Source organism: Rhinichthys klamathensis, unplaced genomic scaffold (genome assembly GCF_029890125.1).
Source record: "Rhinichthys klamathensis goyatoka isolate OS25496 unplaced genomic scaffold, OSU_Roscu_1.1 h1tg000005l_1, whole genome shotgun sequence".
Classification (NCBI taxonomy): Eukaryota; Metazoa; Chordata; class Actinopteri; order Cypriniformes; family Leuciscidae; genus Rhinichthys; species Rhinichthys klamathensis.
Genome location: NW_026606558.1, coordinates 1015960 through 1088048, shown reverse-complemented (window position 1 = coordinate 1088048; position 72089 = coordinate 1015960). Strand labels below are relative to the sequence as shown.

General features: G+C 38.7%; 1 protein-coding gene across 1 annotated transcript; it reads right to left on the bottom strand.

Annotated features, from left to right (window-relative positions):
* Positions 1-24831: 24831 nt before the first annotated feature.
* On the bottom strand, positions 24832-54760 carry smad6b (SMAD family member 6b). Its single transcript, XM_056254334.1, has 4 exons — positions 53215-54760; positions 50198-50254; positions 48868-48945; positions 24832-25774 (listed from the first exon to the last, which is right to left on the bottom strand). Exons 1-4 carry the CDS (start codon positions 53996-53998, stop codon positions 25233-25235), a joined length of 1461 nt encoding a protein of 486 aa, XP_056110309.1. The 5' UTR covers positions 53999-54760; the 3' UTR covers positions 24832-25232.
* Between the last annotated feature and the right edge of the window lie 17329 nt (positions 54761-72089).

Here is a 72089-nt window from a genome sequence, read left to right as displayed (position 1 = left end):
TAATTTCCACCATAAAAATACCAGTAACAGGCTACAACATGGGGAAAGCAGACAGCTTCATGTTTCACTTGAGTAGCCTAAATGTCTTTATAACTAGAGAATACCTAAGACTGGGGTTATTGTCACTAAAAAACAAAAAAATAAAGAAAAAAACAGTGTTGTTTTATAAATATTTCTGTCAGATTAAATGAGAGAGATAGTGGGGACATGTTGACGCTGCTCAGTCATTCACTAGTCCCACTGCTCAATGATCCAAAACACAATACATCTAACATTTCAAATATGCTAAATGCAAAGCTGTTTATGTCATTGTGTATTAGTATGTGTGTGTGTTTGTGTGTGTGTATGTCTATGTTATGGCCCGCAGGCTGGTTTAGCTGACCTCAGTGAAAGCGAGCCTCATGACAGAAGGTCTGGCATTGTCTCTATGCCCAGGCTGCTGTGGAGCCAGCCGGTCTGCCGGCCGCCAGCTTTGCTTGCTTATAACTGCTGAGAACATCCGATCCCCTTGGGGAGGCCAGAGAGAGAGAGAGAGAGAGAGAGAGAGAGAGAGAGAGAGAGAGAGAGAGAGAGAGAGAGAGAGAGGGAGGAGGACTCTATAGCACTCTACATTCTTTCTTCAGCCATTATCTCTTCTGTTTAGAAAAGCAACATACATTATCCACAGTGACAGCCATTTATGTGTTTATGTGTGTAATTATTTAAATAGAAGTGGAGAGAAAATCTCTATTATTATTAAAAAAAATTTTTTTACCCTTTGTCATTACTTACACACAAGGCACACAAGACTATATATATATATATATATATATATATATATATATATATATACACACACACACCGGTATCTATATAGTCAAACCAAAAATTATTCAGACACTGCACACCGTATATAATTTTTGATATTTTTTTTATAGTAGGCGTAGGACACTATAGTTAATTTATGTAAGTTAGGATAGCAAGGTGTCTGAATAAATTTTGGTTTGACTGGATATATATATGTATATATATGATAACAGATCCTAATTAACCCGCTCCAGATGGGATTCGAACCATGGTCTCCGGCGTGGGAGGCGGGCGCTCTAACAAGGAGGCTAAAGACTGAAGCATCTAAGAGTGTCTTTTGAGATCAGGGGAGTGAGGTTTACATGCGCAGCTGGCCTTTGGCAGTTACACTCACCGGCCCTAAACCTCACTTCCACCCGGGTCACGGCACCAAATGTAACCGGTTCTGCTAAACCCGCTGCAAACGGGATTCGAACCTTGATCTCCGGCGTGGGAGGCGGGGGTTCTTACAAGGAGGCTGAAGACCGCCGCTTCTAGCACTAGTCGCTATAGAGTGCCTCTTGAGATCAGGGGAGTGAGGTTTACTCACACAGCTCTAACTGGCCTATGACAGTTACTAAAAGCTGCCGGTAAGACTCGGGTAGCTGTTATTTGACAGTAACTTTGACAGTTATAGGGGGCCCCCTTGTGGCCTGATAGGGAAGGAAGAATGTATTGTAATTCAGTTGTAGTTAGATGTGACATCATGAAAAAGGGAACAGTTAATTCGCATAGTTTATTGTTAAAATGTTTTGCATGTAGTTAACATTCTAATTTAATATGTTCAAATTTGTTGAAGAGAGTATCCCAACCAACCCATCATAGCAATATCAGCTCAACCAATGGCGTGAGTTTGAGGAGGAGCAATCTTGTATGTCTGACCAATGGAAGACATCATGCCTTTTCAGGACACCTGAATTTTTTTTTGTGCAATTTCTCTTTCAGACAGTAGTGCCACGGAAATTACACATTACATTATATTGTCAGTGTAAATCTCATCTTTAGTTGGAGGGCTCTCTACAAGAGCCTCGTTCAGTTACGCTAAATCATCTATCACAGGACAGCCGAGTAGCCCCACACTCTGACAGAAACCAATGAGCTCTAATCGTGACCAGACGCCCCTGTTAGAGCATGAAGCACTCCACACAGTTTTGCTACTCAGTGTGCAGTTGTCAGCAACTGAGGCGCTTCCAGGACAGTAAAGAGCACATCTTTCATCCAGCCCCATGCCTCATAAAAAAAACCTTCTTAAACAGACCAACATGAATAAAAGTATTAACAAAAAAGTTAAAGGGCATACAAAAAAATCCCATCCAAAATGTAAAAGTTTGTATTTGTAATTACATAACCTTTGGAAGAAGGTACCTTTTTTTTCAGCTGTATGTTCTAGAAATAGTAAGTGGACTCATTCCTGGAGTTAAGGTTGCTATACCGGGCAATGGAAAGTAAACATACGGAGAGATGAGAGACCTCTACGATTTCTATGGGAAAGGCCAACCGAAGTAGTGGCACTTCTCTGAGCGCATGGAAAAGGCTTCGGCCAAGTGGAAAAGAGGGACACGTGTCCTTCAGTGCGAGACCTGAGGGGGGAGAATTTGGAAAGCGAGATGAGAAGGAAGTGGGAAGTGCAAGGGGAAAGAGAGACAACGTGACCTAACATGAACTCAGGCAAATGTGGATGATAAACAAGGCACCACAGCTTATTTCTGTGTCTATTTGTTTAGCATTTCTTTGTTTAGAGCACTGTATATGGAAAAAGAAGTGCAGAGCTGCAGAAATGTTGTGCTGTTGAGTAAATGAGCAGTAGATGTTAATTTAAGAAGGCGTATGGGAGACAAGAGCCCCTTGTGAAGTAGTTTGACTTTTAAAGGTGAGGGTTTTTCCATATCTATTTAATGTCTTCCCATATTTGTAACCAGCCAGATCAGGAGAGAATATCAAATGAAATCTGTCATATGCTCGGCAGACCAGCAGGGTCTGTTCAGGGTAAGTCCTTATTGTAAGAACATGATTCCACTGCCAGACATGGCCCCAAACAGAGCCGCACATCTGGGGTATCAGCTGGCCAGCAGCCCCCTAAAACTCCTGCCTGCTTCCCCTTCATGCTCAGTCAGTTGTAATGCCTTTGGATCTATATCTCACAACAGAGGTCAGTGCAGGGCTCAGTGACTGATGGCTACTATCCATATCAAAGCGAGTTTAAAGCTCTTCCTTGCCAACAACACAAGGCACTCAATCAAACCAAACTTACACTTGGGCTGGTTTATACTGTAGCTTTATTTCTATGAACCTATAATGTTACACAGATTTTTTTTTTAAGTCAACATGAAATCAAAATTGAGTCTATTTACTGTCTAACTGCATGCTTCTGGTCCTATTCTGAACGATCCATCAATGAACAGTGTACAAAATAGTTTGTCTTTATCATTTTTAAGCAAAATGTGGTAAATTGTTCTAACAATAAAACACTCAGGCATTAACTAACATTAAATAGGCATTAAAATAGTATGTTAATGCATTAACTAACATTAAATAGTGTAACATTATTGTAAAGTGTTACCAATATCCTGTTTCACTCTGAAATACATTACGGATGTTAAATGGGATGTGAATGGCAATTCGCGTTAACTGTAAATTTCAGTATTACAGTAGTGGCCAAAAGTGATGTCCAGAGGAAAATTGACATCTTTCTCAAACATTTGTTAAAGATTTTGTAAGCATATTGCGTAGAGTCAATTGATTTATTTGTAATAAATTGTGCGGATATAATTTTTGGCCGCAGGCTGTCATAAAACTTTTTCCTGTGAGCTTTTTATGCATTTTTTATTACAGTAAAATAAAACCTGTAGCTATAGTTTGCCTATTTTGCCAAATCATTTTGTCATATAAATATCTTAAAGGTGCCATATTATTCCTCTTTTCACAAGATGTAATATAAATCTATGATGTCCCCAGAATGTGTCTATAAAATCTCAGCTCAAAATACCATAGATCATTGCTTGTCAAATTTGCCCCTTTTTGGGTGTGAGCAAAAACGCACCGTTTTGTGTGTGTCCCTTTAAATGCGAATGAGCTGCTTCTTCCCGTGATTCCAGGAAGCTTCCGGTTTTGTGATTATTTTAATTTCTTTCTCTAAAGCACTTTGAATTGCTATAGTGTATGAAATGTGCTATAAATAAACTAGCCTTGCCTAAGGGGCGGTAATATTATAATAAGATCCCCTTCCTACGTCAGAAGGGGAGCAAAATCTGATGGGCTTATTTTTTAACATGCCTACAAGGCTTACCTAAAGTTACTGGGTTGTCAGTTTTCATGTTTTCTGGGTTGGTAGATGCACCGGGGACCCGATTATAGCACTTAAAAACGGAAAAGGTCAGTTTTTGTTCTTCCATCCTATTTAAAATATTTTAAAAAGTTATAAAATATTTTCCTGATATTTCAATGGTTTAATCAAACGTATAGGGACATTAAAAACAAATATCACCACCGGACATCACTTTTGGCCAGTACTGTATTTGCAAACACCAGGTATTCCATCACATACCAGTTTTGAAGGCATTATAGATGATCTGTTGTAATCATCTGACCTCATTGGTCGCACTATTTGGCACTATCCAATCAGAATTGCAATATGGGTTCAGTGAGCATGTGCACTAACATTTGCATTTGGAGCCTGTGTCCCAAATGGAACCAAGCCCTCGCGATCTTCCTCTAAGTCCACATTTTCGTGACGTGATGCTGCTTTGACCTGTGGGTAGAAGTTTGGTATAAGCTTGCGGGCTCGGCAAAAGCGCGCATCAAGAGCGCATATCGGCCACAAAGCACCCTTCTGTAAATGTAAACCATTCGCATGTCGTTTGGCTCTGCCCTGTTATTACACAGTTTTGGGAGGATGTTCACTTGGTTATTGTTGGAATCCTGGGTTATGATATACCTAAGTCATGTTCAGTGCTGTATTTTGGTAATATGAAAGGAAACATTGTGTCAAGAGAAGACCGATACCTGTTTAAAATTTTGTTAGCAACGTAAAAAGGCCATTACGAAAAGATGGTACAAGCCGGACCCCCCAACACGAGAGGAATGGCTGAAACTAGTGTCTGAAATAAGTGTAATGGAATGGTTGACTCATAAGATAAGAATTCAAGAGGATCAATGCGCAAATAATTGGGAAAAATGGACTGTATTTACATCTCAACGACAGGAGGAGGTCTGAAGTTGATGTATCTCATTCACCAAATTGCAATGTTAAGGCAATCCAGATTGTTCATTGTTTTTTGTTTTTTTGTGGTTGGTAGGTTTGTGTGTTTGTTTGTTTTATTATTTATAATTTTTGTATATATGTGATGAAACTATAAAAAAAACAAAAAAAAAGCACCCTTCTGAAACCTAAAATGCCAAATGAGACACCCTATGGTCTAGTGGACTTAACGTCCATGCACAAGCGGCGGCCATTGTTCACAAGACCGCAAGTGCACATGAAGTGTGCCATTTGGGACAGGCCAGGGCTTTAGATGTTCGAGATTTGCACTGTGAAGCACTTCAAAGCAGACTTGCTGTTGTCATTGTATCATCACTGTCTTCCATCAATGTTTTTGTCAGAGCTGATGAAAATATTTCATCTGCAACATTGAAAATGAGAAGCACCTTGAGCGATGGATTCAGCATACATTCTCTATGGTATCAGGGAGTTTATGAGGATATCTGTCAACACTACAGTCATATTCCTTAGGCTACATTCAGGGTGATGAAACATGTCCTCTTTGTGAGCAACTCAACAAGTTGTTGGTCTCTTAAACATTAGTGTTATAGATATATTGAATTCATGTAAGTCTTTTAAAGGTATCTGTTAAATGTTCACAATGCAAACAATTAAATGATGAATAACCAACTAACATGCATTAAGCAGGGCTTCAGGCAGAAATTTGGCAAGGACCAATAATGAAAATGAAAAAAAGAAGAAACTTCTCTTACAGTCCATTAAACATTATTATTAATCAATCTTATATGTACAACAATAATATTAAATAATAATATTAATAATATTAATATAAAAAACGGTATACCAGTTATAATTTATTACAACAAAATTCTGTTATGTAGGCCTACTGTATGAACAACTAATCACGGACATAATGTTGTCACGATCACGTTTAGTTTCATTTCCATGGACTTTTAGTTTGTTTCTCTTCAGTTACCGGTTTCCTTTGTTCTAGTTTCCCGCTAGTCATTAGTTGTCATAGACACTCATTCAATCATCACAACTGTTCATTATTTTGTCTTCATCACTGTGTATTTAAGTTCCTCTTTGTGCTCTATTCACTTGTCCGGTGTTGTTACATTGCCTGCTCTTTATCTGTGGATTATTTTTTGCATCTTTATCATCATCTTATGGACTAAGCGTGACAAATGTATACATCACAGTTCGTTTCCATGTTTATTTCTTGACTTGAATTTCTAAAACTTGACTATTTCAAATAAGACATACCCGAGATTAAAGCAGCACTAAGTAGGAATTCCGTTTTTGTCAAACAGCGACCCCTAGAGTCGCTGTGGAGTACTTGTACTGTCGTGAATAGCACTCACGCAGAGATGGCTCGCACTCACGGCCGGATCCCCTCCCCCTGTACACCGGTACCTGTTCAGTAGGATGAACGCTGTAACGAGTGGAAATAAGGTATGGCCCCTTTAAGAGCTGCGTGCGCCCAACACCACATGTATACGGCGGCGGGTTATTTCTGTTTGATGCTCATTTTATCTGAATTTTATCAGATCTGTTTTTTGCCGTAAAGCAATTCGTTACCTCGCGAGACCTGATATCACACGATACTTCCTAACACGCGGCTCGCCGGCCCAAAGTTGCAAGGGTGGTTTTGCGGCTCACAGGCACCAGGGGGGTGCGAGACGACCACCATTCAACATGAAATCAGTAATATAAACATTACAATGACTCCAAAGCTGTTCGGTTAAGGTAAAAAAAGTTACTTAGTTCACCTTTAACCTAGAAACCGAGAAAAAAAACGAGTTGGTTATGGAACAATTCACTGACTGAGCGAGTTTGATTCAACTAGTTGTGAATCTTTTTGAAAAACTTCATCACGATTCAAATTCACAGTATTCATAAAAGTAAGCAAAAAGTACATTAATGACACACTACTTCCAGTGAGATTGTACACATCCATGGATAATGTACTGTCCCATGATGCTATAGGAGAGGAGTTGTAAATGGTATAGTGTGATATTAGAGACACAACTAGGTCACATGACAATAACAAGATGCTGAATGTATGTCCGGATTACATTCATACACATTTATACTCTATAGAAAGTTTCTTAATGGCCGTGAAGTACATACCTTTCAATTACCTACTCAGAGAGTATGCGATTTCAGATACAGCCATTGTTCTTCCAATCGGACATCATTTCTCGTGTTGTTTCGTTGGCACATATAATGAGATGATATCTGGTGAAACAACATTTGGAAGCACACAAAGGTTTCTCGATTACATTTAAAAGCTTTTTATAGCATTTGTGTCCATTTTAGTTGCAGTCTTGGTTTTGTGTAACAATTATATACTATAATTTGAGACTTTTGTAAGGCTTTAGATGGAAATGAAGATGCTGGGAAAGGAAGCTCCAGAATTTTTTTTTATTGGACTTTTAATGGACATTTGACTTCAGAGACAAGACCAAAAGGGAAACACAAACTCTCATTGCTCTTTTTCTTAGAACCATGGTGAAATACAGCTGACGTGACATGAGATTGTACATTTTAATTACAGACAATAAATAATACAATGGAGGAGCAGCTACTCTGAACATGTTTTTGGGAGGAAGGTAAACCTCTTATTCTGTTCTCACCACACAGGTGCTGCACACCCCGAGGAGCTTTGAAGAAATAAGGATGTTGCTTTCGCTCCTTTTGTGTCTGTAGCACACAAAAACTTCCTAACACCGAGTTTTGTTTAGCGGTTGTGCAAAGTACAAAACAACACAAACCACATCCTAGGGCAACGCCTGGCAGTTGAGCAGCTTTTTCCTTTTCAGCAACACAGGTCTCACTTAATCAGTCGTGCTAAAGTATGCTTTTCATCTCTAATATACCAGGGCACATTTTAACCACTGTGAAAACCCTCCTCTCTTCATCCAAATGCCTTTGGGAGAGTACAGCTATTTTCATGCTGTTAGAAGTCATGATCTTGTAAATAACAAAGTGCTGGGGTGGTTTAAGAAAAAGGAGACCTTTGTTACCCAGCTCTTGTCTGCCCCGACAAAGTGAAATTAAGTTATTCAGTTTCAAACCTGTGTGCCTGAACCAGACAGAGAGAGAAAAATCTCTTTTGTGCTCCACAGAAGAACCTCTCTCCATCCTGGTCTCTTTTTTTTTTCCTCGCATCTCCCTTTCACGCAGAACAAGGGTTGACAAGCTCTTGTCGTCCCTGGCTGGTTCTAGAAAGATCCAACAAAAGCCCCCTTGTTCCTGACTTACTCCTGTCAGACAGTGCACTTTGATATTAAAAACTCTGGAGCGAGGGAGGGAGAGTGGGGAGTGACGGAGGGAGTGAAAAGATGAAAAGGATGAAAACAAACTCCTACTGTCTCCTAAGCGGGTGTCTGTAGGTGTAACCCCATAATGGACTCACAAATATTTGTCCAGTCAAAACAAAACAAAAATGGCTCTTTGACATTTTATAAAGTGGGCTTAGTCAGCTGCGACCTATATGTCTCCTCGTAGCAAACCCCTTCTGAAACCTGCAACACTGATGCCATTGACACATACAGTACAGTATACCCACCGGGACTTCATCGGGTGTCGCACCCTGCCATCTACACGGTCGGCACTAAAATTCCTCATACACCGCAGCAAAATGTAACATTGCAACTGTGTAAATGAGGTGGCACAATATTCTGAAAGAAGCTAAGGCTAAATATAATAGTCTTAAAAAGTGTGCCACCCAAATGTGCTTAAAGGGATAGTTCGTCCAAAAATGAAAATCCTGTTTACCCATGTCGTTTTAAATTTTTAAGACAATTTTTTATTTTTAAAGTGTTGGGGTTAGAATTCCAACATTCTTCAAAATATATATTTTTAAAAGAAAGTCATACAGGTTTAGGATCAATTAAAGGAGAACTCCGGTCAATTTTAACATTGAGCTCATTTTTTTGTACATTTGGAGTCCTGTCAGTACAGACAAAACCGACAAAAATTGGTGTTGCCTACACCGTGTTATCCTCTTTTTAAAATTCGCACCCTGTTGACTTCAATGGGGCAAGTTCTAAACCTGCTTTTAGCCTCTTAACAACCTTAATGTGACATTACAAGTGCACAGCCATGTGAGTGGTGTTATTAAGAGTGACCACGGTCAATCTGACTGCAGTAGATGTGCAAGATATTAATAAAAATGATGTTAATTCAGCCAGCTCACATACCTGTATTTACTTCCTGTTTTCGTTCGAAGTCCACAGCAGTCGATTGTCGAGTTCGCGCGCGCGATCATTGGTAACTAATATAACTAATGATCGCGCACGCGAACTCGACAATCGACTACTGTGGACTTCGAACGAAAACAGGAAGTAAATACAGGTATGTGAGCTGGCTGAATTAACATCATTTTTATTAATATCTTGCACATCTACTGCAGTCAGATTGACCGTGGTCACTCTTAATAACACCACTCACATGGCTGTGCACTTGTAATGTCACATTAAGGTTGTTAAGAGGCTAAAAGCAGGTTTAGAACTTGCCCCATTGAAGTCAACAGGGTGCGAATTTTAAAAAGAGGATAACACGGTGTAGGCAACACCGATTTTTGTCGTTTTTGTCTGTACTGACAGGACTCCAAATGTACAAAAAAAATGAGCTCAATGTTAAAATTGACCGGAGTTCTCCTTTAATTAATGAGAGGATTTAAATTTTTGGTTATAGTATTTCCTCAAAGGGGGGGAAATTATGTCATCATTTACTCATCCTCAAGTTGTTCCAAACCTGTATGAATTTCTTTCTTCTGCTGAACACAAAAGAAGATATTTTGAAGAATGTGGGTAACCAAACAGTTGATGGACCCCATTGACTTCCATAGTATTTCTCCCCCATCCTATAGAAGTCATTGGGGACCATCAACTGTTCACACAGGACTTGTTCTTGTGTTCAAAAGCAGCTAGAACAGGTATCATGAGACACACTTTAAAGAGGCTGTTTATATACACATTTTGTACTTTGTGTTTTTATATAGTATAGGGCATCAAACATCTATTTTGTTTAGTATCTGAAGGCAATGTTTTAAAAATGCCAAGTGAAGTCACATCTCAAGACACCTGTGCTCTGTTCCATTCATTTTAGCATTTTATGCATGCAAAAACAAAAGACATCCTAGCATGTTGACATATACCAATGGTTCTCAACCTTTTTGACTCAATGGCCCTCCATTGTCCAACACAAATATAGGAACGATTTTCACTTCAAATTAAATGCAATCAATTTACTTCTCCAAACCAACTACTGGTTTGACATTTGACACGACATGGGCTTCACATCAGGACAGTCACGTTATAGATGCTGGACTACCTGTTGCACAGTTGACTGGTTGTGTGAACAGCAGAGAAGCGTGTTAGGAAGACAGGCTGCACACTTTCCAAACAGCAGCAGCAAGCCTGAGCATGCAGGACTCTCAGGAAGAATGCAGAGGCCCGCTTGTCTCTCTCTCTCTTCTCAGGCGCCTGCTATTATACTGACGCTGGAGTAGCCTCTGGGCAGTTATTACTGCATTTATATTAATAATCTTGCTTCATTTTGTTCGTACAAGCAGAAGAAAACACAGACACAAGGGGAATGCCGACAGCGACGAAATGTATGCAAACACAAGGAAAAAAATTAATTCATAGGCAAAAAGAAAAATGCACAACACTCTTCAGACAGATTTGCTAATATTATGTAGACCCTACAAACTTTCCTATGGTAATGTTTATTTTAAAACCATATTAAATCTTTTATTTTTTTGCTAATGCCAAGTTAGCCTTCGCATAGTTACCATGGTAAATCATAAATCAGAGATAAAATAACATTTAACAAATGTGGGGTCAGTAAGATAAAAAAATAAAATAAAAAAAGTCAACAAGGTCACATTAAGTTGATAAAAAAGTGAAAGTAAAGATAATGTAACAAAACTGTTTCTGCTTCAAATAAATGATTTTCACAAAAATATTTAGCAGCACAACTGTTTTCAACATTGATAATAATAAGAAATGTTTCTTTAGCAGAAAGATTGCTGAAGGATCATGTGACACTGAAGACTGGAGTAATGATGCTGATAATTCAGCTTTGCCATCACATTATTTTTTTTTATTATTATTTTTTTAAATACCTTAAAATAGAAAACTATAATGTTATCAGATAACAAATGTTATTTTTACCATCATACCGCTCTGGCAAGTGCAATGTTGTGTGGGTTTCGGCACAATGTGTCTGTACATGCCACATATTGAGCCCTAGGTTAAACCTGCTATCTCTTACCTGCAGGGTCATTCCTAATAGGGATTCTTGGCCTTGTTAATGACTGTTTGAACATCGTGAGCGCCGTCATCCCTGACAGACTGCCGCCACTCATACCTGCAGCCACAGGCGAGGGGAAGAACGCTTACATAAATCTCCCCGCAGGAATCCGTGAGAACCAGGCCAGGAACAGCCCATGTTCCTGTGACACAATGACACTGGGGTTCTTTTTGTGTCATTGGAAGGTTGTACCCGCGAGTTTAATGGTATACATTCTACAGACATCAGTCTGTGAAAATGTGTGTTAGGTTTAAAAACTAAACCGCCATGGAAAGGGCCAGATGGAAACACTTCGCTGCTCCTTCGCACTTTAAGCAGGTCTGCAAAGCTCACCAATGACATGTAATATATTCCTCCAATAACCTGCCTTAACAACCTCAAGGTCTCCATCAGGCCAAGACCTGATTACAAACTCCCGCCATTTGAAATACATGTAATGCAATTATCATACGGCCAATTTTCAAAATGAAGCTAACAGAAAAGCTTCTGTCAGTAAATGCAGCACACATGAAAAACCTTCGTTCTTTTCCCCCCATCTTACCTTTCCCTCTCATTCACTTGTCCCCCTTTCCGTCCCCCAAACCTCAGGTCTTTACTCCCAGGCGCTGACAGAAGTTAGCATTCATAGTCAATCAGTTCAGGCCTTAACAGGGCAGAGCTGACAGACAGGTCCAGATTAAGGCCTTAAACAGCCTCCAGTAGGATGGCACAAGACAAGCAAAGCAGTCAGGAGCTCCGGCAGTCTCAAAAGCTCAAAACGCAGTCAAACAAAAGAGAGAGGAATGCGAGCGGGGGCTTCGGTTACACAGCGGCTCAGGAATAAGACAGGTTATTAACACAGGGAGCTGCCAGGGCCTTTTAAAGCCTTCAGCAGAATTTTTTGTTCAAGTTTGGGGGCCCTGGGTTCCTCCGATGAAGATACGGCTGAGTAGAGGTACACAAAGAGAAGGATAAGCCTATATCCTCACCTTCTGCTCTTTACTTTGTGAAATGATGTATCTGAACAGGCGATAATCATGTCAGAGAGTGAAAAAGTGAAGCGTGCCCTTTGCATTAAACTGTAATGCTGAACTTATGTCGATTCAAATGAAGCAATAGCAAGCAAGTGTATTGCTGTTGTAAATATCAGACAAGGCAATCATTTTTTACTTACATTTTAAACACCATTACTAGTTATTTCCTCTATTTTTGCTCTGCCGACGAAAACCATTCCAAACGAAGCAAATAATAAACCGTCACGTATCTTCAAGCAACACACAGTAGTGTTGTTTTGTTCCTGAAATCTGTTTTTAGTTTAAGTGATTTAATGAATCATAATACCCAAAGGTTTCTTGTCACCTGTACCTATGGTGAAATGATGTAACTTGCAGAAAGAGTCACTAATCATCATACATAGAAATGCTTACCTACTGTTGGAAATATGCAAGTTTATTTTCGTATAACCAAAGTGCCCAAAGTTAATATATTTTAATACATGTTTATTAATCAGGCCAAACTGCATTTGACATCTTAATGAAACATAGTTATATGTAAACAATATGATTTAAGCACTAATTCCAGCAGAAACTATCAAAGTGATTTAAACGAGTCAATGATTCAATGACTCGCTCATAAACACAGGCTGCATTTGAAATCGCATACTTCACTACTATATAGTAGGCGAAAAACTGTATGTAACAAGAGTAGTATGTCCGAATTTACAGTATTCGTAATAGGGTAGGCAAAAAGTATCCCGGTGACCTACTTCTAAAGTGGGCATGCGATGGACACTTTACCATCCCATGAGGCCACGGGAGAGGATTTGTAGGCTACCTATAGTATGCGGTTTCAGATGCAGCCAGTTACTTGTTTCATTCCTGAATGAATTGGCTGATTGAATGATTCATTAACTCGCACATAAATAAAGTCACTTGTCACTATAGTGCCTACTGGTGATAGCAATGTAACCTCTAGAAACTGAAAAAAAAAAAAAAAAAAAAAAACAATGAAAAATCCCCACCACTAATTCAGACTGTCAGTCTTTCTATTACACGCAAACAAACACCAGCAGAATGATTTAAAATGCCAAGTCCCAGTGCTGTTGTACTAAATATTAGCCAATCAAATTTGAGCACTGGAACTAACTGTTGAATAATAATGATTATATTATATGTTAAGCTCAGAAATAAGTGTAGGTCTATGTTATTTCCTCTTTGGACTTGGTGTTGAATTCATTTTTAGAATGTAACATGTCAAGTACAGCAAGCTTCATCTTATATAAAAAAAGGAATGTAAATATCTAAAATCTCCAGCAAATCAGCTGGTTTGGATGTTTAATAAACATCATCTGTTGCATCTAGATCCCTCTTGTTTCTCTGCCTAGAAGTCAGAAAATAGTAAAATAAACAGCATTGTTGCCTTAATCAAAGCCACAGTGTGGAAGGGCCTTGTCCTGCTCGCTCTCTCTCTCTCTCTCTTTCAATTACACACATACACACAGCAGTCCAGTAGGCACCAGCAGCACTTAAAGCCACTCCCGTGGTTTCTCTTACTGGATTCCTCAGAGTTTTAAGGGCACAAGCTTTTCCACAAATTAGACTAAAAGAACAGCGCTCTTTCTTTCCCTTCTTTTCTTCTTTCTCTCTTTCCGTTTCCTTCCTTCATGTAGTCTCTCAAATGCGATTGTTTATGACTTTCATAGCAGATACATGTGGTAGTGAGCCTGTTACTTGCAGTAATGAAATCAGTTCGAGACTGTACACGTCTTCAGATGTTTACCACAAAATGTGTGATTCTAACACAATTGTGTTATCTATAAACAATTATCCATTATATGATCGACTGTTTATTTAAAAAAAGAAAAAAAAAAGAAAAAAACAGTGATTGAAGACTTTCTATAAAAATGCAACAGATGGGTGTGGCTACTGTGACTCAGATATCAGAATGATTGAAGAGGGCGTCCAACATCTGGAAAGTCCATGTGTGGGGGTTGGTCCCTGGGGCTCTCTGGACATTTACAGCCCAATTACAGTGGCTGCCTCTGGGCTCCTCTCTCTCATTACCCCTCTCCACAGCACTGCTCTGGAGCCTAGCCCTCATACCAGCTTCATTCTCTCCCACAGAAATGTCAAAGTCTTCTGCACAAAATAAACCCTCCACAGACTAATGCAGAGTAATTCGCCCTTTTACAATACTGTAATTATATGCTGGATATCATATCTGAAATGAGTGTGCGTCTGGGGATTTATGAAAAGGAATACTGTGTGTGTGCGTCAGAGTATTGCAATGCAGTTGTTTATGAAAAGTATGTGTACGGTTACGTGCACAAATGAACAAACACACACATACACACAGTCACAAATGCACACAGGTATTTTGGTGTGGAGACAGGCAGTAGTGTGTGCCCCTGGAATGTGTAACCTGACCTCTAAGCTGAAGCTGAATCTATTCACTCATCTTTTTTCTTCTGAGAAGGACCCAAAACCCCCCTTTTCCCCTCTACACACACACACACACACACATGCACGCTCCTCCTGAGGTGAAGCTACAAACAGCCGAGTTGAAAACCACAATAAGAATATTATTTAAAGTCGGGAGGCACTTTCCTCGCGGGCAATTCTGCATGAGATACAGCCCTAGATAAAGACATGAATGAGAGCTACAACGCTGCTCTGTCTAATTCCCCTGCAAGAAGCACTTCAGATGTTTGGCAGCAGAAAACCAGGCTCTGTGATTGATTAGCTGGAGTAGAGAAAGAGGGAGGTATTCACAGAACATCTCTGATCTCTTCTGCTCCGCTGAAGTGTTCTTGAAGTTCTCCAGATTCTCCCAGAACTGAGACTGGAATCTTCAGGATATGCTATGAACGTCATGATCTTGTGCACGCACAAACTCACTAGTACAGAATTCTCACACCAAATTATTTGCAGACTTTTATGAGTATAACACAGCATTACTAAGCTCCCATAACTGTTCAATTACCCTGTTGAACAACTGCACCTAATTTGCACAAAGATTGCATTGCAAAGCAGCAGCAGAGAACAAACCATTCTGCATATAACTTGCAAAAACAGGCGACGTGGACACCTATTCTCCCAAGAGGAGGAAACCCGACACAGGCTTGCCCAGGAGCCCGGGTCCGCAGAACCACCGTCACACTGGGCCAAACCTCAGCCTGGAATCTTGGAAAGGCAAGACAGTGTGACTGCATTTCCTGAGTCCACCCTATTTAAACTCACAATATGGAACATATTAGGAGGGAGAAGAGAGGGAGAGAGAGAGAGAGAGAGAGAGAGAGAGAGAGAGAGAGAGAGAGAGAGAGAGAGAGAGAGAGAGAGAGAGAGAGAGAGAGAGAGAGAGAGAGAGAGAGAGAGAGAGAGAGAGAGAGAGAGAGAGAGAGAGAGAGAGAAAGAAAGAGAGAGGTGGTTAGCATTGTACATTTTCTATTTAATAGGCCCCCTTGGGAAAAAACTGTCTCTCTTACTGCTGATGGGACAGGCTGGTAGACCAGTATAAAAGAAAAGCGGCTTGTTCACCCCAAATTAAAGCAGCATTACATCGTTTAAAATCAAGGAATGCTATGCCTTGTAAAAACACACGGGACATGAGGGAATGTTGTGGCAAACGTGCATAGCAGAAGAGGGCATCAAAAATGACTTGAGCGATTTACATTCATTTTTGTTTCATTGTTTCTACCCACAATCCACATTGACAAATTTAGAACCAGTCGTAAACACCCAAACCTACTGAGTTTCCAAGTTTGCTGATGCAAAGTTGCCTTAAAGGCCTCATTATAATAATCCTGAAACCCCAGAAAGAATCTGCAAACTTTTTTTAATCTGCACTGATTTTGATGGAAAATCTAATTGTGCAGAACAGATCTTTAAATGTGGTCAAATATGTTAAATATAGCTGAGATTGCTACAGTCTAAAATGAATATTATGAATGATTGGTGTTCAGATTCTGCAGAAATCTGTGGGCAGATTCTGTGTGGGTGTACACTGATCTGGAATGCTCTACAACTGATAATAGTGTGTCATACAAATAACACTGCATAAGATAAACACATAGTCTAATACATTATGCGTTGTTATAGCACACACACATTTTGGGTAATGTAGTATGCTTATAATTATTTTCACCTATTTTTATGAACACATTTCTAAATTAATTATATTATTTTATAATCAACATTTGTCAGTCCTCTGCTAATCACTCTTGAAGAGTTTTATACTTGTACGGTTCAGAATTCAGCATTCCTTTTTTTCACTAAACCCATCTCAGTGTATTCTGGGATTACTATGTGGCATAAAGGAGGTATAAGGCATGATAATTAAGTTGACTATCTTTTAGAACAGCTTTTACACCAAGAGTGAAGCCTTACAATTCTGCATTCTGTCTCTTGATTAATCGCCCAATCAAATATAATAGCTACCATAAAATAAAATTTACTGGAATCAAGAACTGAACACAACACTGGGCCATTCCCATTCACTATTAGCCAATTAAGTGTATGCGTATATAGGCTAGCCTATATGCGCAGAAAACCTTCTTAAACAAAACATTCGGCAGATTCACAACAATTGCGTATGCACATAAATTTGTTCTTACCTTAGAAAATGTTGTTGAATCCGGATTACTCAAATTAGCGCCCAAATCAATGGCTTTGTGTACACAGGAGTAGTGCCGGGATGACGTCTGAACCTGGAAGACAATATGCCAGTGGTTCTTGGAGATTTTCTAGAAATCCTGTGGCAAACATGTTGACGATACTGACTTTTTTCCTACAACGTAAACTGCACACACTCACACCGCCAATGTCTTATCAAGTTACGTAGTATTATAAACATATAGGCTACGTTTTAAAAAATAAACAACTGCTTCAAAATTCGCGTTTTCGGTATCGGTAAATTTACGTTGAAAAAACGTCAATTTATGTTGCCTTCTTGTCCTTCTATTGGTCACACGTTTTCACGTAGGCTAATATGAATTCGCAAGTTCAGCAAACTTTAACTTTGGAACGCAGCAAAAAGTGCAAAACTTATTCAGTTAAATTAGCGTTTATGGTCTCCAGCATTTAGGCATACATAGCCTAAATATGATGAAGTGGAACGAAAAGTGCAACCGCCTAATAAAGCAAAGCGTGCTATTCTCAGAACCAGTTAAAACACAATAAACTGTTTTATAAAGACACAATCGTGTTTCGTACCTTGCGTTTGTCAGTTTTATTTTATTAACTATTTCCCAGCCAGCATTAAAAAAAAGTTGCCAGCCAGGCTAGATTCTTTTTTTTTTTCACTAAACTTTCATGGCCCCCAGAATATTGTGTTGTATGAATATGAACATGCAATATATCAAAAGAAAGAACAGAGCCTCTGGTTTAAAATCATCAAGACTACAACATGCATAAGCAATGCTTTTATCACTTGTTTCTGCTCCTTTTTTGCCTGTGTTTTGATCAGGAGATTCTGTACTCTTTCAGAAGATGTGATATAGCCTACCGTATAACAGTGAAAACATGGAAATCTGGAAAATTTAGTCAATGGCGGGAGAAGCATTGTCTCAATGACGGAAAATTCCATCAATGGCGTGGAAAGAGTTCATTGTTAAGGTCCATTCACACCAAGCTAACTAACTAAAGTAGGCCTATATAATCATACTACTTCTATGAGGATATGAAGTCCACACCACAACGATAACAACGCAGAGGAACAAAATTGTTATTGTTCTTACTGTGAAAGGACCTTTAGTCGAGAATGATTATTAGGTACTTTTTTTCATTGTATTGTATGCAACAACAACAACAAAAAACCTGAATGAGTGATCGACCCATGGTCTGTGGCGCACCAGCCACTATCCATATGAAAAAAACACCTTTCCATTCTTTAAAACAAAAGTTCTGACAAAGTAATTTAAGTCTGATTCCATTTTAATGGAGCCTTGTCCCCTGGTAGGGGTTAACTAAAAAAAGGAATGCCTTTCTCATTCTTCAGAAAAAGGGGGGTCCTGGCCAGGTTTCAGGAGTAGGGACACGGCCCACTGTCATGGCTACATGCTGCTGAATGGGAAGATTGTAGTGGAATCAGGCGCAGCATCTCAGTGTTAAGAGAGAGAGAAAACATACTAATGTGCTCCATTTTCAAATAAGACCTGAAGACAATGAGTCAGTCTTTAAAATGCAAAAAACCAAACGCAAACCCGAGTAGTTTACAAAGCCGGCCCATTGTATCAGTGCTTGCGCTAACAAGGAAGCCCTTTAAAGGAAAAATTCTCAATGAAATTGTGCAGTGACTATAAATTATCAAAGGTCTTTAACATGGGTAAACAGCCAAACTGAAACCGCAAAACTAAACAAGGTCTATTGTGTGTGTGTTTTTTGCCTAAAGAGAGATGAAGGCTGTGAAGATGTACCGGATGATTTATATGATCAGAAACTTGCCCAAGGCTGTGTGTGTGTTTGAGTGAGTGTGTGTTTGAGTGAGTGAGTGCATGCAGTGGAATGAGAGTGCATTTGTATTTATTGCATGTTAGACTCAAAAACTCTATGTATGTATGTGTGTGTGTGTGTGTGTAGGGTGTGCTATGGCATTCTTCTAAGCTCTGTGGAAACTCACTAAAATAAATCCTGTGTGTACGTCAGTGAGGCCCCTCTTAACCCTGCAATTATGGATGGGAGGGAGGGAGCAGTGCAGGAACGTTGCTGCAGCAGTGCTCTCAAAACTACCTCAAACTTTCGGCACAGGCATTTCACCTCTTGGATGAAACTCTGCAAGCTCAATTTGAACTCAAACTGAGCTGATATTGTCATAATATTACCCAATGTACTTGCAAACAACACTTATTGCCCAACATCTTTCTTGCAAGTCACAGAATGCAGATAAGCAAGACTCAGAGAGAACAATATGACAGGAAGATGGCATTTTTATCAAGCTCCATTATCTGGGGTGTGAATGATGCGCCTCAGCCACACCAAGGCATGTTAATCCAATCTTACGTTTCATAATAGGAGGGAACATCTCCGGCATTGTCTTCTCTAATACCCTTAGTGTGGTCTCATCTCCTGCTCTGTACATCCCCGAACCATCAAGCGTGAAAGCGTGTGCGTGCATGTCCGTCTAACTGCTGTCAGGTGAAGTTCTGTAATTAGAGCGCCCTGAGCCAAGGTGAGAAGACTTCCGCAGGTCTCGCTCATGAGAGAGAGCGAGCAGGAAGTCTTCCAGGCGCTCCATGTAATCTTCTTCTATCGCCTGCCTTCAAATGTGCTATTACTCCAGTGTGTTTGTGCCGGCGCCAGATGTGCTGGGCTGGAGCAGGTCATCAACTGTAGCAGCAGCTACTGTGTGCAGTAACTGTGCTAACTGCTCCTTCACTCCCTGTCTGTCAGAGCTAAACATGGAGTTTAAGCGGTGCAGTGCAGTCTTGTTGAACGATTGTCGCAGAAGACGTAAATGCATGAGGCTATTCTATTAAGTTGATGTTTTATTGTGGCTGTGTAAAGAGTGAGTGATTCACAGGATGTGACAGCATGCTATAAAACAGCATCTGAACACATTCCAGTGCTTTATCATCAAACACACTGATAACAGCCTTGGGAATTACCTGGGAGTGGTGTAAGAGTGATTTTACAAGCATAAACCTGACCCCTTGATATCAGTTCACATCTGGAATTCTCTCAACACATCAAGGATTAGAAGTATTATGATCTTGTAAAAATCAAGGGGTAAAGTGACATTTAGTATGAAGAAAGGAAAAAGACTGTAATAAGAGCTTAAACAGATAGGGTTGTTCACCCAAAAATGAAAAATTCCCCATCATTTACTCACTCATCTGAATGACTTCTCTTTTTTCTTCTGTTGAACATAAAATATTTTTTTTGTGAATGTCTTTTTCAATGGTAACCAAAATGGTTCGAAAGTAAGTCCTACAGGTTTTGAATGACATGAGGGTGATTGAATGATGACAGAATGTTTATTTTTCGGTCATGTTAATATTAGTTTTCTGAAACCTGCCCACATTATGTCAGAGTTTTAGAAGATATTTCACGTCTGCAATCAAAAGTCTAGAAAATGTATTTCTAATATATTTGAGACCAAATTATCAAAGCAATGCTGTCTATCGTTTTAGCTCTGTGCTCTCACTGTAAAAAATTATGATCAATAAGTTATGACAACGTTTTTACATTGCTTTAACTCATCAAAATAAGTTAAGCAAGTTATACAAGATTCCACTCATTTTTTAAAGTTGAGAATTTAAGTAAAACATCCAAGTTGATTGTACTTAAAATTTTAAGGCAGCAACTGTTTTTTTTTTTTTTTTTACAGTGAGTGGTGAGTCATAACGCAAGTCTAAGCCATTGTTTAGTTTATAGAAAGACAAACGGGTGGGTTCTGTGGGAACCTTTTAAATAATACTTTAGAAGTATACAATTATAAGTATGTCAGCAGTGCAACTGACTAATGCATGCATCTGTAAGGCAACCATCTGCACCTGGTGAAGAGATGCTAAAATTCAGGATAAGGAGAAAAACGTGAACGGGATTTCACCAAGTACAAAATGTCCCTGGATCAACTAAATAAAGTAGGCCTATATAATCATACTATATAATCATACTACAATTCAGGAGGAGAAAAAGGTCGCCGTGATTTTGCCAAGTAAGACATGTTCCTGGATCAACAGCTTTGTCGATCCTGGAACAACATTCCAATCAACCAATTAGATTTGACGGACAAGTTTATGTCAAGTTTAGGCTTGCAACCAGAGTCAGGTCATGTGCTTCTATTAGTGTTATTCACCTATCATTTCTCTCTGATTTAGGTAGAAGTTATGTGTAGGGTTAGGGGTAGGGATGATAGGACTATGTTTTCAGACAGGAATGTTTTTCCAGGATCAATAAAAAATGTTGATCCAGGAACATGTCTTACTTGGCAAAATCACGGCGACCAGAAGAAAAAGACATACAAAAAGGTAAAATAAATCTTGCATTTCAGATTACACACAATAAAAACAATACAAACTGTGTGTGGTTCATTCAGATTCTTCTTAGGGGCGAGTCTAGAATCGGATTCATCGAGACTTTGTGCTGGAAGTAAAAGGCCTGGCTATGCGAGACTATGTTTGTAATAATTTCAGTTCACTTTGTTTGTGACAAAAACAAGTCCATTCTTAGTGTTTAGCAGTAATTACCCTGTATGCAACAGGGGAGCAGACTCAAGAAGGGAGAGCATCCTGAACTCTGCGGCCTATGAAATTCATTGAGGGTTTGGCAAGAAGCACGTCGTAATCACAAAGCCTCCAAACTATGCTTAAAAGAAGTAGTCAGATGTAAACTTAGAACACTCAAGAGCAAGCACGAACACTCAAAGACAATTTTAAGAACACTTTTTTGAGACTTCATTGTGTCAGTGTAGTAGAGTAATGCTGAAAAACTGGTTGTTAAAGAGCCCTTGACATCAAATTTGGAGTTGTTGTCTTTTAGGGTACATTTACACGACAATGATGTACTAAAAACTGAAAAGTTTTCCTTTGCGTTTTTTGCGTACAGACGACAACATTGTGAAAACGATCCCCGTTCACACAGATCCACAAAAACGCTGTATTATTCATGCCAGGCCAGTAGATGGCGATGTCACTTTGTAAAGAAACACTACAAGCCTATAGAGTAAACATAATAAGCATGCGTATGATGACACCGTTTTCACAAATTCACGTTTTTGTAGTTTACACAGAGACGATAACGGTATCGTTTTCAAAAACTTGCACTTTGAAACCCGTTTTTGTTTTCAAGGCCCCCCCCCCCCCAAAATAATGAACGTCCATATAAAACGTTTTCCACGTATAACAAATTTTCTGTTTTTAGTTGAAAATGGTGTTGTGTAAACGGCCCCTTAGTCCATATGTGTTATAATTGAAGCTATATGCACTCCTAAATGTCAAAAGAGTAAAATCAAGACCCAGAACAACATTTTAATGCTCAGACGTTTCTCATTTAGAGCTTATAAGCTTTTATGGAGATTTCAGTTATGTTTCATTAAGTACCAAGCTATCTAGGCAAATCCGAGACATTATTGAGATCTCTCCTGAATGTCTCTCCTCCACTTGAGAGACATGAGAAAGACAAGTTGATTTATAGAAAATGATAAATAATACATTTGAAAATATCAATTAAGGAAGAGGGAGAAAGGACATTCTAACGAGTTTTTGCAAGGCACAAAGGCCACTGAACTGTACATTAACAGGGCAAACAAAATGGCGTGCTTGCTGGCCCTCACCAGCTCATAGCAGCTTAAGACATCTTTGGCAGCGAGAGCGCTCTGAAACCCTGTTAATCAATACCATTCCTGAGGTAGTGGCACACTCGCAAAGCTGCTTACATGGCTTTTCCGTTTCTCCTTCTCCTTTTCTTTCTCCCCCATCCGTCCCTCTCTTACTCACTCTGCGCTGGAGCTGCTGAGGAGCAGGGCGCGTTTTCAGGCCTGGTAGCTTTCTCTCTCTCTCTCTGTATTTCTCTGGACCTCACCCAGGCATGGTCTAATTAGGCCCCCTTTTGTACCCGCTGAGGTGCCTTGTGTAATCTGCGTACTATGTGTCTCAGGCTCTAGCCCTGCCCAGTATAATAGTCTGCCAGTTCCTCCCCGAGTGGTGATCCGGGCCCTCTTCCCATAAAGCAGACACAAAAGAGCAGGATAATGGCCCCCAGTTGCAGTTAGAGGAGCCACTCCTTTGGGCTGTTTGAACTCGGCACGGGGCTGGCGGCAGACAGCGTGTAGGGAGAAAATGCTTTGCTCTCTGTGTGAGATGGCAAAGCCGATTTTGCAATACCTCAAGTGTTGCACATCTATTTGTTTTCAAACTAGCTGCTGGCAGGTTTATTCCCCGATATACTTCAAGCTAAATCGAAGAACAAACTGGTGCGATGTAATTTCGAACAAAATCAGACCAAAATGAAGTTTGTTTGGAGTTTGTTTCGGGACTTCGTTTTCGGGACTTTTCTGGAAAAGTTCACTCCAGCTGGTAAACAAGTTCGAACACACTATTAATTGTGTAAAGCTGCTTGCTTTAAAATAATCTGTTGTGTAAAGTGCTGGAGTGCCGAATTGCAGAGCTTGTGCAAACATATCCAAGTCGCTATGATCAGATGCTTTCTTAACTGCTGTTTTCGAACCGCTGTTATTTTTGATGTGCGTTTATTTTGTCATCTAAGCGCCGCTCGCAGCAGTTGGGATGTTTGCTAACAGTATAGCATTGCTCAGGCATTTCAAGCTTCTTTTTACCCCCAAGCAAAGAATGAAAAAGAAAATAGCAGTAAGTATATCAGGGCCTTAGTCCATCGCCCCCTCCTCCTCTCTCCCAGCGACTTTGACAACCAACACCCACAATTAGAAAGGATGCCAGCTCTACCACATCCACCTTGGATGCAGTTTACTGGCCTGCGCATAGTTTCTTTTAAAGGTTTTGGTTTTGCCATGTGCATTCATGGAGATATATCAATGCACTGGGATGGGAGCCACCACCTCCTCTCCTCGCAGAAGAAAGAAGCACAGCTGGGCCCATAAACCACTGACCATGGGCGCTGTGGAGGCTAGTCGGCTTGGAGCTGCAGGGACGGAGCAGAGATGAAGCCATGCTTGAGGATACATCATCTTCTCTTCAAAAACAACTCCTCCCTTCTTCAACATTGGCCAGCAAGGCTCTCAAGGACCTCAAGGAACTCTGGCTGTAACCTCCTCTCAAGCAAACATGTAGACGTGAGCTTGGCTCTGGAGCGAAAACGGAGAATGGTGCCTGAAATAACTTTGCACCAGCAAAACGACCTCTCTCGGTTTTAAAATGTTAATTCCAGAGGTTTGAACAGTTTATAGAATGACAGCCAATGCCCAAAGTCCCAGTTTGAAAATTCACTTTAAAAAGTGTGTATTTCTTTTCACCACACAGTGATGAGAGTTTGTTTCAACAGCAGGTCGTGCACAACACCACGTCCTAACCAGGTGCGATCAGGAGATTATTAATGTTTAATGTACTGTTATGAGGAGCAGGATTCTCAGCCAATCAGATTTCATGGTGGACAGAATGATGGCACAAAGCAGCATCTGGTTAGGACACAGTGTAAATTATAACTGAGGATATGATAATGAAGCACAAAGCCTATTATCAGTTTAAAATGGTAGTTTACACTCTTAAAAATAAAGATTCTTTATTGGCATCGATGGCTCCATGAAGAACATATAACATCCCTGGAACCTTTACATTGCATTTTTTTTAATATATATCGTGGAAATGGTTCTTTAGAAAACAGTTATTTTAAGAAATGATCAACTCAAAGGTTCTTTCAAAATGGTATCGCCATGAAAGCCACCTTTTGGAACCTTTATTTTTAAGAGTGTACAGTACTCACTCACATTGTCTTGTATTTCATGTAAAATAATCATTTAGAACCGAGTATTGTTCATGGGTGAAAAAATCGCAGGTGAGACAAAAAGCAAACCGATATTATGCGAATACTTTATTATCAATGTGTGAATGGTGTTAGCTTTTCATCTGGATATTAATAGTATATGAAAACTATACACCAAAACCAGGCTCTTCCTATTTTTGCTGTATAATTTTTCAAATTGGTATTGAAAGATTCTGTATCTTTATAGATATTTATATATATAATATATAAGCCAAAGTGCATTTCCCGTTTTTTCCTCTTGTCCATGTACACATTGCACCATACATAAATAATTACATCGTAAAAATGACTCCAGTATTTACAAGTATAATATATATTTCATATAATATATAAAACTTTATATTAAATCTAAGTAGATGATATTTGGGATAGTTTGTGGAGTCCGAAAGTCTCTCAGCACGATCAAGTCCATGTGTGTGTGTGTGTGTGTGTTATCTGTGGTTGTTGAGGAGGATCTCGAGCCAGCACGGGCAGGAAGTGATGAACTGGCGGGAGTAACAAGGGCCCCAGCCCTTCGCAAAGCTGATGCGCACACTGTTCGGGTCATACGGTCCATCTAGCAGCTCAGACTCGGCCCCCTGCCTGAGCATGGATGAGCGTTCGTAGTCGAACACTTTGATGGAGTAACCAGGCATCACCTTGCGCACCACCAAGCTACGGCTCCCCGGTACGTCCAGGGTAGGCGAGTTGACAAAAATGGGGTGCTGGCTGCGGTTGTAGGCCCAGACTCCGTCCGGCTCTTTGCTGAGGAGCAAGCCGTATCCGATCTTGCCACGCGTCCGTTGCACGGTGCTGCTGCGCTGGTCCAGGCTCAGCTGGCCGAGGCAGAAGCCCGTGCCTTGAGGTAGGTCATAGAAAATGCTGACAGCTGGCTGGTACACCGTATAGAGGCGGCCCACCCGTGTCCGATGCTCCCAGTACGCCACGTTACACCAATGACTCTGTTTGGGGGCATCAGGTGACAGACTGGCATCTGAAACAAGAAAAGACAATGGGTCTGTCATTAAGCTTTCCCAATCCCATGACATTATAATGCAAACGAAATGAAAACGTGCTGGCCAGAAAGAAGGTGTTATTATGTGGAGTTGAATGCTGCACTGTGATGTGTTGCCTCAAGAGGGCACTACTTCAAAACTTAATTCATTAAAGTTATATACTAGTAAACTGTGGGCAAAAGAAAAGTTGAAGGTGAGAAATGGAAAAAAAAAAAGCATAACTGCAATTCATACATTATACAGAACAACTAAAACCCTCCAAGCCCTCCATTCACTTTTATGGCTTGGGAGTTTGTCAGTGAACTGCCTATGTTGCCAGACCCAGAGTGTCTATCTCAGCCAAACACACACTTAAACGTTTCCACGGGGCACGCATTGTGTATATTTCTGCCCGCTCTTTCTTAATCCGGGGAGAAAGTATTTGTGGAAGGGGGGGATTTGGAAAAGCTGTGAGCTCATATCCGGCAACAACTCCCTCCCCCGTCTCTATTTTCTTCCACATTCCTGTGAGTGGGTGATGGTGATGATGGCTTGGATGGAAAGGGAGCGTCTCCTCCCTGCCAGCTCCCGCTGTGGGCTTGGGGACAGCTTTCAGCTCCCTGACAACTTAGTGCAAGTCTGTGACCTCCTGACCCCTCAGGCTTCACGCTATCAGCTCAGATTAACTTGCACACTGAGTGATGCTATTATTTTGCTCTTGAGAAGCTATTGGCAGGGATATTTCAAGGGCCAGGTCTATGGTTCCTTTTCATTCACTTGCTGTGACTCCCAGGGGCGAACAAATGCCCGGGTCATTAAAGGAATAGTTCACTTATGTCGTTCCTAACCTGCATGCTGTAAGTTTAAGAACATGTATGAGACAGTTCACAGTGACTGCCATGTTCCAAAAAGGAAAACAAAAAAAAACGTCACAAGGGTTCTGTAGAACCCTAGGGTTATTGACTAAATTTTAAAGAACACTTTATGCCAAAAAGATTATATATAAGGAGAAATGTCTTAAATGATTGCATAACGCTTTAATTTTTAACAGGTTATTTTATTTTTAGGTAAACTTCATAGCACTAATTTAAAAAATCACCACTGCATCACTAGTCGCTGGTTAGATAACATGAAACATTGTTTCTTGTGTGCCTGTTGACCAAATGGAGAGCCTGAATTAGTGAATAATGACAAAGATTTAGGTATGTTCCTCAAATTTGGAAGAATATAGTGTATACTGTATACTGTCTGTAGGGTCAATATAAATGTATTTGGTTGTTTTATGGAGAGGTGCATAAAGATTCTTCTTCAAAACTCTCATTTTGTGTTCTGTTGAAAAACAACATAACAACATTGAGTTTGAAACCACATAAAGGTGAATAAACAATGAGAGAATGTTCATTGTTGGGTAAACCATCCCTTTAACCAGTGCCAAGATCTGATGTAGTAGAGGCACAATAATTGACCCCATGAATCAAATAAGACAATCAATGCAAGCACACACACACACACACACACACACACACAAACAAACCTACAAATTAAATGTATGAGAACTGCTGCCTATTCAAGCACAACTGTTTGGATATGAGGAATCAGTATCGACTTTCTCTTAACACACACTGAAATGGCCCCTCGCACTGGGCCCCTACGTGTTAAAATTACAGAATTCCTTACATCCTCTGAGCTTGCAAGGTGTTTTTTCTGCCTGAATGGTCTAATGAAACCATTGAACTAGCCCTTTACATCCAAAAACACTTTATGGAGAATATTGTAACTAAATTAAAATAATTGTGCAGATCTCGCTTTGCAGATTTTTCTCCATAAAGTATCTATGTCAGTAGTCAGTAGCTCTATGTTAAGTTAACGGAAAAGATACAGGACGACATGTTTCCAGCTATGCAGCCTAATGAGGGCTGAATTCAAACTTATACCCAAATCCATTAGATGCAAAAAAATGAAAACTAATGCTAAAGTGCTGTGATATGATTAATGCCCCCGAAAGGGGGGTGGTTGAGTCTGAACTGCCTGCTATGTGGGTTTAAACAGAGGTGCAAAGATTAAAGGTTAATAATCTATTTAATGTTTAGCTTGGGAGCGAACAATGCTCAGCCCAGAGACCGGCCCTTTTCCTGAGGGTGTTGTGCATGTGTGTTCATGTGTTTTAAGTATATTAGAGCTGAAGAGAATATCAGCCAATGTTTGTGTTTGAGAGAGGAGTGTGTGTTTTGGCTGTTCTCGCCTGAGCGGTGCCGTGTGAGTGTGTGTCAGTGGGAAAGGAGATGGGGAAGGAAGAGAACAAATCGGGCAAACTCATTAGAATCTAAGAACTCAAAACCAAACAGTGCCATCTCTTTGTTTTTCAGATTTAGTCTTCCTTAACACTCCCTGCTGAAATATCCAGCCTACGATAGCTTTGCAACATGGTAGCTGGTTTTTAGTTGGTCTAAGCTGGTATAACAGCAACAAATGACCTACGTTTTTTTTTTTTAACTCAACAGGCATTTTTAGTATAAATCAAACAAGTCATTTATTTGCACAATTCATCTCAATATAAAATTCGGCCCTTGACAGAAAGTTAAAGGCAGGATAGGGTCCTGATAACATTTTTTGTTATGCTGGTTGAAAGTCTCTTCACATCCTCACTAAGTTAAGTGGTCTAAATGTAGTGGTCTAAATGTATTTATATTTATATATATTTTGTCGAATGCAATGATATTGTGTATATATATATTCGGTCCGAATGCAATGATATTCGGCCCTATCTGCAGGTCAACATATGTATTTCCATACCTCCGCATCCTGTTCGCGCAAACATCACACGTCATCTGCGTGTTTCATGCTACGCAGGGTTAGACAGACGTCAGTCATCGTCTGAGCACCGAAACAGCAGCCGCCTTTTACAGTTCCATCCTGAACCAAAACAACGAGCTTATGGAGTTCACGCCATAACTACTGTAATTCGGAAGAGATGGAAGTGGTTTGTGACTCGATTTTATGCGTTTCAATCGCAATGCTATCAACGCCGAAATTAATCTGCAGCAGTCAGGTGGAACAGGTCAGTGCTGTTCAAGTTGTTTATGTTCATTATTATTGTAATGTTATGTGCTTTGAGACATGAGGTAGTTTAACGCCGTCTCTCGTCTCGCGATGCTTTGCAAACTCTGCTGTGCGCATTCATGTGTTTTGAAGAAGGCGTGGCTTTGTAGAGTCCTCTGAATGGAGGGTGGGAGCTTATGCTTTCAAAGCTAACTTGCTATTGCTAGATCCTACCTTTAAATGATTGCACCGCGTGATAGTGTGTTTGTGTGTGCGTGCATGTGTTCAGGTAGAAGCTGGAAAATGCATATCAGCAAGCGCACAACAAGCAGGATACAAGAGTTCCTGTCTCCCCTTCCCTGAAGGCCTCACTCATGAGTCAGTGAAGAGCCTCTGACAAGCCGCCAGAGCTGGAAATACAGTCTTACACAAACCAGGAAAGACAGACAGACGGACGGCACCACGGCTCTAATCGCAGCCAATGATGGTACTTTAGTATAATAAACCTCATTTAGGCTGCATTCACTGCAGTGAGTAGGTGTTAGTTCAAAGGCGGTGGACATCTCAACTCATGTACCTTAATGACTCAGCAATGGTTTAGTTAACAACACTTAAGCGCTGTGGGCCCATCACTTTGAGTACAAATAATAATGGCAGACTAAGTGCTAGCTTAAGTGAGAACACCTCAGAGTCAGAACTCTTCAGTTTTTCTAGTTTTTCGCATTTTACTAGGGGTGGAAGACAAAAGCTGGGAGCAATTACGCCGCTCTGCGTTCATTTAACCCCAGCACCTTTCAACAGCTCGGTTTACCCATTAGAAAGGTAGAGTGTGTTATTATTGTTATTATATTCTCAAAACTGTCTCCGCCAGTGTCAATCTCTTAGGAGACACACGCTGTCATCGGCTCCAAGGGGATGGTGGCGTCTGACCCCTTCCCGAGCTCAGCTGGAATGACTGAAAACAACACAAATATTCACAAACACGCTGTCATGCTGCTCGTGTGCTGTAACACATGAAAACAACATGGTTGAAAACAATCAACGACTACTTCTAGTGACAGTTCAAGAGTGTCTATTATTCTGCACACAGCCCACAAGTGCAAAATTTGTCGAAAACCTGACAGTTGCTTGAGGGAAAAATTATATTAAAGTAGTAAATCGCTCAAAGGAAAGCAAACATGTCCAGCTGAGATCAAACAACAGCGAGGGCCTTGTTGACTTACAAAGCGAGAGCTTAAGAAGGCTACGAGACTAAAGGTTACTTTGTCAGAAGGCTAAAGTCTTTTATTTAGTCTCCATTTTGTTTTCAGACAAATACCAGCCCTTGAAACTAACAAAACACGCACACACGCTCAGCTAGACAGCCACAGAGGTATTTCCTTTGAAATTCTGAGCTTGTATACAATGCTCTGGTGGACGTGCTACTCGAACAGTAAGGTAAACATGCAACGGACACAGTCCGTTCTCAGGCTAGACGGCCACGTTTGCATTAAAGAAAAAAATCTGTGTTGGACTGGACTGTATTGTGGTATATAAAGTGTGTGGCAATTAGTGGGCAGGACTGCTTTACGTTATTTACATGTGCAACAAGGAAACGTGGAGTAATGCAAAAACATGGGATGTGTCCCAGACAAGTCAAGACGAGGAGTAACTTGTTAATAAGGGGTGTTGTTAGGTACAATGTTAGGCGGAGTTTAGTTGTTTGCGGTTGCTAAGCGATCGTGCAAGAATTCGACTGATGTGCACTTGTGCAGTCACAGTCATGTGTATATTAACTATTTTACAATGGCTTTGAAAGTGGCTAAATATTGGTGGTTTTATTATATGTTTTTTAGGTCCTATTCCTCTACCGTTCAAAATGTTAAAGAGATAGTTCACCCAAAAATGAAAATTACCCCATGATTTACTCACCCTCAAGCCATCCTAGGTGTAAATGACATTCTTCTTTCAGATGAATACAATCGGAGATATACAAAAAAAATGTCCTGGCTCTTCCAAGCTTTATAATGGCAGTGAATGGAGGACGAAATTTTGAAGCCCAAAAAAGTGCATCCATCCATCATAAATGTACTCCACATGACTCCGGGGGCTAATAAAGGCCTTTTGAAGCGAAGCGATGCGTTTGTGTAAGAAAAATATCCACTTTTAAAACTTTATAAACGAAATTAACTAGCTTCCGACAGACGGCTGTACGCATCGATTTACGGCGAAAGAGTGACCTCTGCTCTGACAAAATGCATGACGCACTGTTGAATGCGGAAGCGCAGAGGATAGAGCAAAACAAAACACCGGTCAGGAATTGGAAGTCTAAAATTAGCATTTTTAAAGAGAAATGTCGAAGGATTTCGAAATAAGAGGAGCTTGAGTTTGTGCACATCCCAATTTGTTTGAACCAGCGAGAGGCATCAAAGCTCACGTATTCGTCCCATTGTGTTTAGACCTTAGGTGGCACATTATAAGCAAAAACAACAGGAATGGTGGAATATGAATTATGTATGAAAAAATGTGGACCATACATTGATCATATTGTTTTTCAAACAATGTGTCGCGTTACATTTTTGCAGATGCACAGGAGCGAGAGACTCCAATTGAGGTGGAACAACTAAAAGAAAAAGGCAGAAAAAGCGATTTGCAGGATCTGCTAGGACACACACCCCACCCTCCACACCACACCACACCACACCACACACACAAAAAAAAAACATTTGGGGTGAGTTGGAGGTAATTAACTCTAAGTACAAAAAAGGGGGTTGATTTCAATGGTGATACTATGTGATTATCCACTAATGCTTTTAAAAACACCATGCAGGGAGGAGAAAAGGCAAGAAAAGAACCGCCTCGGGGAAAACACACGTTCATAGAGCTCTGGGCAGATCCAGAGCGAGAGAAAAATCGAGAGGAAAAACAGCAGCTTGTCATCTCTTCCCACCAAACTACAGGCCCACATCCCTGTCTTTTTCATCCCCTCTAATCCAGGGAATTCTGAAAAAATGAACTCATTCCTCCACAGCACTCCTGCCAGACCCTTTAACCAGAGAGGGAAACGGAGAGACAAGAGAGAGAGAGAGAGAGAGAGAGAGAGAGAGAGAGAGAGAGAGAGAGAGAGAGAGAGAGAGAGAGAGAGAGAGAGAGAGAGAGAGAGAGAGAGAGAGAGAGAGAGAGAGAGAGAGAGAGAGAGAGAGAGAGAGAGACTGTTGCTTTGGAAATGATGTGATCCTAACATTCATGGCAGCGAAGCTTTCTTGAATTGAACTGAACTGAGAGAGAGAGAGAGAGAGAGAGAGAGAGAGAGAGAGAGAGAGAGATGGAGAGGGAGGGAATGGAGGGGGAGTCTGAGTCTCTTATCCTGTGCCAAGGATTAGATTCCCTCCAGCTATTAGACTGTACCACTGCGCTGACAGGCAGAGGGGGAGAGAGACAAGAGAGTGTTTATGTGAGCGGGAGAAACAGAACAGTGAAGTTTTATGGTGGACAGAATTCATCTTTTGACGCCACTCTTGACAGGCCTGGGCATTCTTCTTCTCACTGGGGTCAGAGAGGGAAGCTGGAATTACGGTTGCCTGGACCAGGGGAAAAAGTGAAACATAACAAACAATGCTGGAATACTTTCCTCCCTCTCGCCTCTCTTTGGTACGTCTCTGATTTTTTAGACAACTATCACTACAGGGCGACTTACAACACACTAACGGGCCACATTTAGGCTGGCGTCTGTGCTATCTCTGCCATCAAAGACTGCTTTATCAGCCAGACGCACTAACTGGGGCGGCACTCTCACACAGATGGGTTTCTTTCTCTTTGACCCGTTCTCCTTTTCTTTCCTTCACTTCATTAATTTTAGAGTCTTTACTATTTTCTCAGGCTCCTTGTTTCCATTGCTGGGCTATAAAGTGGTCAGACAACATATCTAAAAAGGCGGGGGGAAAAATCAATGGAATCATGCAGAGTGCACAACTTTCTATATCATTTCTGAGAAAGAAAAGGAAACTATTGGATTAAAGACACCATGACAGTTTTGGGGCTGCTTTGAGGTCATCTGTATGCAAGTGCTAATTTAACATTTAGTAGACATACATATTTAAAATACAAGAAGTTGTTTTTCCTTTCAGGAAAACAGACCATAAATATTGACTCATTTTGCACTACACAGATTTTTGCCCAATCAAATGCTCTCTGGAATGACAATGTGCTTTCCTTTATTACCACCTGCAACCGCCACCAGGGAGCAAAATCATGGTTCATGTCTGTGACATAACTAAAGCTAATTGGTGAACTTAAAAAATAGCACATGTCCTGCCCCAACTTCCTGTTTATACAGGAAATACATCAACATTGGAATTAAAATTGCTCATCGAGCCATTTTACAGATTCTGTAATGGTGATAAAGTTCTCCAAAAATTAACAAAGAGAAAAACAACTTTCAAATATGGGATCTAAAATGGTGACAAACAATTTTTTTTTTTTTTTTATATTCACATAGGGCTGCACAACTGACAAAATTCACAATTGTTGATTACTTAGTATTGAAATCATGATTATTAATTTAGCTTAATATAATTTTTATTAAAATTAATGCAGGATGTATTATTTTGTCCAGATCAAATCTGCAAATCTACTATCAATAAACTTTACTGCCTTACCATGAGTGCAGCAGGCGTAATGATATGACGCAGCTGGGGACTATTTTCAGGCGCTGCGTCATATCATTACGCCTGCTGCACTCATGGTACGGCATTGAAGTTTCTTGATTATTACGCAGGAATGAGAGTATAGTTCCTAGCCATATCAGCCTAGAAAATCACAACTTTACATTTTCCGTCGGTCTTAGTGCACGATGTAACTACAGAAGAGTCAAGTTTTAAATAGGAAAAATATGTAAACACTTTGGTCATTTTTTTATGAGAAATGCTAATGGTCTTGTCCACTTCAATGATGTATGCTAAGCTATGCTAAAAGTGGTACCGCCAGAACCGGAGATCGGCTGAATGGATTCAAAAACGGTAAAACTCAACAGTTTAACTCTGGGGGAGTTGTAAAATGAGCCTATTTCCAAAAAAAGTGGAATATCCCTTTAAGCTTTTACTTGTCTGTGATAGGTCACAATGCAGGTTAACTCCTGCCAAAAAAAAAAAAACTCACATGCAAATACTTACACAACAGGACGAGATAAAAATTAAATGCTATAATCAACTTTTCATGATTCATTGCAGAAACCATAATTATTATTCCTTATTACATAACTTGTTTAGGCCAAGAAAGGACTATGCAATCTCAATATGTTTTGAATTTATTACAATGCAAATAAACAGAATTCACAGCCTAGAATTACAGACTGCAAGCGGATTGCACTGCAAATGGCGAGCATATATTTTAATCCCTTCGCTATGGCTCTATTGCGTTAATGACGACTTGGTCAAATGTGTCCAAGATTCACACCTCAGACCCATATAAAGCAGAGCTTAGCTAGTCAGATTCACTGAGTATCACTGCTGCCCTGGCTCTCCGGATTCCTTAACACTCACTAGTGTTGACATTACAACACATGGGCCATCTGAGCCCAGAGCAACAAATGAACGAATATGCGGTCTCCCCAGGTCAGATTGCTGGGCCTCAGCAATGATTTCCACAGCCGAGTCAAACGGTGCGAAGACCCACAGATCTGTGTACTGATCTCCACGGGTGAGACTTAGCCAGGACTGGGGGTTCCAAACCGAATTCCTTTACCATGAGAACAGACGGGGCAGTGTGAAGGACAAACTCACAGAAATACTGACCTTCTACAGCTTGCTCGCAACATCACACTGCTGCTTCTTCTATAGGGGAGTGTGGGATAGATTATTAGTTTGTGTTTGTATGGGAATGTTTACCACATTCTAGGTGCAATAAAATAGATTAAAGGTGATTCTGCACAATATCAAGAATTTCAAGAAGCCATGAAAATATGTATTACTTAAAGGGATACAAATTCTGTCAGTAATTACTCTCCCTCATGTCGTTCCAAACCCGTAAGACTTTCATTCATCTTCGGAACACAAATGAAGAACATTTTGATGAAATCTGAGAGTTTTCTGTCCCTCCGTTGGCAGCTATACACAACTACCGCTTTAATGCTTCAAAAACTTCATAAAGAGATTGTAAAACGAATCCATATGAATCGAGCAGTCTAGTCCAAATTTTCTGAAGAGCTTTATATGATGAACAGGTTGAATTTAGGCTTTTATTCACATATAAAAATTCATCAACTCACACATCAGTTGTGGTAAGCAGAAGCTCAAGCATGTTCGCTTGACGTGTCGAGAACCAATGAGGTTCATTCTTGTGTTACGCAGCACGTTTGAGCTTCCGCAAGAACCAATGAGATTTGTTCTCACGCATCAAGCAGGTTCAGTTGAGCTTCTGTTTATCAATGTTTATATGTGAATAAAAGACTAAATTAAATCTGTTTATCATATAAAGCGATCGAATCTCTTCAGAAAATAAGGACTAAACCGTTCGATTCATATGGATTAGTTTTATGATGTCTTTAAGAACTTTTTGAAGCATAAAAAAGTAGTAGTTGCGATCTCAAAAAGATCTTCATTTGTGTTTCGAAGATGAACGAAAGTCTTACGGCTTTGGAACGACATGAAGATGAATAATTAATGACAGAATTTTCATTTTTGGGCGAACTAACCCTTTAAGCCATAAAGATCTGATGAACTATGAAACCCTTTCACTAATTACTCACTAATTACACCAGAACTTTTAAACCACCCTCTAAAAATCAACCCCTTATAACAATAACTAATTACAACAATTTTAACTTTGTTTTTAGCAACAACAGCTTAATTGAAAGCACTATAATTAAAAGAAACTGGCATACAATAATTTATGATATTCAACCCATTCTAACTGATGCTGCAAAGACTATCACAAATCAGTCTCACAATTTGGACATGCATTTGGAGACTTTTAAAACAGTGAAATTCACAAAAACAATGTTCAAAACAGGCAAGTGCATGTATAGGTTGCAAGACATAAAAACACATATGCATGACAAATTAATGTAAGACACAGCAGTGTTCCAACAGGCCAAAAATTGTCAACTATCCAAAAACTCTCTCCCACTGGTTCTGGAGCAACCTTATTGTTATTCAAGGAAAACAGGTACGAAAATACAGATACTCTATTATTCAAGAGATTATGATCTATTAAGTGTAACTTATCAGAAAACCAGATTTTGATTACCGCAAATATCCCTGTCATAAAAGATATTTGCCATACATTAATGGAAAATGGACTCTGGCAGCTGAGCGTTACACAGCAGGTACGGTTTCAGTATGGAGTCAGGCCAGTGGTTTTGAGACAATTCTTGATCTCAGCTTAATTTAGGGCGAAAGCTGTGTATTTGGATACAGCTCATCTGCAAGGTGATGGACACATACTCAGCTCAGATGATGGCATGCTATTGATCGGCCCAATGGATCATAAACACTCAAGTCAATGCATCCTGACAGCCGTGCCGTCTTCGCCTTCTGTTTCAATCACAAAAGCTTGAAGCCACACACATGCGGGAAAGCTACGCAGCTGCTTTCTAAAACAAAGCAAACTGTTTATGTTCCCCTATTAAAAATGCACAGGTGAGCACTTCAAATAGTTTGTGAGGTTTCGGGCTTGTCAACATGAATGGAGAGACAGTTAAAGCTCCAGGGCTTGGCGATACTGAATATTCACAATATATTCTCAATTATTTCAACAATAAATTTTAATGTTCGTTTCTTACAGATATCAAGAGTTTTATAAATAATCAATATTAAATATATTAAATATAAGTAAATAATGGTGTTTATCACATAAAAATAAAAAATTAAAATGATTTAATTATAGTCATTCTTGTAGATTAAGAAAAAAAATGTAAACTGTTCTTTAAGAATTTACAAACATTTATGTACAGTATTAAATATCATCAAAAGGAAAATTATTGAGATTTTTTTTTTTTTACAAGCTCTAGAAGGCTTACATTAAGAAAAGCTTGTAAGGTAGGACCAAGACAAAGCAAGATGGACAAAGAAACAGATAGACTGAAATAGCCAAGCGCCAGTGACAAAGCCTTGAGGCACACCAGTACCATATACTTTAATAGACACTCCCCCCAACTCAAAATAGGGTTGTCAAATGTCCCGGTACTACCAGTACAAAAAAAAAAAAGTTGACATTACCAGCATTTCTGCAGTACTGGTAGTACCGAGTATATTTGGTACCCTCTGATAGACGCTGCTTTCAAATGCTTCCGTTTGTGTTTGTTTGAGCGCTCTCAAATGTTCTATTTACAGCGTGCTTATTAAGGCGCTGAGCACTGTAGCCAATCACAATCATATCTGTTGAGCATTTGAACGCAATGGCCTATTAGAGGTGCTAGTCAGTAAGTTAGTCAGAATGCACTTACTGCTGAAAACGCACAAGGTTTTGTTTTGTGCAACACGAGCCGCACACACGCTCCTTTCATTATTGCCAACAAAGTGTAAACACAATTTATTAGTGATTTATTGTACAATTAAGACAGCTTTTTTTAACGGGAGTTTTCGCCAGAGTGGAGAATTCAGTGAATTTGACCTTTAGACCAAGTGATTATAAAGGGTGGGCTCTTCTCTTGCTTTCTGTTTATTGACAGATTCAAAATCTGAATACAAGTTTAGTTTTTTCAGGCTGATAAGCACATCACAAAGTTTCTGGATTGATAACCGTATTTGAATGCGTGACTGATTTGGAAACTGTGATGATTGACAGTGATAACCAATGGACAAGACAAAATGGGACAACATTTGACTTAATTCAAAAGTATTTAATTCAACAGGTTTTCCTCTGGTACCGAAATTTTACCGAAATGGTATTGGTACTGACTACTGAAATTTCGGTACTGTGACAACCGTAGCTCAAAATCCATGAAATATCCCACAATAAGCAGAAGTTAATAGGCTTGTTTACTGTGGGCTTTCAAAGTCCTCAATAAGGGCCACTGAGGTATGGCATGAACTCCCCATTGAGGGCTGTAATTGAATTTAGAAAGAGAGACCAAACTCTGGACACAGAGCAAATACATCCAGTTAGTGCGGATCAACTTAGTGTTCCTCTTGCTCTCTGGTGCTTACAAATCCTGTTTTGTGTCTCTGAGGGAGTCTTTTGTTCCACGCTTAGATTGACCAGCAGGGCAAACTAAAACAGGTACAGTGTGCTTCGTCATACCACTAATCACATCAGAGAATGTGCTGCGGCTAAGTGAGTGAAAGAGTGAGTGATTGCAGTTTGATCGCCAGGCCTGACTCTCTCTGCCTCTCTTGCTATATCTCTATCTCTCTTTCCCTTATCTGTTTTGCAGTCATTAGCTTGAGGATCAAGGACTCTTAAATGTTAGGAAAAGCAGACGGATCCTTCTAGTCACTAGAATAAGTTGACTATTTTGCAATACCTGTGCTGTTTGGTGAAAGATTTTGTCAATGGCAAATTAACTGAATTATTGAATTATTCAAGTTACTTTCTTGACTTCTGTGAGGGTATAATAGAAGCCCCCCTTTTGGACATGCATATCCTGCTTGGTTAGTCTAAATAATATTTCCATAATTTTAAGCAGCAAACACAAGGGGGGGAAAAAACTCTCCTTGTGGAGTTCTGGAAAAATCTGAAAATATGCCAGTGCCAATATGAGTTAGCCTGACAAGTGTGCCCTTCAACCCTTTTGATCGTAGCACCCGTTTCTAAAACAAGAGAACCTCATCATTACTTGGCCAAACTTGTGGAAAGAAAGAAAGGAAGGAAGAAACAGAAAAACAAAATTGAGAAATGAAACATTAAGAAGTCAAAAAACTCATTGCGCAAATGCACTGTGACAAATGTATCCAGTGTGAGAATAACATTACGTCAGAAAATTACTCACAGTATCTAGAAGACATACACAAAACTGTACGGAATAGTTCACCAAAAAATCACAAAGTACGAACGAAAGAAAATGACGGTGAGTAAATTTGAGTAAACTAATCATTTAAAGACTAGCGCTCCTTTGTGCCCCATACACCATGTCTGTTTCTCCATGCACGCTCTGTGTCTCTCTCTTAATGAAGGTTAACGTGAGGATGTCGGACTCCATGGGCCCCTGCAGTTAATCCACACAGTGCATTCTGCAGGCAAGAGGAATGCGTTGGCTCTCCCAGTTTTAAAAATACTGGCTGCCATAGGTCCCCACACAACTGTCAATGTTCCTCTGGGGAGGAAGGGGGGAAAACATTCTTCACTTTATTTTAGCTAGGCAATCAAACCGCAGGCCTAAATCACCGCTTGTTCGCCCCGGTGCCAGACTCGGGAATTTATAATTACCGGGAATCCGAAACTGGTTGGAAAATAAAAACGGCCTTTGCATCTACTACATCTACTACTGCCACCAGCTGAGGCCGAAAGCAAAAGCTTTTACGGTGACGGTCGCTCAACCGAGTATTGTTCCCCCTTCCTCAGCCTTGAGAGGAGGCTCGCTAAAACACTAAACTAACAGTTGGACATTCCATACATTTTTAATGGCATGGCTGCCTCTTTATTTGTTTCCCTAACCCCGTGGCCCGGACTGAATGAATGGCTCTATTGGAGGAGGCAGGCAGGCGCAGCGGCATACAGGGTGGAGGGAGAGGAGAGATGGGCTGCCCCAGCCTTCCCAGAGCGCATTGCAGGACTCGATCACTCACTCATTACTGGGTGGAGGTGGGGAAAGTGAGGAAATGATTACCTGTACAAATGTCCAGCATTTTTTCACAAGCTCTTCACAGGCGTGTCTTTTAAAATGGTCAGATACATTGGTCATATGTTGGATGATAAATAAGTGTGCTTCGTGTCACTGTGTAAGCCTGGCCTAAAAATGTAAAAAAAAATATATATAATAATAATAATAATAATAATAACCCCTGGATTAGAGGATTGCACCTGCATTTTGAAGCTTTCTGTAAATGCCTGATTGAAATGAAAGCCACACTCAATTACAAGAAAAAGTTATTATCATACCGCCAATAGTGACTCAAAAAGTCATTCTTGATATTGATTTTGTAAAATATGTGAAACTGACATTACAACAATACTGCATAGACAGACAGTTCTTTAAAAAAAAAAAAAAAAAAATTCCAATACTGTTTAACATCTATAAATATGTAGCGGTCAAACCATGTGGATAGAAAACATCAAATTGAATCAAATATTCCTAAAAATCCAACTCCAATTCCTCATTAGGAAGGCCAAGTTTCTTGTGCTCACACATGTAAACCTACTGACAAAAACACAATACAAACAAGACATAAACAACCTGATGAAAACAAAAATTTGCATGTCTTTTTCAGAATCTGTTGTGGGATACACTTTGTTGTCAATAATTCTGCTGTCTGCTATTGGCTGATGAGCATTTGTTTGCCTTGTTTACCGGTATGTGTGTTATGTAAGGGGAAGAGGAAGTCGGTCATTCAGGACAGGAACACACGATCAAGGAGAACTGATATGGTATAGCCATGATGGCACGGTACTGCCTGTGTTATATTTACATACTGTGCATCTCCCTGTCAAAATTAAAAAAACATAACATAACTTCAAATCAAACGAATGCCACACAGACACATGTATTCTCACACACGTATACGAAAGCACATCCTAACTCATCACCTCCAGACCGCTGGGCTTCTCTTCAACATTCCTCAGCTTCCCCTTGCCGTCAAAGGGGTAGTTGAGCAGCCACTGCACTACAAAACCCAGGCAAGCTTTTTAAAACAGGATGTTTGGCTGAGGCCTCCTTCCCCTCAAATAAACAATCCGCAGAACCTGATTTTCTGGAGGCAGGGTGGAAGTACTCCAGTCACATTATTTCCACATCCCGTATCCTGGAGCACTTGGGGCCCTGGGGGAGTGTGGGCAGGCTCTGGGGCTGCGGTGGAAACCTGAGGCCCCGTGCCAGGCAACGGGAATAGGGGAGAGGGAGAAAAAAGATAAAAGGAGGGAAAGAGCGAGAGGGGAGAGATACCAAGGCTGGCCGAGTTGACAGAATATACGGGGGGAGGGCAAAAGGGGGGCCCAGCACTGTCCACCCCACCGACCGTGGCTCATTTTTCACTGGCATAGTAACACCGTTACAGAGGCAGGGCAGGGTGTGCGTGTGTAGGACTGTTCTGTCTTTCTGAAATATGGACTGGCATGGGTTTTTAGGAAAGAGAGTGGAAACTGAAACAGTCCCAATGCAGAACTGTTTAGACGCATAAAGTTATACAACTCATCATCCATAGTTTTGCTGTAAATGATGTAATACAGCTGATGTCACTCCCATGATCCTAGTTTACCTCAGCAACGGACGAAATACAGTGCAGTTAAAGTCTTCACATTCAGAAAGCTCTATAATCTTTCTCACATTCAGTGGTTTAAAGGAAACCTTCATCCAACAATTCAAATTGTCAACTTACACACCCTCATTTTTGAAAGAGTGCTATTTTAATAATATCGATATACTATTATAGTTATTCATATTTTGAATGATCATATATTTTTATATTTGCAGTTTTCATTTTATTTATAGTGTAATTTTTTTGTAATTATGTTATGTGCATTTTGTCATTTTCATTAGTTATTGTTTCTAAAGTTTTACTTTTTTATTTATTTTAGTTTTGGTTTCATTTCAGTTAATACTTTTATTATTTCAAATGAAACTTATTTCAGTTAGTTGAAATGGCAACATTTCTTATTTTCATTTACTTTAAGATTAAGTGACGACAACACTGTTTTGAATATGCAGAAACTCAAATTAAATTTGAGAAAGCAAGATTAACTTTAATTTTAAACTGTTACACAGGGCAGTCATTTGACCTCAGAATACTGGGGCGATTTTTATGGTACTTTCACAATGCTTTTTTTTTACTGCTTGATAGTCACTGTATGTTCCTGATCACTTTATGTTCTCATGTATAGAAAAGAGCTGCGTAAATGTTCTTTAAACTTTTGGTGAGTAAAGGATGGCAGAACTTTCATTTTGGGGTGAATTATCCCTTTAAAAGTCCAAACAAATCTGAAAGATTTAGGCATTGACAAACAGAATCTGAAATACAGTCTAGGTTATATTCAGGCATCTGCAAGCCAGCTAATAAGTAGAAGGGAAGTCATCACATGCCTTTTTAAGGCTGTTCGAAATCTATGGATGCAATCAAATCAGTGGTAACCAGCACGCCGTCACATGCTTCGATTACTTTGTTTAATTGTTGTACTTCCAGATGCCCTTTTCATGCACTGTAGAAATGAGGTCAGGTCAGACTTAGACAGACTGGCATGTGTGTAGTGCTGCCAGTTTATCAACAACAACAAAAAAGTCTGTTTTGTGATTCTCTGAGAGGGAAAGTATGTGATTATGCTTGTGTCAGACTATTAGTCAAAACAATACACATACTGGCCTGTAAAATGGCACTTTTATGAAAACAAAGACAAGAAGTTGTACTATCAATACTGTGATCATCTGATGGCTCCTTGTGGTAGCAATGCTACCTGTTCTCATGACGCTAACTCATTTTCCACTAAAATTATGCAAATGTTGCTCTCTGAACCAGTGAGTCTGAGCAGAACCAGAATAGATCCAGAATGGACACCAACACCAGCAGTCTGTCTCTCACTGGCTTTAGTTTTCAGTCACAATGCTGATCAGTTTGGTAAAGTCCAGTACAGTTGAATGAGGCTGTCAATGCTTTCTATTTTTACAGTTTTTCTCAGTCGCTTTGGTACATTTCTCGAATCATCCTCGACATTTGCAAAACAGTAAGTGCATTTCTCAAAACAATTTGGACAAATAGCAAAACACCATGGATTACCCGCAAAAGCCTCAAAATCCTTAGTTCATCTCTCAAAAGTAAATATCTGTGTCAATGAACATGCCAGTGCCATCAGAATGACAAGTCCTTGTGACATTGTGTACGGATAAGACAGTTAAACTGCTCAGCAGTGTTGGGCAGTAACGCAGTTACTTTTGACAGTAACTAATACTGTAACGCATTACTTTTTAAATAAATTAACTCCGTTACCGTTACCATATGGCGCGTTGTCCGTTACTTTTTTTAATTAATTAGTTGCTGGAGCGGCTGAGAAGTGTGCGCTGTCATTACACAGTACGAGAGCACTGAAGAGACTGCTAGCATTATACAGAGCGAGAGGACACCTGAGGACACATAACAAACTCACTGGCTGAGTTGTTTACGTACACGTGAGGCAGCGCGAGCACGGAGATTACAAGCTGCACAGAGAGCGCTGAGCATTTGATGCGCATTTAAAACACAGACAGCGAAACGGTATGAATACAGAACACTTAAGTACACATTGCCATATCATTATAAAATAATACATTTTTTGACTAGATGCTGCATCAGCAGAGAAAGAACAGAAGCTTGCCGTCGAGTCTGAGAGGAATAACATTAGTAACGGCTAACTTACCTCAAGCGATTAAAGCAATGTGACAAAAACACACGCAGACCTGACCCACATGTTTTATGTCGCAATTGTTACCATCTATTTGCATTAGTTTATGTCCAGCTGGTCACTTGTATGCATTCATTAGCCGGCGAAGTTGTATTTTTAAAACTAGTGACGTGATTGATTGCTTACATTGATGTGTTCATGCAGCCGACATCAAGTCTAATCAAGTGTTCTAAAATTTAAGCAAATAAAGTGAAAGACTGTATACATGTAATATAGGTCTACATTTATGTAATTTTAATGCTCTGGCCTTTGCAGATATTTAAATATGGCCATCTTCTTTAAGCTTGAATCATATAAATGGCAACACTTTACAATAAGATAACAATTTTAGCATTAAATATGGTTAATAAATGTTATAGAAGTATCATTCATTGTTAGATGTATTTGTATCTCCTTAGTTAATGTAGGCCTACTATGAACTAACAAGAATGATCAAGGTACAATTGTATTGCTCAAATATTAATTCATGCAGTAAAAACCACAGTGGTAAAAACGTATACTGTCAGCTGCATGAACATATCAATGTTGAGAAAGCAAACAAGTCACTAGCTTTAAAAATGCTTGTTTTGTTATTTATTTCAGAAATCCTTGATATATTCAGTTTGTGCTGGTCTGACTTAAATAAAATAGTGTTTAAAAATTACTTTCTGTTTAAGTCAGTTTTGTGTTTGTATAGACCATAACGCATTAAAGGGCATTAATGGGAACATTTAAGAACTTTCTTTAAAAAAGTAACTAAAAAGTTACTTTTAACAGTAACGCATTACTTTTTGGTGTAAGTAATCAACAAAGTAATTGAGTTACTTTTTGAACGAAGTAACTAGTAACTGTAACTAGTTACTATTTCTTAGTAACTAGCTCAACACTGCTGCTCAGTCATGTTGTCAATATAACAGTGTACCCTGGAGGGATGTTCTGATGTAAACTATGCATAAAGTTTTGATGACAATTATTGTAAATTGTAGGTTACACACCTTAGTGTATGTGGGAGTTTGATTGCAAGAGACTGGACAAGATTCACATTTACGCTTTTACCGTTTGTAATGTAATTTGTTGACAAACCATGTTATTGCAATACCGAAAAGAAAAGACAGCACTGCATAGCACAAAGAAAAAAACAGGTGATTGAAAACCAATGTTATGAACTAATGCCTAAATGTTGTGGGGGCTGAGACAATTCAACAGAGACCCATTATAATAGATTTTGATCAACATGACATTGATCAAATAACAATTGATAATGTAGGAAACAGCAGAGAATTGTACGTAATCATTTGCATGGATGTACCAAAGCATTTGCAACTTGTTCAAAGAAATGAGGAACTACTTTTTTGATGTGCACAAGTGACACAATGATGTGAAGACTGAACAGGTAGTTTTGAGAATTTCAATTCTGATCTGAGAAATGGACCAAAGCGACTGAGAAAAACTGTAAGACACTGATAGACCTCAATTAGGGATGCCAGCCAGGCTGTGATCTACTTCCCAAAAACAGTGAGGGCAGTGTAAACATCACAAAGCACCAAGAAAGAACCCAGAGTAAAATTACAGAACACCAAACCAATCCTCTCTATACCTGACAGAGCCTTTCCTCCTCCTCAGGCCAGAACGGCTCTTCATAAACCTACCCGCACAGCCTACCCGACCGCTTTTCCTACATTCCCAAGAAAAATAAACACAACAAAACATAATGGCACCACAGGGTTCCTCAGAGGGATGTGGGGTCTCTCTTACAGCGATGACACAACCACAGTAAGTTCTCACTGTGATTGCAACGTCTCAGGGTATGAACGCATATGCATGTAAACATGTTGCGTTTGCTTATTTTTTCCCATCTGGTGATGACACATTCTGGTGGGTTTATTAGGGTGCTTCTCACATCTATAACTGGTCTGAAAATGATTTGTAAACAGCCACTGGTCATCACACAGACTAATAATCACTGGAAAAAACAATTCAACTGCAGAGTTCTATTCTAATTCTAATTCAATTGAGATTTTTTCATTTCACCTCAATTGCTGAATTACTAGCAAATAGATTTGCTCTCAGAAATTAAAGTAGACCGACAGACATATAGACAGATAGATAGATAGATAGATAGATAGATAGATAGATAGATAGATAGATAGATAGATAGATAGATAGATAGATAGATAGATAGATAGATAGATAGATAGATAATTTACACAATAAATTAACTTTCATTTTATGGACCAGTATAGAAAAACTAGAATACAATTATCTGTTTTAAATTTGTATGAACTTCTATATAAAATCCAATATAACATCCAGTGAGTGTATCCCATTCAATTCAAAATCATGACAAAATTGTGCCCACCATTATGATCATGCTGACATTCTCAGTCAGCATCAGAAGCACAGAGTACGAGGAGACCACCTCCTCCCAATACAGGGACTTGTGAACCACAAAGATCACAAAAACCCCAATACAGAGAGGAAACACAAACTCACATGCATGCAGTTATACAGGAAGTAATGAGACCTACTTCAAAGAGCATAATTCTGATCTCCACACGGCCACAACAAGGAGTGAGGAAACAGGTGGGCTGCATTACAACCCAGTCACAGCTACAGAATGTGACTGAAACACACGCACACACACACATACACACACACACATTTTTACAGACACACGTGCAGCACATCACGACCACATGTTTCGACGGCTATGCTTTGAAAACATAGTGAACACTTAATCAATAGCTGTGCGTTGACACAGTGTAGACATCAACTGACAAACACAGTTGCTTTTAAACGAGAGAAACTGCGGGTGAAACGGCGAGCTATAGACATCCAGATATAAACAACACAAACAGACAGAGGTGTACCCAAACACACAGAAGCGCACACATCACAGACACCAACACAAACATGCCGAAATATTCACACGGATTCCAGAATGTGCCACAAAAAAAAAAAAGTGCACAAGCTAAATTTATGCAGGAAATCTTGCAGAAACTAAAAATCTAACGCAGTGCGCTTCAAACAAACTCATTGAGGCCTCAAGACATCAAAGATCTACTACATAAATAGGCTCAGATCTCAAGCGTCCATGCACTGTCTTTCAAACCAAGACACCAAATAATTCTCTAAAATCTCGCCCTTGGGCGGCAGGGAGTTTTCATCAGACTCGTTGAGATGTGTTCTGTTGCTATTGTCAGACAGAGTGGATGAGTGTTCAGAGCAGGAGGTACACTCACCCAGGGGGCTGCAATCTGCTCCCCTCCCACCTTCGGGCCCCCTGGCCTCTCTTTTAAGAGCTTTACTAGTTCCTGCATGTGGGTGGGGTGGGATAAGGGACTCAGAGTGGGTGGATGGCCACATGCATGAACGCTTTTAGATCCTTTTAGTTTCTTTTCTTTCTTTACAGGTAGGATAAAGGAAAGGGATGAATTTCCATATCACTCTCTCTATCAAATCTACATACCTTGTGTTGGTTTATTTGGAGAGAGTCACCTATGGAATTTTTAACAAATTCAGCTATACTGGCATTTTTGTAAAAATGTTCAATGCCTCACAAACAAAATTATTATGAGCTGTACTGAATTTTTTTTCCGATTTACAAGATTTCCGATTTCCTTGTATGTATACACCGATATTAATAATCTTGCCAATACATTATGAAACTTCTATACAATTTTGACTTTAAAAATTACATTTAAAAAACAGTGTTGCTAAAACTTTTTAAAGGTTAAGTGAACGTTAGACGATGGCAAAAGTAAAGACCCGTTCACACCAAACGATGACTATAAAGATAACTATATTAGCATCCACACCAGCGAACGATATTGTTCTGTTTATTATAAGCGTGCACTGTAGTTTTGTTGTCTTCCGCTTTAAATGTTCTAGCTCTTTAAAGCAGGGTGGATTCTGATTGGCTGTCAATGTTTTTATCGTCCATTAGCTGGAAAATAAATCGTTCTGATAGTGATTCCAACGATATAATTTCTCTGTGCCGTTATCGTTATAGTTACGGTGTGGACTGCTATTCTTTTAAATTTAGAACTATATCTTTATCATTATAGTTATCGTCATTGGTGTGAGCGGTCTTAATAGCTTTAAATTCTACAACATTATAAATGTACAATATGAAAAACGAGTATTCATTTCTCAAACATTACATTTAACAGTGATACTAATTTTTTTATAAAGTGAGATAAGTGAGCATTAGATGATGGAAAATGTAATCTATGTGTAAAAATTGGGGAAATGAGCATGCATAATTACATACAAAATATAGACAAAAAACTCCAACATTGGCCAATAACCAACATGCACACTATATTTGTTCTTATTAAGTCAGTATAGGACAATAATAAACATATAGTTAAAAATGATCCTGCATGTAAGCTAAAAAGGCCTGACTATGTACCTACAAGCAAACCATAGTTCACACAGACCCAATCCAGAGAAAAAAAACATCTCAGCAAGCATTTGAAACATCATTTGTTTGCACAAGGAGTGTCGCCAGCCTGTGAAGTGGTGGTGACAGGGTGCATGAAGCCACAAGCTCAGGTAGCTCCTTCTGGGAAAGGGGGCAGATTGACCCGCTCGCTTTGAATGCTATTTCTAGCACTGCAAAACAAGGACTTAGCCTTTCTGTCTCTGCGGACATGATCCTCCGCATACACTGTGCGGTTCCAGTTTTATGAGAGAAACATGTTGGTTTCATTCCATAAGAGGGGAGTGTTTCATCTCAAACCATGACACAAAACCGTTTCTCCTCTTTTCTCTCGGTGTGGCCCTTTCACAGGAACGGAAAAAAAGCCCACTCCGGTCAAGATAGAGCCATAAAGGCTGATCCGTGTGTGCGTGTTCCGATACGCGCCGTTGTGTGCAGAGCGTATAACGTGACTCGGTGTGCTCGAGTGTGTGTGTGTGTGTGTGTGTCCCTGCGAGCTTGGATCTTATTACAGTTTGATCCCACTCAAATATTTCTGAAAGAAAACAGAGGAGGGGAGGCAGGCTCTATGGCCAGCCAACACGGCCCACTGAACCTCTGCTGGGCTCACAATGAGAGCTTTATCTCCACTCCTAATGGCCTTTAATGAGGAGGAGCAAAGCACAACATAAAAACCAAATTACCTGCAAAGTTTGCTCATTTATTCAAACACACTCCATGGGAACTCGCAGAACTTTGGACAGGGGAAGGTATGCCTCGCTGTTTTCTTTGCATTTTAGACTTTTACCGAGCACTTTACCCCTTCCTGACCGAGCAACCAGATGCAAAACTATGTCTATGGAAATCTGGTGCCCAACTTTGAGATTTGTATTTCAAAAAAAAAGGAGACTAAAAGGGAGAACCCCCTCTTTATGCTCACTGAAAAAAGTGAGCATGCAGAGGGAAAAAAGTAAATATCTGGTGCAAGGTCACCATCACAGGCACGTAGCCTTTGTTTGAACAAAGATGTTACCACATGAGCTCTCCGGGACTGGAAAAAACTGCAACAAGTCTGACAATGGTATCACAGGCCATGCTGACAGAGCAACACTACATTTCAGAGCCGAAATATTTTTAAATTAGAAAACTCACCTGAGAATTCCCCTTGGGTGACGTTAGGCGAGCTGGCAGCCTCTGTTTCAGTGTAAGACAGTGTGGAATCTGACAGATCTGAGGAGATAAAGGATCTGGTTAGAGTTTGTAGTTAATTAGAAATTTCCAAAATTATTTTTCATTTGATGATACAACTAGGAATGTTAAAATACTGGTAAAAAGCAACATGCCATTGTTTTAATTTTAATAGTTAATATTTATATTAAATAAATAATACAGTTTAAAAGATTGGGGTAAGTATGTTTTTTTTTTACAACTATAAAACTTTTATTTAGCAAGGATGCATTAAATTGATCAAAAGAGACAGTAAATACATTTATAATTCAATCATTTCAATAATTAAAATTATTAAATGTTTTTCTTATGAACTTTTGTTTCTATTCATTAAAGAATCCTGAAGAATCATTCAAATATAAAAATTTATTCTGATTCAAGGGGAATCAGAATGTCAAATCCTGACTGACGAGAGGAGGAGCTGGGGATGGAGGAGGGTAATTAGATTCTGAGAAACGTGATAGCTGCTGATAATACTGAAGGAGCTTATATATGTATACAGTGATAGGCGTTGTATTCGTATAGGTAGACGTGGATCAGCTGACGCGAGCTTGACTAACGTGACCTGCCAGAACTGACGCTACGCTTGATAAGTGTGTTCACTAGCATATTAGTTATTGCTTTGCTATTGAGTATCGAGAAATTTCATTGGTATTGGTATAAACAGTAGAAATGTTGAGCAGAAATATGTGTTATCAGGCTGCTCTCTGCCTTCTGAGATGTGGATCTCCAAAAAAAAAAAAAGCAAACACAATTAACAAGCTGCAAACCACCAATGCATCAGTTCCAGATGGTACCCTCTCTCCACCCCACCTCCCGTCAAACAGTGTGCCCAATGTTGAGCTATGGCACTGAGAGGATATCCCAGCCCAGTGCCAGGCCTCAGCATCCCTCACAACAGACAGGGCCCAGCCCAGGCCGGCTCCAGATTGGCATGCTGAAAATGGGCCTGCCGAATACTGGCTGCAGCCTCCACTGGCTCTCAGTTGGTCACTGTGCCTAATTGCCACCATTAAAATTCTTCACGTTGTTCTACTTTTTGCTTCCCCTTTGGCTCTCCGTAAAGCCAGGGATTCAACCGGTGGATGACAACTGATGGCACTGACTTATTTTGGCTAGGTCATTTTGTTACACAGATTACTTTATTAAATTTGTCAGTAAATGATCTCCCATCATCTGTTCCCCTTAGAATGTACATGCACAACATCTTAAATAAATACATATTTAATCAGCAATTAGAGTGTGTGAAACTTACCCAGTGGCTTGTGTTCTTCGCTGGGGGAAAGTCTTGAGTATGGAGGAGGGGGTGACTCTAAAATATGATAAGAGTATGATTATAATTGGAATAGAAAAATATGGGGAAATTAATTATAGATATATTATTTAATCCTGACAGACTATATTGGGTCTATGACTAAAAAAAACCAAAAAAACATTTATTTTAATTGAAAATACACAATGTTGACAACATGGAGTCTTTTCTATGGCACTGTGGAAAATGTATGCATATGGAAATGGAAATGCAAATGGTCCATATGGAATCTGCATACACAAAATTAAAACGCCTGCCATTTACAAAGATCTACACATCCCCTGCTCACGTACAGGATTATTAAACTTTTTTTTTTTTTTTTTTACAAATTTTGTAATTCTTTGAAATATCATTAAGAGTGCACTACTACTCTTATTCATATTATTATTCACATTTTACCATGTTTAACACCATTCCGAAGTTCAATTCCCCAGAATCACACAGACTTTCACTAAAATCAGAGCAGATAATGTGAGAGAGAAAAAACGTAGGTGCTGGAAGTTATACATCAACATTTTGCAACAAATATTACACCTGAAAAACATAAATCACAAATGCTCAAACTTAATATGAATATTTTAATAGCAGCTCAGTTTAAAACTTGTTTCACTCTCTGGTGAATAGCCTATAGTCCTATACTCTATGTTTTTTTAATTATTAAAATAAAAGATTATAATAAAAAAAAAAATTAAAAACACACATTGGATAAAATAAAATTATTAGGCCTACTGAATTTGGGTGAGCCTGTAAACAATTTTTTTGTAAACACACATACACAAAAATAATGTGCAGCAGTTAAATATATTATAGGCCTATATAGGCTACAAATATTTCATTCATTTTAGTCTTGATGCAAACCTCACCTGAAGCTGAATAAAACACTGCCTGTTTTAGGTGATTCACCATTTAATGGCATGGACATCAATCAAACGATTTTTCCATTTTAAATTAATACAAAAACTAGCTAACTTGTATAAATGTTATTCAGTTTTTCATCTTTTTAAATCGCAAAAACTAATCTAGTAACAATGGAAACCACTAAAAGTTCGACGGCACAAAGGGAAAAAAGTCCCTGGACAAGTAATGACCTCGCCTTATGGTAGTGGGGGTGAAAGAAAAGCATAATGTGGACTGTCTCTTTAAGAGTGGCGGCAGTAATTGCCAGGATCCTAAACTCAGTCACTCAGATACACAGCGAGTCAGTCTGGCGCCAGTTGTATGCAAACTGTATATTACCGCCACTCCTTCACCTAAATAGCATGAGGGGTCCTCCTCAGGAAAAAAGAGACTTTTAAAGCGCAACTTGAAACTGATATCATTTCAAAGCGATAAAGTCTTTGCAAAAAAAAAAGGAAACGTAGCCTAAACACTGCCATCTTATAAAGCTACAACAAACACAAAGCAAAATGAAACTATGTATCGCTAAACATTGATAAACAAATCCCGTAGTAAAATATAGTTTCTTTATAGCCCTTGCTAAATACATGGAAATGTTTGCTTAAACACTGTTTTAGGCTACGTGATAAATGCTCTCACGGGCATAGGGCAACACCTGAACAATAGGATTTCTCTCTTTAACGTCGTCTGTGAAAATTAACCTCGAAAAAAACCCGTCAAAGCCATTGATGGAGTTTGAAGATTGAGAGGGCTCTGTTGTTCAATCGCATGAAAGAAATACCATCTTCATGGGGACACGCATGAGCGCCTGTGAGCTATGTGTGTCTCTACAGAGAACAGAGGGGAGAGAGAGGGGCTGCTGTCTCCCTCAAGCGTCTATGCTCTGAGAAACTCCAATAAAACGCTGAGCAAAGAGTGTAATTGTCAGCTTGAAGCATTTGATTAAAAAGTATCTCTTAATATGTGAGGATTTATTATGGAAAAACTGACTTATAGGTTGCCAAGTGCCTCAGGTTCCCAATGGTATCTTCACAAGATGTCAATCTATACTGTCAATGAATGCTATAAGAATTCTAACCGTTAACCCATCAATCTGTGGAATTTTACTCTACTCTGCTTTTTTTCCCTTTTTTTTGAGACTAGAGATTTGGTTGAGAGAGACTAAACATGTCACAATAACATCTGAAATGTAGAAATTAACAATTATTGGTGATTATGAGCCTTGTGAGAGGAAAGAATCCAGCAGTTGACTATAGCCTATTCTTGCTAAATGACTTAACTAAGGAACTGGTAGAAAAGAAAACGTTTTTTAAGCTTTTTGAACCACTTGGTCTTAGATTTAAGATCTTATAGGCCACATACATAGTGTTTACGAGATTAGACTCAAGGAAAATTCTCTAAAAAAAAATGAAAAGCCTAGGCTAACTACCCTCTAACCAATTATCCAACTGCTCAATTTGAGGCAACTATTTGGAGAATATTACCTATTTACCAGCACAAAAATTAATAATCCAGTAGAGTAGCCTAATTTTATCAAGGATAAGGACAAATGCTGTCTATCTTCAATTCAGTAACCTGCAATTAAGAGATTAAAAACGCCATGCATTTTTTATGTAGGTTAATTATGTTTGTATTTTATTTCTGCCAATGTAGTTTCCTGGTAACAACTTGATTGTTGGGAAATAATGAAGTAGCAGAAAATAAAAACAGTACAGTACAGAGCTTGTAGGCCTACATTATGGATAATGTGCAAATTCAAATTGTAATTATTTAAGTCACTGTTGTCAATACTGTATATTTAAAGCACTGAAACGTAATTGCTTACTTTTTATTAAGAACATTATAGCCTATTTTTTACACTGAAAAGCAAAGCTAAATTCTTCTTTGCTACTGCACTCAATTTTATCAATGGCATTCTGTAGTATATGAATCACTGAAACAACACAGCTTCAATGCAACTGTTGGGGAAACCCTGAGGAAAGAGCTTTGGCATTACTGCAGGTGTAAAGCAAAGCATAAATAATAATGAGAAATATAGCCTAAGTTTTAGGATCTTCGCTTACCTGGCCCACAGAGTCGGCTGTAATGATATGGATTGCAGCACACTACCGGACCGTCCTGAGCTCCGAAGCTCTTGCACTCACAGAGCGCTTTAAGCTGGGCCGTGTGCTGCAGGTCTGACCACCGATAAAGCTTACAGATGAGCAGCTGTGGAGGAGCCATGTGGCCGCCTAACCGCAGCTCGGTCCGCGAGACCATCACGCAGTCGCTCGGCATCCCTCCTTTGGACTCCACGGCTTCCAACAAAGTATCCAAGTTCTTCTCCTTTAGCCTTTTTAATAGCGAATAGGTGGCGGTCTTGAGCTCCTGCTCCATGACGGAGCGAGGTTTCGTCTCCTGGCTCTCAAGAGAACCGGGGTCCCGAGAAGAACCAATGTTCAGCACGAACTGGCACGAGCCAGGCTCCGGGTTTCTAGATCCGGAATGATGGTCCCGATCTTTAAATAAACAGCAAGTGACTGTTCTACAATCGCTGTCCTGCACAGACCGAGGGCTTCCCATCGTACACACCGTACCCCCATCTTGGTCCAAAACGCCCCCTGAGGTGCCACCACCGCTGCTCTCAGTGGGATTCCTCGTACACACTTCCCCATAGTCCACGCCAGGCGACCCGCTCGGGGTCATCGGTCTGAATTCCGTCTTGGGAATTTTCTCTGGGTTGGTGCCAAGAAGATCGTCTCGAGTCCCCTCGCCGCTTTTGCCATATCCATCGCCCCCCTCTTTATCTGGAATCAAACGGCTTCTCCAGAGTCGCCGCACAAGACCTGAGCGTTTCGTCCTGAACATACGACAACTTGAAACTCTAGATGAGTTATTTACGTTCAGATCTTAGCGATTTAAAACTATTTCTGAGCTCGTGCAACATTAATGTTGGTCGAATGCCGTGCAGCGCGTGCACACAGCCGAGCACCATATATTGGTGGCAAAACCACAACATTAGTTTTGAAGGCACAATGTTATATTGCATTAAAAACAGAAAACGTCAAACAACCGCAAGGCTACACAGAAACGCATTCATCCTAGAAGAACGCTGTCAGTAGGCTACATGTGAACACCGTTTGGAAAGTTTTTAGATTTTAAATGCACTAAGGGTTAAAACTACATCAAATACATTTGTTGTAAAAACAAACAAACAAAAAAGGCTACGCGAAAGGCTACACTAGTCGCGCGCTCTCAAATGTTTTCGGACTTTGAAACACGTTCAAATCCACTCTTTAACAGCGGGTCTGGTGACATGAATGAAGCTGCTCCTCGGCGAATTAAATCCACAAGACAATTCCTCACAGAATTCACTATTCCGGTTGTTTTCCACTATTCCAGCGCACTCTTTTTTGCGATCCAAAAATATCCTTATGCGCGCGGCGGTGCCAGAAAAAGGAACAATCCGTGGACTTATAGTGTGCTTCTGGTTCCGTGTTCAGACCTGGTCAAACTGCAACCCAGATCTCTCTCTCTTTCTCCGTTTCTCTCCCTTTTTCCTTTTTTCTCTCTCCCTGTCACACACACACACACACACACACACATAGGGCCCCCGAGGAGAGCGATGGAGCCATTGGCTGACTACCATCATGTGCTAGTCTAGACACTTTGGCGGCTCTGAGCTGCACTGATTGTTGCGCAAACAAGGTTTCAAGTTTCTTAACTCTTAAAGGCGTAACATCCATCTACTTCTATTTCTTCATATATCCTAAGATGATTGTTTATTCTATGCAGAGGAAGAATTGCGAGTAAATTAGAACTAATGTAAAAATCCAAGAATTATTTAACAAACATTTCCAAGATGATGTCAATGCGACTTTACTGCGGTCATAACTTTATTTCGAGTTTTGTGGAGTCGGAAGCTGTTTGACTGTGTCTACACTCTACAACTTACCATTCTTCTTTCTTTTTTTTATACAAAATATCATCTAATATATGCATAAGACAAATGGCATCTGCACAGGATAATGACAAACCATTCAAAGTCTTTAAAGGTGCACTCAGAAAGTTTTTATTTATATTTAGCAGCCTCTTAATAACTGCAAAAGTACCATACGTTTTGGACATTATACTGACACCTATAGGTTTGGATGCATTAAGTTTGTTTATCTTTATTTTTGTCTATATGTTCTCTTACTACACATGCAAATATGGAAAAAACATGATCTCTAAATGAGAGAATTAGCAATGTGGTGGCTGTAATGCTACGATTTTAGTATTATTATTTGTATACTGTTATTATTAATTGTAGTAATTAATTCACTTGGATGACATGATGTCAACGTGAAGGTGCCCATGAAGGGGCAACCTTCTCCATGTAGAATAAAACAGCTTTTTAATGATACATCTTAGTTTCACATGAGTGATCATTAATGACATTTCTCAAATGTGCTATTCTTTATCCGTTAAACATTTTAATTAGCAAGAATTACAGAGACATTTGTATCTTAAGGTCCCACTGATAACTTGTACATTATTTATAGCTGAATTTCTTGCATTTCTTTTAATTTATAGTTGAGAACTGTCTTATATCAGTAACTGCCATGTTCCTCAATCCTCATAAAAGTACCTGGCAAATACATCCAAATCAGATTCTAAAACAGTTTTTGTTTGTGTGACGCAAAGTGTGCATTACCTGCACATGAGGAATTTTCAGTGGACTGGGAAGCTTGCAAATTCCAATTCCACTCTCATTCGGGTGTGAATTCTCGCAATGGGTCATGCAGAGACTGTGAGGTGCAACCCCCCCCCCCCCCCCCCTACCCCCCCCCCTCCCAACTTAGAAATACTAATATACTATCCTTACCCTGAGATGTAAACCCAATGCACCTTGTTCTTTGACCTTTTGGTTTGAGTCATTTCAATTTTAATGTATACTTCATTTTCATTCATGAAAAAAAAACATGTAACACTTTATTTTACGTTATCCTTGTTACATATGCAATATACTTACCATAGTAATAACAGTAAATTATGTATAATTACATGCAACTAACCCTCAACCAAACCCTAAATCTACCCAACCCTATAGCATATGTAGGTAATTAATATTACTCAGTACTTAAATATATAACTACACTGTAACAATGACACCTTCAAATAAAGTGTAAAAAAAACACACACAAAAAAAAACACTATATATATACATAGGCTATATTCAAACTATTACTTTTCTGTGCTATTTTGTATTTTGTTCACTCGAGTCATGCACATAAAGGGTTAAACACTGGCTGGAGTAGAGCAGGCGGGGCGACGACTCTCAGTGTATTAACTTGCTCAAAGTAGCAAAAGTTCAGCAATAAACCCTGCCGATTGGTTCCCCAACATTTACGACATGCCCCCCGGAGACAGGGATTGGATGGAACAGGGGGAAAAAAACGCAAATAGACTCGCCCACTGTTGTTACAATTGACAGTGAATGAAATAAATTTCCCGGCAGCTTGCCAACTAGCAGAGCACAGTATTTGACACGCTTATTCGGCAACAAGCTATGTAAATACAGTCTTAACAATGGACTTGTGCTGACAGCCTTATTTATCAAGTGATCAAGAGGATGTGAAATTAAACTGTGTGGGAGGAGATCCAATTCCAATCCGAATCAACCAATAAGAACTCCAAGTATCCTACAATGAAAAATATAATAACTTTCATTAATAAATCATTAACAAACATTACATAATGCTTAATGGATCATTAAATATTCAAATAGCTGGAAATATGAGATAATGTAGTTGTTAATGTTTACTAATGAACTTATTACATAATGATTAAAAGATCATTATTGAACGTAAATTAAAATACTTACAAATGTCAGTAAACTTCAGTTCATATTTTACCTAATGCACTTTCTTGCATTTGCAAGTGTACAAATGCAAATTGGCGATGAGTGATTCGGATGTTCAACTGGAAAATGAACATGGTCCCACTCTAGGTGTCTTTAACTACAATTACTTGTGTTAAAAAAATAATTGAGGTACAATGTACTTATTTTGTTCATGTTCTATTGCAAAACACGCTTGCAGCTGAAGTGTGATATATGCCTTGGTGGCATGGTTTAAGGTTGGTTAAGGGGTCAACTGTGTACACACTGTAAAAGAAAGTTAGTGCATGAAGTCATTTCAACTTAAATTACATAAACTGACTTTAAAAATGACTAAACTTATTTTGATGAGTTAAAGCAATGTAAAAACCTAACTTATTGATCATATGATTTTTTTTACAGTGCAGGGGTCAATTTGATTACTAAGGAAACATGGTTCAAACTGTTTATATAACATTTGCTTTAATAAATGAACAAGAGCTTTCTCCTGATGATGTATAATCCAGGAATATCCTGTTTAAGGATAAAGTATAGTGTTATAGCAATAAAAACATGTTTTGCATCCAAATTATAATAACGAAAACAATGTGTTTTGTCTTTAGAAAGCATTTAACTAAACTTAACTAACCATCTTTTACACAAACATTGTCCAATGCCACTAATAGTTTTGATTGATTGATTGATTGATTTGTTTATTTAAGTGTCAAACACCTTTTATGGTGCCCAGCCCTCATGGGCTTATTAGACACTATTTTCACAAATATCAACAAATAGCCACGTGACATAAGACAGAGTCCAACATAGCATAACCAAACCACTTAAAAATAAAAATCAGTACACATACAAAATAGAGATGGCTTTTCAAACGGGATACAAAATACTTTGCCGTAAATACCAGGCTTTTTCTATAAATTTTGCCAAAGCAAAAACATGATTTTCAAACAACCAGCACAAAATCTCCCCTTCATATTTCCAAAATATATCAGGATTTTTTTACTGAATTCATTCAAAAAGAGAGTTCCTTAAATCACAGTATAAAGGACAATAAAAAACAAAGTGAAATTCATCTTCCACAACCTTGAGATCACAGAATTCACACAAACGTAAATGTTCAGGTATACCCTTAAATCGACCCACTTCCACTGCCAGAGGTACAGTAAGGTACTAGTTCTCAATTGCGCACAGAGGGACCTTTGCCTTCTCTTTAGATTAAAGAAAATATAATGTTCTGTAGCAAAATCATTCTTAAACTGAACATAATTTCTAAGTTTTGGCTTCTTCCATATATCTTGTTTCCATTGATCTTCATATATACTTAACAATCTTTGTCTGACAACCTTTACATTACATTGAAGATTATTAGAATACATTATATGCAAGTCAGCCACAGACAGTATTGTCAAAACTTCTCCAGACCAGGGGTGATGCTTTGCTCTGTCCCAATTAAAGATTTTCCTAGTTAGCCTTTCCTGCAGACTAACAAGACGGTTCCACAATCGCACCATTTCACACCTTTGTTTTACAATACATGGATCCCATCCTGCATCCCCATTAACAGCTACCTTTGCTGCATATTTATGTACCCCAAGAAAACATCTTAAAGCACGATTTTGAACAGAGTTACAGTCAAAAACCTCTTCAAAACCCCAAACTGCAGCATAAAACAAAACTGAGTCAACCAATAGTAAACATTTATAAACATTTACAAATGATAAACAGTTTCAACTTTAGATTGGGTACTGCAAAACATGAACAAATAATTTAAAAATGATTTGAAAAGATGTGTAAAAAGGGTGAATTCAATTCATTTGGGACACTTTTGCCATTGAGATGACTGCCTATAAAGGTACTAAATGACTAGTAAACATTTATGAACATTTACAAATATTGAATATAGTTTCAACTTTAGATTGGTTATTGCAAAAACATGAACAAATAATTAGTAAATGATTTGTAAAAAAGTGTAAATAGTTTATGCATACACCACAAAAAAATGAACACCAAATTTATAACTTCTACAGACTGTGGTTATGAGTTAATGAAGAATATTAACATGAATATTGTGTAATGTGCTTAAAACGACTAATTAAGTGAATTATTTCATAACATTTGTAAATGTAAAAAAGTGCATAGGTAATTTATTAATTGAAATGAAATGACATTTGTTAACATTTTATTTACATTAAATAATGATCTGTAAATCACTATGTAATGTTTTATAAGTTGATTTAAACATTAACGCATATTATCTCATAGATATTTGAATATATATTAACTAATGATCAGTTAAGCGTTATATAATGTTTATTAATGATTTATTACTTTTTATTCTTTTAATCATTGTAAACCATCTGTCAAAATCATTTGAAGATTTTTAAAAAGTGCTTGATCGTATGAATTGAAAGTTTAATGACATTTGTTAGCATTTCAATCCAGATTAAATAATGATCTGTTAATCGTTATGTAATGTTTAAGTTCATTAGTAAACATTAACAAGCACATCATCTCACATTTCAAGCTATGTGAATAAAGATTAACTAATTATCTATTAAGCATTATATAATGTTTGTTAATGATTTATTAATGAAAGTTATTATTTATTATGAAGTGTTAGCAAAATATACCTACATATCAAAAATGATAATAAATTCAATTAAAGCAAATACATAGTAATTTACTAGGTGTTTACAGTTTTTCTCAATTGCTTAAACACAATTTCTGAATCATTGCTCCTTTTTCTGAAAGCATTAAACACAAAACCTCATCTTCAAGCACTATTTACAAAACCTCTGACTCTTCTTGCAAAATGAAACTTTCGCCTCAAAACAGTCTTACTTGTGTTCAAAATCAAACACTGCTCTCAAATCATAGACAAAGTGATCAAAATGATATACACTATCAAGCAGTCAGTAAACAATACACCAAAAAATAGAAAACACATTGTTCAAAACATACAGTTCTCGAAAGATATCTACGGACGGCTATTCTGTTTGTAGACTTACCCGTGACACATTACTGTACCATCAAAAGTTCAGGGAGAAGTCCATTTTTAATCTTAAAACAAATTTCATATTTGTCCGTCATTGTCTTTTGATGAATGAAAACATCATAGTAGCGCAAAATTGATCAGAAATTACTACTCTGCTTTGCTCTTTGCAATTTTATTTGTTCTTCCTCCTCCTTGTACCCCTATTTTTACAGTACAGTGCCCTGCATCTCACAAACTTCTCCTTTGTCAGTTCTATTGTTTGATACTGTAATTCTTGTTCTTTGTTGATATGAACCTGCAACCAGTAAAATCTATTGAGCATTCAGTACTGTAACAAATGGTACTGTTACAGTAATGATGTTCGGGGCCATATAATTTGTTCATTGTACAGTATACAGCCTACAATGCACTGTACTACAGTATACAATACTAAAAGGGACAAAAATCAAAGGAGTAAACGTGATCAGTGTGCTTCTTCTTGTCTTTGGGCATCATTTGAAACAGGTTAAATCAATTTTGAGTGGTTGTGTTCAATCAATGACATGTGTTCTCTATTTGTATTTGATCATTGCTACTTGTGTTTACCAGTATGGATGACGTGTGCATTACAGTGCAGAATATGTTTTGAGAATGAGAATGTGTTTAGCGTTTTGCTGAAAAGTCTAAGTAAGATCTGCAAATTGTGTTTTGCCATGTGAAATAGTTTAAGGTATTGACAACAGACTGCATAATTAGCTAAATGAGTTCAGGCAACTGAGAACTTTGTTCAGCCAATGGGTTTTAGTGTTTTAGCAATTGAGAAAAACTGTAACTGAAACTAGCCATACTCTAAATAAGAAAAACAAATCTTACTTTTTAATATTCATGGTATAAAAAAAACGGACCATTAAGAGACAGTTACAATGTATTTAAAGCATTACAGGGTGTTTTTTAGCGATTTCATACACATTAAATATCATACCAGCATACACATTAAAGTAATGCAATAAACATTAACAATGCAACATAAAACACAAACATGCAAAACTGAAAATAAAAAAAGGCAATGCTATACATTTAAAATCTTTCTTTTTAATGTTAAAATTACAAACACTTCATAAAATAGACTGACAACTCAATCATGACATCTACTTCTCAAAAATAGTCAAACAAGTTATAGTAAGTCAGTTTAACATGGGCATAAAGTGCACTATAAATAAATGAAAAATCATCAGATTTAATCATCAACCATCCCAAACGTCCAGTATTAGTCACCCAGTGATGTACACACACACCTGTCCTCTACTTATGCCCCTTGCTCTGCGACTAAGAGTAGTATTTGCCTGCGGGAATCGGATTTCCCTGGCAGGTTCATGGAGGTTAGAGAGAGAGAGAGAGAGAGAGAGAGAGAGAGAGAGAGAGAGAGAGAGAGAGAGGAGAGGAGAGAGAGAGAGAGAGAGAGAGATGAGAGAGGAGAGAGAGAGAGAGGAGAGAGAGAGAGAGAGAGAGAGAGAGAGATAGAGAGAGAGAGAGAGAGAGAGAGAAGAGAGAGAGAGAGAGAGAGAGAGAGAGAGAGAGAGAGAGAGAGAGAGAGAGGGAGAGAGAGAGAGAGATGAGAGAGAGAGAGAGAGAGAGAGGAGAGAGAGAGAGAGAGAGAGAGAGAGAGAGAGTAGAGAGAGAGTGAGAGAGAGCATGGAGCCCCTCATGCCTGCTCCGTATTAGAGGCACCTGTTGCAAATACATTCTCTTTTGTAACTTAATCACACGTCAGACAGGGCAAAGAAAACTGTTATTGCAGCACTACACTCCATGTTCAATCATTCTCACACTTTACTGAAAAATCTGTGAAAGCCCCACTAACAGTATAATGGTGCTAATGATAGCCATTCACCCACCTGTCCATTGACAGGTAGCAGTTTAGCTCGAATATCTGAAAAATACCACTATTTTTTTAATTAAAGCTTCAGGAAGTGCTTTTTCAGATATTGTTCGACTGTTTCTTTATGATCATATTGTACAATTTTGTGCCTGCAGGAGGTTCTGTGATAAATGATTAGTGACTTCATTGACTGGCTATTGCAATATACTAATATTGTTGAAATAAAATGTTTCACCCGAGGCAAAGTTTTAGCTTTCAAGCATTGAGAAACAATGATAAAGCAAGTTTTGTTTTCTGTCCAACACCATGTACGCCTGGAGAGATTTGGCAATGATTATTTCGTTTCTCAATTCCAGTCACTTGATGATAAATGAAAAGAGAGCATTTTTAAAGGAACATTATAGTTATGCAAAAAAGTACAAGGAATAGCATTAAGATGATGTTTTTGGCCAAGGAAAGACATTAGTGGTTTCATGGACACGATGTCTGTAAAAACAAAGCCTATTTTAAATACAAAACATATATTCAGTGTAATTTACATATTACTGTCTTAGAATATTAGATTTTTATGTACAATCAATTTGGATATTTAAGTCATTTCAACTTAAATTACTTAAATTAAATTACATTAAACCGACCTTAAAAATGAGTTGAATCTTGTACAACATAAAAAAGTTGAAAATTGCTTATTTTGGTGAGTTAAATATAAAAACATATGTTGTCAAAATCTTTTTTTTTTTTATTATCATATCATTTTTATTAAGTTATTTCCTGAGGTTGTCGGTGAATAATTCCTCCTCTATCCTACAAAAGTTAGGGGTTGTATACCAATTTTGCAATGTTAACTGTTAAATGTGTCCTTTACATACACAGTAAATATATTATTATATTAGAGTTTTAAATTCAAAATACATTTGTTTCGTTTTAAATATTTTAAAGACAATGCATGAAATTGTAAAATAAATCAATTTTATACAAAACAAATACTGTTAAAATAATTTTTATGTAATAATATGAAATAAATCCTCTGGCATTAATGGTTCCATGAAGAACCTGTAACATTCATGGAGCCTTATCACAAAAGGTTCTTTAAAGCAGAAAAAGGATCTTTATGTTGTTAGAATGTTCTTTACACTAAGAAAAAAATGGTTCTTTTAAGAACTGTTCACTGAAAGGTCCTTTGGGAAACCCATGGTTCTTCTATGGCATCTCTGAAAAACCCCTTTCGGAACCTTTGTTTTTAGGAGTGTATACTCTATTGACCCTAATGTTTGCTGCATATGTGAAAGTGTGTAAGAAAAGAGCTCTTCAAAGAGGACGAGGTAATTGAGTCAGAGGGCTGAAAACAGGGCCCAGCTGTTCACACACACACTGTCCCCCTGCCCCGCTCTTCTGTGTCCAGCAAAGCAGACTGTGCACCACTGGAGACCCCGGGGTAATAATCCAGTGGTCACGCCAGCTTGGTACAGCACTGACACTTCAGAGGGAGAGGATATCAAATTAAACACAACCGAGAGATACATTCCCATCCAATTGTCCAAGCACCTCATTGCACCTCATGCAATAAGTAGTTATAACAAGTAATATATTTTATTTATTCAATGTATAAAACTAAGTAAAAAGTAAAAATGAGTCTGTCACTCACAATAGACAGACAGACAGATAGATAGAACGATAGATAGGACGATAGATGATACAGTTTTTTACAATCACTTTGCTACTATTTTCAGAACCTTCATGTCATTTTTCAAAACTCTAGACACAAAAATCAAAACGGTTATCACTTGTAACACAGGCTGTCTAATGTTCAAAACATTGCATTGTGCATTCAAGAAATCTTGCACTTGCACAATCATTGGTTCAAAAAACAAATTTACTGTGAAATACCATTGAAACATAACTATAGATCACCCACACACAAGCAACCGATAGTTTCACTGTGTCATTGTTCGTACAATCATTAAATTTTGTAGAACAAAATAGGTGATACAGGTTTCATTATGGTACTACATGTACAGTAAATACATCTCTGTAAAAGTACAGTAGTGGTAGAGAGAATACTACAGACACAGTGGAATCATTGAACAAAGTTTGTAATATATTGATGCAAAACACTACAGTGCAATCACAACATAGGTTTATTTGAATCAAAGCAAAAATAATTAGCTATGAAATAGAAAAGAAAAGACACTACTGTAAAACATCAAATGCAGTGGTCCTCAACTTGCTTGGTTGTAATGTAAGAAACAAAACAGGAGTGATTACTGTATTTCTACATTGTAATCAACTCTGTGCTGTGGATTTGGCCACAGGTTCTCATCTACATCACAATGGATGGTTTCATTAGCCAAACATCTTGGAAAACACCTTCGGCATGGCGAATCCAGGCCTGACACTGGTCTGCTGCGATGGCATTGCAGGCGTCATCCATGGATATTGTAGTCTAATTGGTTCATGCTCCACGCAAATTGGTGACAATGAATCTCGTTATCTTGAAACTTTCATGATTTACTGTAAACATGGAAGATTGTCTGTTTCCATACAACTATGCATTACTAAGAGTAATGCAACAGTTACTTATCATTTTGAGCAGTTGTATCAATTGATAGTTAGATCATTGTACTGAAATGAATAGACACTCATTTGAAATGTAATATGTGAATTGCCTTTTGAAATAGTAGTACTTTGATGTTAAGTTGTGTCATATTGAACAGGTGATTTTTGTTAAATGAACAAATGATCTAAGTTTTATGTGTATTGTATCCAAGCAATTGAGGAAAGGGTTAGAGTTTTGAAAAATGTGCATGAGAGTTTTGTGTCTAGAGTTGTGAAAAATGACATCAAGGTTCTAAAAATAGTAACAAAGTGATTGTAAAAAACTGTAAAACGATCGATAGAACGATAGATAGAACGATAGATAGAATGATAAAACGATAGATAGAACGATAGATAGAACGATCGATCGATAGATAGATAGACAGATAGATAGATAGATAGATAGATAGATAGATAGATAGATAGATAGATAGATAGATAGATAGATAGATAGATAGATAGATAAAACGATAGATAGAACGATATATGGAACAATAGATAGAACGATATATAGAACGATAGATAGAACGATCGATAGAACGATAGATAGATAGAACGATAGATAGATAGATAGAACGATAGATAGATAGATAAAACGGTAGATAGATGGAACGATAGATGGAACGATAGATAGAACGATAGAACGAACGATAGAATGAACGATAGAACGATAGAACGAACGATAGAACGAACGATAGAACGATAGAACGAACGATAGAACGATAGAACGAACGATAGAACGAACGATAGAACGAACGGTAGAACGATAGAACGATAGAACGAACGATAGAACGGACGATAGAACGAACGATAGAACGAACGATAGAACGAACGATAGAACGAACGATAGAACGAACGATAGAACGATAGATAGATAGAACGATAGATAGATAGACAGACAGACAGACAGACAGACAGACAGACAAATTACATCCGGGTATAATAATAATCCTTTACATACACAGTACATATATTATACATTATATACAAAATACATTTGTTTCGTTTTAAATAATTTAAAGACAATGCATGAAATTGTAAAATAAATCAATTTTATACAAAGATAGAACGATAGAACGAACGATAGAACGATAGAACGAACGATAGAACGAACGATAGAACGAACGATAGAACGATAGATAGATAGATAGATAGATAGATAGATAGATAGATAGATAGATAGATAGATAGATAGATAGATAGATAGATAGATAGATAAAAAGATAGATAGATAGATAGATAGATAGATAGATAGATAGATAGATAGATAGATAGATAGATAGATAGATAGATAGATAGATAGATAGATAGATAGATAGATAGATAGATAGATAGATAGATAGATAGATAGATAGATAGATAGATAGATAGATAGATAGATAGATAGACAGACAGACAGACAGACAGACAGACAGACAGACAGACAGACAGACAAATTACATCCGGGTATAATATTAATAATAATAAAAAAAGTATTTCTGGTCTGTGTTCTTGTGAGACCATCCGTTTTTGGTATATATTATATTCTTGAAGACAAAAGTTTGAGAAACGTATAGAGGAGTGTGTGGAAGACTGTTTGAAGAAAATCAGTGGAGAAAAAGAGTACATGCAACAAAACAATAAAATGCACCAGCCTGTGACAGCAGTCATATATTCAAAGAGCAGAAGGCATTAATTCTCCATGAGGAAATTGCGAGGGAGTTCAGTACGGACAGATACTAATGAGAAACAGGCTCACACACTTAGGCCCGTGGACGCAGTGGGGGTGGAGGGGATTCTGCAGATAATCTATTCACTCAATGCTACACATCCCCACCCCTCTATAGTCGATACTGTGCAATCATTCCATTCTTTGTAAATGCCACAAGACATGTCTCTGCTATGAGACAAAGCACGGTGGGGAAAAAGATGGTTGAATCTTTAATTGGAAGCAATCTGATTCACTAGGTTGTATTGGAGACAGGTAGACCAGGCAGACGGGACCCGAGGCTGCGTGTGTCATCTTCTCTTTGTACCAGTCAGGGTAATTCATGCCCCAAGGGGAGGGCTGTCAGTGGCCTGGCTTCACCATCACATTCCTGCCGATAAGGCTTATTCTAGGTCCACGAAGGAGCTTAAGGAACGCAAGGGAATAAAAGTTACAGTTGCATTACAGTTTTTCTCAGTCACTTTGGTCCATTTCTCAGATCAGAATTGAAATTCTCAAAACTACCTGTTCAACGTTCACATCATTGTGTCACTTGTGCACATCAAAAAAGCAGTTTCTCATTTCTTTGAACAAGTTGCAAATGCTTTGGTACATTCTTGCAAATGATTACGTACAATTCTCTGCTGTTTCCTACATTATCAATTGCTTCATGTTGATTAAAATGTATTATAATGGGTCTCTGTTGAATTGTCTCAGCCCCCACAACAGTTAGGCATTAGTTCATAGCATAAGTCTTTACATGCAAAATGGTTGAAAAAGTTGTCATAATCAAGCATATTTCTATACATTTTCGTTTGACTTTTTTTCTGTTCACTTTTCCTTTCTGTATTGCAATGACATGGTCTGTCAACAACATACATTACAAACAGTAAAAGGGTAAATGTGAATCTTGTCCAGTCTATTGCAATCAAACTCCCACATACACTAAGTAACCTACAATTTACAATAATTGTCATCAAAACTTTATCCATAGTTTACATCAGAACATCCCTCCAGGGTACACTGTTATATTGACAACATGACTAACAGTTTAACTGTCTTATCCGTACACAATGTCACAAGGACTTGTCATTCTGATGGCACTGGCATGTTCATTGACACAGATATTTACTTTTGAGAGATGAACTAAGGATTTTGAGCAAGAGAATGGCTTTTGCAGGTAATCCTTTTGCTATTTGTACGAATTGTTTTGAGAAATGCACTTACTGTTTTGCACATTTCGAGGATGATTTCGAGAAATGTACCAAAGCGACTGAGAAAAACTGTAATATGGGACGCTTGGGATGGTCTACTCAAACACACTAGAAAAGGATCAGTTTAAAGGATAGTTCACCTAAAATAAAAATTGTCATTTTTTACTCTCCTTCATGTCATTCCAAATCTATATGACTTTCTTCTGTAGAACACACATACTGTATTTTGTCCATAAAATAAAAAGTCAATGGGGTTCAATGTTGTTTTGGACCCCACTTACTTTCATTGTATGGATAAAAAACACAAAACCTTTTATGTTCAACAGAAGAAAGAAGGTCAAACAGGTTTGAAACAACATGAGGATAACAGAATTTTCATCATTTCCCTTCAACAGCTCCTCTAAAGAACTACGAGCCCTTAATTCAGGGCAGGTTTAAGAATGTAGGCCGTTTCACCAAAAAAAAAATGAAATGTAGATTGGTATATTTTATGTTTTTTATGACACACTGACTCGGACTGAATAAATGTTAGGTAGATTTATAAGAGCAAAGGTTTAAGATGAAATGTTTTGCAATGTGATTCTGAGTTTGGAACCGTGGATCGAGTAATAAATCTGGAAATAATTTAGGTTTGTAATACATTGCTCTTCCAAGCATGCCTGTAAACATTCCTCACACTGCACCTTTTCCTCCCATGCTTTCTGTCATGCCGCTGTCAGAAGTCACGACCCCAGAAAGGCAGGAATGGCTCTTTAAAGACACACTAAAAAGTGACTAATAAATCAAAAATGTCCCCATATACATAAACAAGTCCTGGGAAACACGACTAATTAATACTCGAACAAGGGAAGGAAATCAAATCAGGACACCTGCGCTGTGTCTCTATCACATAGTTGGTTTTAGAGACTGGCGTCGCAGAATGCAGATCAATAGTTTGGTTATCTGAGTGTTGCGTGTTTTTTCCTATCTCTCTTCCTGACCGGCAGAGACGGCGAGGCTGAGCCCCATATGACTGGGTCACCAGAGCCCAAACCAGAGACACACTTATGTGAAGAATAATATTTTCCAGCTTTTTATCAGCATTTGTTCAGTGGGTCATGGAGACAGTCTGTCTTTGAGAGCCAGATAACCAAGTCAAAACCTCTAATTGCACTGTCTCTGCCAGATTGATTTAAACCCAGTCACACACATACATACACACACATTCCTCTAGGCCCTAAATTAGAGGCTTGTTCACTGAGGAAAGGCAACCCTGATGAGAAAGACAACCTGTTCCTTCTGTGAACCACCCAAACTTTGTTTTTGACTTCCCTGGCAGATTAATTGCTTATAATGATACCTTTATGAAACTTTGTGTTTAATTCGAATTGGATGTTGACTTAGGTTCAGGCTGATGTCATGTTTGACTATAAGGTTGCAAGCGGAATCACAACATCTTCAATTATACAACATATATTTATGATTCTCAAATCTGATTGGCTAAGGAGCGTTGATATAACAGTATAAGAGAACTGGGACGAAGGCAAAAGTTTAAATCTGATTGGCTGACTTCAACAGGTGTTCCGAGATCCCGTTGTGCTGGAATCTTTAACGGTCCACCAGGAAACAAAAGCCGTGTTTACAAGTTCCATGACTGGAGTGATGCTAACTAAAGCAACTAAATGCTGAATTAAAAAAAGTTTGTGAAGTTCACAGCTTGAAAACTTTAAAAGACATTCAAGCGATTTGTTTGAGGCATTTAAAAGTCTGTGATATGGGGAAAAGTACCATTTTCCAAGCTTGGTCAACCCTTGGATTCCTGAGTGATTAGTTTAAACATTGAGTCCTGCTTTGAATATTAGTTTGAAACTATTTGTGTTGGTAACTGTAACAATATTGTGTATAAAATTTAAGTTACTCACCATTCATACTCAAAGTTTTTATTTATAGAACTGTACAAGCAATACCACACTAGCAATGGGCGGTTGCTTCGGCATGTAGCTTCAGTGGCCACTGCAACGTGCGGTGTATTCCAGAATATGTACATTTTGGGAAAATTAAGCACCAAATTCTCGAGGAACACAACCAATAACAGGACAAAGCAATATTAATGCAATCCACTTTTTAGGCTTGTGACACTGTCACATAAGATACATGTTTTACCGCTCCATTTCTTACAATGATTTTATGTATAATAGAGTTTTAATTGTTTTCTTATTCATTTTTATTCCTCTTAACCATTTAATGTGTGTAGTATGTCTTTAAATGTTACTGGGTCTGCCTGTCATGTGACTAATCACGTGACAGGAAACAGGAAATAGCCAGCATAAAGGAAGCAGCATGGCAAACAAATAGGGTCACTAACAAATGCGCTGGAGCTTACCGAACCTGGACTGTGGACTTTTATTCTTACCTTTCCAGTTAAAAGCATTCGGACTATCACTTGGATTGTATACACTGTTGGACACTTGCAAAAGGACTATCAACACACTGGGATTCATATGAACTGTTTTAGGGTATGGTGTTATGGACTCTATGCTTTTAACAGCTTAAGGTGGTTTCACTAAGTTATATTTTAGTTACATTTGTTATAGATAATCAGATTTACCCCTGGTTTCACAGACAAGGCTTAAGCCTAGTCCCAGACTAAAATGCATTATTGAGCTATTTTAACTGAAAGCAACTTGCAGAGCCATTGATTTGGTTATGTCAGAGCCATTGATTTGGCTCAAGATGCACTATTCCTGGCTTAATCTAAACCCTGTCTGTAAAACCAGGCCATAATATACTAGAATTAATTAGTTGTGATTAAGAATTATGACAGATAGAGTATTTTACCAAGTTTGCTATAAGAGACAACTACTCCAGAAGCTCGAGTAGCACTGAAAATCCGAAAAAACAGCTAGTGTTTTTTATGCATTGAACTATGCAACCTTTCACCGAAGCCAAATCAATGTAGCTATACTTAATGTAAAAAAGTTTATAAATGTGATCATAACCAAGTGTATCAAAATACTAGACTCGGCTCGCTACGGCCAGTATGTTTATGTAAAGGTTTATACATTCATAAAGTTTTACTCAGGATTGCCTGCAGTAGTAACCAGGATCCATTACAGTAAGAATAATACTGCGTGAGAAAAGATGCCAACACATACAGAAGAAAAAGAGTGAGGGCCAAAATAAACTGGCACCAGGCAGACTTTCACACCTTGGCACAACCCAGTCCTCACACTCTGGCAAAAACATTCACATGTAGGCCCTAAACACACTAAGCATACCCTCCACCAATAAAAGATTATTGATTTAGCACAACAAAGCATTCATAACACCATCATCATCATCATCATCATCATCATCGGTTCCTTCAGCGCAAGGCGCATAGGGCAGCAAGCTTCCTCCAAAGAGCCTTATCTGAGGCAGCGTTCTCGACATTTTCCCATCTGACGCCAGTGTTCCCTGAATGTTTGGTACCATGTTTTACTGCTCTCATTGCAACATAGTGTTTGAGTATTGATAATCCGGTAGGCGAAAAATATGACTAGCATTCGATGTTTCACCACAATATCCTGCAATTTTCTAGATTCACTTTGCCGTAAAATTTCCTCGTTTCTAACTTGAATGCACCAAGTTACACCCAGAATTCTGCACAAGCAACGTTGATGAAACCTTGTTGCGTTTCCGTGCTGTAATTGTCCATGTTTCGCTAGCATAGATCGCTGTTGGTATTGCCTGGTAGCTACAACAGTAGTTTTGTCTTGGTATCAACTGTTGAAGCTGACCAGATCGGTTTCAAGCGCTGAAACACCGTGGATGCTTTACCGATTGTGCAATTCATAACACGCTTCATCCAAAAAAAGGTCCACTTCTCAGAGGGCGAAGAACGGGGTAATATCCTATTCCAAAATGGTTGAAATGAAAGCATCAAAGTCCTGAATGTTTTAATAAAAGTGTGTTTTTAATGTGTGCCGCCATGGCAAGGTGGCGGGGAGCAGAGGAACGCTGGAGAAAGCACAAGCTCTCTCAATGTGAACCACTGTACTTTATAATGTTTCCCAAACGCTAGTAAATCTAGCACTCCAAAAACCCATGTTGGAACCAAGAGTGACATCATCCACAGACACTTTTTATGATTTCACAAACTTCATTTGAACAGAAAAAAAAAATGGGGCCACAATGCCAGCTATGTACCCTGAGCTTACCCCATCAAACTGCATCAACAAAACCGGCCCATTTTATGATGGCACTAGCAGTTTTTAAATGTATATGACTCAAAAACATGAGAAATAAAACATCAGTAGCTGTTTGCTCATTACAGTTTGCTTGTGCTAATGAAGACCATCTGTTGTTGGATTCCTGCTTAATTGACGAACTGAAGTGTGATGTGGCAAATCTCATCGCTCAAGTGCTAATGTGAGCCTCAGGGCTGAGAAGTTCATTATATTGCCTTGTTACTTCTGGAATTTGCTTGTTCCATAGGCTTTGTTAACACAGATCAACAGCATTCCTGCATGGCAGAGTAATTAAGCATGTGGGCTGATGTTTGTCTGAGCATTCACAGGCCCTTTTAATAGCCAGCTTCTTCCACATTGGCAGAGGGGGCCATTCTGATAGCCGCAGATCAAGTTTTTTTTGTTTTTTTTTGAAGGCAATGCTTGAAGAGGAAAAAAAAAACCTTTCAACACACCATTTACATGATAGGGATTACAGAATGATCGGTTACAGCACAAAACGACACGTAAAATCAAGTGAATAGTGT

What these genes read in the sequence shown, in the direction of transcription:
- smad6b (XM_056254334.1), bottom strand. Translation starts at nt 53,998, where the DNA reads ATGTTCAGGACGAAACGCTCAGGTCTTGTGCGGCGACTCTGGAGAAGC. An exon ending in CGAAGAACACAAGCCACTGG is followed by an intron (nt 48,946 to 50,197) that starts GTAAGTTTCACA and finishes TTATCTCCTCAG; the next exon opens with ATCTGTCAGATTCCACACTG. An exon ending in CACCCAAGGGGAATTCTCAG is followed by an intron (nt 25,775 to 48,867) that starts GTGAGTTTTCTA and finishes TTCTTGTTTCAG; the next exon opens with ATGCCAGTCTGTCACCTGAT.